Raw genomic sequence first — 72,089 nt, forward strand, 5'->3', positions numbered from 1 at the left:
GTGCGGGTGTACCTGGATTGCGATCCTGTTGCAGTGCATCCGTGTGCGCGCTGTTGGATCACTGTTGCGGCTATGGCTATCCCAGGCAGCATGTACCATTGAAGGAACAGCGTCTTCGCCTCATGCACCTATCAAGTCTTCGGTGTCTGTGGAGTCACTCTCGTCGTGTTGAGATGGTGCGCTGGTGTTTATGCTGAAGAGGCTCCTTACATAGACCTCAGTGCGTTGGACTGTGTTCTCTGAGGCTATCAGTCTGCAAGGTTGCTCCCCGTCGTCCTGTCTCGCAGCTGCTTCTAAGACTTCGGCTTGAGCTATGGCGGCGGCGTCCTCCTCTTTGCTTAGAGCTTCTAGGTCCGCGTCCAATTCAGCCTTTCTACGCGCAACGGCGGCGGCATTGGCAGCGGCGGTGGTGGCAGCGGCATTGGCGGCATTTTGCTCCTCCTTCTATGTGTGCTCTTTCTGCCTTTACGGCAGCCTCTCTCCGACCATATTCGGCCCTGGCACGTGCGGCCTCTGCGGTGGCTCCCGCCTTGGTAGCGCTTGCCCTGGACACGTTGGATTGCACTGATTTTGCAGACCTTGATGAGTGCCTGGATATGCTGAAGCGCTGCGATGCGGTCTCCAGCAAAAGGTCTTTTCTCTTACTCTCGGCTTCCGTGATAGAGGTTCGCACGCGGCTGTCACGTGTCAAGTCAATGTTATGCTGTAAGTCCCTTTCTTGCAGGCTTTCGCCGGTGTTAGCCCTGGCCAAGTAAGTGACGTATGCCTCTGACAGCTCTTTGTAGCATGCGTGATCTATCTTTAATTAAGTTATTGCCTGCTCGAGCTGTTGTACATAATTGCCGGCGACATTGCGTATCCCAACTGTGGTTCTTTCCCAGGCTAACTCTAATTTAGCACGGTGCGCTTCAATGTCAGTCTCATATTTTTCGCAGGCCTTTTGTCTCAGTGTGACTGTCCGTTTAGGCCTTGCGTCTGCCTGCACCTGTTGCAGTTGCGCAGTGGTCTCTGTGTCCGAGTGGTCACTCTCCTGCGTGATGTCTGGTGAGGCTCTGAGTTCTGCCATGCTGTAGGTGTGTGTAGGCCTTTAGCCAGTGCGTGTGGCGTGCGGTCTTTTACCTGCATCAGTGATGGGCGACTGTCTCAGATGATGCCGAGCGGTGTCCTGTAGCGTTCAGCGTAGGGGTAGCTGTACTCACAGGTGTCCGGTGGCTCTGACCCGTGTCCTGGCGGGTGTCCGGTGGCGTGGCCCTTGGTGGCGCTAGCCGTGGGGACGTGCGCAGGGGTAGGTGAGATGGTAGCACCTCACTATGGAGCTGTGCAAAGGGTGAACTCAGACAGAAAAGAGCAATCAAAATTCTGTGTATATTGCAGTCTGACTGCAGTGCTGCTGTCCTTTGTGTGAGCTGCAGGCTGTGTGCAGTGTAAGCTGCTTGCTTGTACTGCTGCAGGCTTCTGTCTAAAGGCTGTAAGCAGTGGCTTCTATGCTGAATTCCAGGTATATAGAATCCGTTTTACTGTGCTGTGCTGTTTAAACTGCTGCTTGTTTTTGCAGAAAGCTGTAGCTGTTTGCTGTATAGCTGTGTAATTCTGCACTTTTCTAGCATGAAGGCTGTGAGTGACAGCTTCTGCATAGACCTCCAGCACACGGTCTCTGTCTTACTATCCTGAAACTAGGGTCACGTTTGAAGTATGAATAGCTCCAGTTAGCTTTAACTCATGTCTTCCCTCTTTCAAAGCATCACAAGTCCTCAATGTCTTTCTTAACTTTATTGCAGAAATAGAAAACAATGGGTATGGAATGCTTCTATGAGGTGGACTACGGTACTGTAAGACAGAAAGGTCTTACCAGGGGTGGATGCAGACAGGTCTGTACTCACTGTGATCTTAGGTGGAAAAGGAAGTGAGGGGCAAGGGTCACACTAAAAGTGAAGTGAGACCGTACTAACTGTCAGCAAGGACAGGGGGGTAGGAATAGCCCACTCTCAGCTAGGAGAATAGGAGTATGCAGGCAACCAACACAGGCTGTGTAAACAACATGTAACAATAATGTTGCCTTTTCACATGCAGCTAGCTGCTGGGACAGGGAAAATAGCAGGCAGCTGAACTAGGAAGAAATGAATCCCATGAGCTGCAAAGGGAGACAGAGAATATGGAATCTAGTTCCAGGACACCCCCCCCCCTCCTCCCATGTATTTCTCTCCCCTCGTCTCACTCCCTTTCCCCCTCCCGCCTCACATGTATTTCACTCCCCTGCGTCTCACTCTTACTCCCTCTTTTCCTCAATCATGCCCCCCTCCTTCCGTCAATTACCCCAATCTCACTCAATACTCCCCACAAAAAAACAAACCAAAATCCCCCACCTCCCAATAATAATTAACCCCCCCAATACATATTAAAAGACCCCCACTCCCCCTAATGTAAAAAAAAAGACCCCCATCCCAATACATATAAAAAAAAAAACAGACTTACCTTGGGGATGGTCAGGTCTGCAAGTTGGCCCTGACCTCTCAATTAGCTGCAGGCCTCTTGCTCACTGTCCCACAACGAACTTCTAAAGTCAACAAGCACTGGAAGCTGAGGACCAACTTACTTCTGGCGTGCTGATGTCAGAGGCCCATCGCGTGCTGCTAGCGTTGGAAGCTCGGCGTAGGACACAGAGTAAGGAAGAGGCCTGCAGCTGATGTACAGCCGAGGCCCGGTGGCGACCGGCAGCCGGGCCTGGCTAGAAGTCGGGGCTAACTTGTGCCGCCGGACCCCCCGCAGCCACCAAGCCGGGATACCCCCCGCAGCCACCAGGCCGGGATACATGTCCCCCCTGTCGGCTGCCCTACTTGCTGCTCTCTAAAAGGAACATGACATACAGTATAAAAAAAGGGGGAGAACCGGCGTCTCTAAAATATAAAATCTGACCAAATATAAAGTCCAACAAGAATGAAGAGGAGTCCTGGGAGGAATCTTCAACGAAGTCTCAATCGGGACAGACAAACATATAAGACAAAGATAAAAAAAAGACAAAAGAAAAAAGATCATAGTGTAACTTACAAAACAAACAAAAAGCACTGAAAAGATTGATAAAAGGATTATTACAAATGTAATACAATGTAAAATAAATGAAACAACATACACATGTATGTGGGCTAGAGACACTAGTAAAGTTGTACCATCCGGTAGGGGTAAAATTGGAAACCTACTTACAGCAATGCTGAAAAGTAAAAGCCCGTAGAGCAACTTGTCTTTAAATTCAGACCAAATCCTCTGCAAAGGTGGAAACTGCAGCCTTCAGGGATCCACACCGCTGGAACAGCCGCTGCTAAACCACACACAGACTTTGGAGTGAGTGGGATGTATCGCAGAGGGGAACCGGAGCTGCACACTGTGGAGGGATCACCTGGCACCAAGCACACAGACCATCAGGTTGCGCGATGTGTGGGTGTCGTCACACCTCAGCGCGAGAGCAGGGGGAGCACCCATGAAGGCAGAAAAGCTCAGAGGAGCTGAGGCAAAGTCTCAGAGGACAGTGCGCACACGGGGGGGGGGGGGGGGAGGGGGGATGATACAAATCTCAGCCAGATAAAAAAACACCCAAATCTGGCTGAGATTTGTATCATCCCACCCCCCCTCCCCCCGTGTGTGCACTGTCCTCTCAGACTTTGCCTCAGCTCCTCTGAGCTTTTCTGCCTTCCTGGGTGCTCCCCCTGCTCTCGCGCTGAGGTGTGATGTCACCCACACATCGCGCAACCTGATGGTCTGTGTGCTTGGTGCCAGGTGATCCCTCCACAGCGTGCAGCTCCGGTTCCCCTCTGCAATACATCCCACTCACTCCAAAGTCTGTGTGTGGATTAGCAGCGGCTGTTCCAGCGGTGTGGATCCCTGAAGGCTGCAGTTTCCACCTTTGCCAAGGATTTGGTCTGAATTTACAGACAAGTTGCTCTACGGGCTTTTACTTTTCAGCATTGCTGTAAGTAGGTTTCCAATTTTACCCCTACCGGATGTTACAGCTTTACTAGTGTCTCTAGCCCACATACATGTGTATGTTGTTTCATTTATTTTACATTTTATTAAATTTGTAATAATCCTTTTATCAATCTTTTCAGTGCTTTTTGTTTGTTTTGTAAGTTACACTATGATCTTTTTTCTTTTGTCTTTTTTTTATCTTTGTCTTATATGTTTGTCTGTCCCGATTGAGACTTCGTTGAAGATTCCTCCCAGGACTCCTCTTCATTCTTGTTGGACTTTATATTTGGTCAGATTTTATATTTTAGAGGCGCCGGTTCTCCCCCTTTTTTTGTATCATTTGCACTGGTTTGTGTTAACCTTTTACCTAGGCAGCCCTCACTTTAAATGTAAAGCATATTGTATATAATACTGTCACTTATTTTGTGTCATTTTTCAGTCACCGCATCAGCGCTTATTACACTGCTCTTTCCCATTATGACATACAGTATGTAAAGGCGGCTGCATTAATGTCCCTCACTAGGGATGTTAGTTTGTGTCTCTGTTCTCCACCACACTATTGTCAAAACATTCTAGGACATTTAGTCACGGCTGTTTCGCCGCGACTCACCCCACCGCTAGCCACTTCGCCGCTAAAGTAAGTGCCTAAACACCCTACCCTAAAACCCCTATATCCTAAGCCCCCCCTTAACCTAAACTCTCAACTTAAGCCCTTACCCTAAAACACTCAACCTCAAACCCCCTACCTTAAGCCCCTTAAATTAACCCCATACCCAAAACAGTAATAAAACTTATATCAGAAGCGGCTGGTGGTGTGGGGTCCGTCTGCGGCCTATAGGTTGCGGCGAAACTATTCTGATTCACAGCTAATTGAGACTACAGACAGCTTCAGCATATTGGGGAACGCACATTTTATTAGACCCAACAAAATGGAAATATAAAACATCAAGAACATTTTTCTTTACATAACACTACAATAAGAATGATACAAAAAACCTGCATTTAAAAAGTTATAATTTTTTTTTATCATTAATCATGCCTGGCTTTAGAGAAAGGTCTCTCCTCTTTGTGTTTCCTCTTGTGCCTGTTCAGGCTGGATAACTAATCAAATCCCTTCCCACATTCCCCACATACATGCAGTCTCTCCTGTGTGTGTTCAGATGTGATAACCAACTAAATACCTTCCCAACATACATGCGGTCTCTCCCCTGTGTGTGTCCTCTTGTGTGTGTTCAGGCTGGATAACTGACTAAATCCCTCCCCACACACATGCGGTCTCATCTGTGTCTCTTCTTGTGTATGTTCAGGCTGGATAACCAACTAAATCCCTTCCCACATTCCCCACATACATGCGGTCTCTCCCCTGTGTGTGTCCTCTTGTGTGAGTTCAGATGTGATAAACAACTAAATCCATCCCCACATTCCCCACATATATGCGGTCTCTCCCTTGTGTGAATCTTCGTGTGTGTCTCCAGTCTAGATAAGTCACTAAATCCCTTCCCACATTCCCCACATAAATGCGGTCTCTCCCCTGTGTGTGCCCTCTTGTGTGTGTCCAGATGTGACAACCGACTAAATCCCTTCCCACATTCCCCACATACATGCGGTTTCTCCCCTGTGTGTTTCCTCTTGTGTCTGATCATGTGGGATAAGTTACTAAATCCATTTCCACATACCCCACATACATGCGGTCTCTCCCCTGTGTGTGTCCTCTTGTGTCTGATCAGGTTGGATCCTTCACTAAATCCCTTCCCACATTCCCCGCATACATGCAGTCTCTCCCCTGTGTGTTTCCTCTTGTGTCTGATCAGGTGTGATGAGATACTAAATCCCATCCCACATTCCCCACATACATACGGTCTCTCCCCTGTGTGTGTCCTCTTGTGTGCATTCAGGATGGATAACTGACTAAATCCCTTCTCACATTCCCCACATACATACGGTCTCTCTCCTGTGTGTGTCCTCTTGTGTCTGTTCAGGCTGGATAACACACTAAATCCCTTCCCACATTCCCCACATACATGCGGTCTCTCCCTGGTCTGTGTTCTGTTCTGTGCGTTCTGGTCTGATAACCAAGTCAGACTCTTCCCACTTTCTCCAAGATCTTTTCCTGTGGCAGCAGCTAATATATATCCTTTGGAATGAGCAGTTACATTGTTTATTAATTGCCTTGACTGGTTGAAAGATGTATTTTCTGTCATATTTATTGGAATGTTGCAAGATTGTTCTGTCTTCATCTTTTCCATATTCTCATTTGGGTGTTGGACCTTCAGATGTTTGAGGAGGTAATCCTGACTGATAAAAGCAACCTTGCAGTGTTGGCCTGGGTGGATTATTGGTGCTTGGCTTTCTACTAGATGAGACAAAAAAAGTCACTGTTACACAAACTATCTTACAAAAGGTTATGCAGGAGAGGTAAGTTGGCATATCACAAAATGTTCAGGATGAAAGTAAACTGTAGATGTACATTGTAAAAATGAAGGGTTTAGCACAACATGTGCAGCATTAGGGCCGGGAGAGTAGATGTAGTGGATTATACATTTAAAGTGGATCATAATATTTAACGATTTAAAAGGAAATCTCACTAGCTGCAAAACACCAATTAAAGTGGCAGAAATCTTTTCAAACCCTTTGATAGATAGTAAGTTGATAGTTTCAGTTGTGAAGGTATAATTATAAAATGTTTTTACAATGAATATAATACGTGTCTCATTAGAAGCTCACATATCAGTCACCGGGTGTTCCCGTTACCGCACCATGTACCAGGTCTCTAATAGTTATAGAATAACCCAAATTTCTGCTAAATCTCCATTGTTAAATCAGGAACCAAATGCACAATTATTGTATTTTTTTTGTTCAACTTCAAATTTTTTTTCTTTTTTTATTACTTAAGTTTTTATTCATAATTTTTCCAAAAGTAAGAGGGGTACAAAAAGAAAAAAAAAAGGGGGGGGAACAATACAACGGTACAGAATTGCAAATAGTCTGATTACACATTAGGCGGGGAGGAGAGTATGGGAAGGGGACAGCATTTGAAACCACGTAACATATTAACTACCAGGCGAGTTACAACATAAAGCATAAATCATAAGTCATAAATCACTCTGTTCAGAATAACCTAGTCTAAATAAGGGGATAGACCTGCATGTCTAAACCAAGGGGCCCATGTTTCGGAGAATTGTGAAGTGGAACCAGTTAGGTAGGCAGTGAGTTTTTCCATGTAGACAATATGCCAGATTTTGTTATTGATTTGGTTTAAGGATGGGGGAGTCGGTTGTTTCCAGTTTTTGGCGATGGTGCATCTAGTAGCATTTAGAATTTGGGAGATAACTTTAATTTCTTTTTTGTTACAATTGGCCATTGGTTTTCCCAAGACTGTATAGATCGGGTCCTGTGGGACAGTGATTCCCAGAACCCTGTGTATTAAAGCAAACACTTCCCTCCATGTTTGCTGAATTTTTGGGCACGACCAAAATATGTGCAGTATAGTCCCCCTTTCGCCACAACCACGCCAACATAAAGGAGAGACACCCGGGAGAAAGGAGTTCAACCTGGTGGGAGTCATATACCATCTATATATTAGCTTGTAAATATTCTCCTTAATCACCACACAGGAGGAATTTTTGGAGGCCGCCTCCCAGACATCTTTCCAGACATCAAGGTCCAAATTGGTATTTAACTCCTCCTCCCAGGATGTCATATATTTATCAGGGATTTGGCTATTTTTGACAGGCGTCAAACTATGGTATAGCCTGGAAGTAATGCCCTTCATAACAGGCTGACGTACACACCAGTCTTCATATAGCGTTAACACATGTGGTTGGTTTGGCTTGTAGATGGATTGGATGTAGTGCCTAACTTGGAGAAATCTGAAGAATTCAGAGGAGGGAATATCGTGGCTCGTTTGTAATGAGATGAATGGAGGGACTTTACCTTTGGTGAGAATATCATTAACTCTTAGGAGTCCTTTTTGGACCCAAAGGTTGGATTGTTGGTTATTAGTGTAAAAAGGGAGGGAGGGATCTGAAAACAGGGGTTGCATGAGGGATGGGGTACCAGTCAGTTGGAACCTAACTTTAAGGGAGTCCCAAAGATTACATGCAAAAGATAACACCGGGTTTGTGTAAACCTCAGCTGGTCTGGATTTTCTATTAAGCCAGAGGAGAGTCTTAATTTCGCATGGGGAGCAGATCGATTCTTCTAGTTCAACCCATCTTTTTTCGGTTGGGTTTGAATGCCAACTAACTAGTTGCCCTAGTTGTGCCGCTGTATAGTACTTTTGTAGATTTGGGAGGGCTAAGCCTCCTTCTAGCTTAGATTTATAAAGGATATGTTTGCGGACTCTAGGACGTCTATGTTGCCATACAAATTTCAGAATTTTATTTTGAATATTGTTTAGGTCCTTCTGACATATCTTAACTGGGAGAGTTTGGAAGAGGTACAGGATTCTAGGTAAGATGTTCATTTTAATAGTGGCGATCCTTCCAAACCAAGAGATGATGTAAGGATTCCAGGTGGACAAGTCTTTTGCAACTTGGTCAAATAAAGGTTTAAAGTTTGTTTTGTATAGGGATGAGTAGTCTTTTGTTATTTGAACCCCAAAATATTTAATGTGGGTCTGGTTCCATTTGAAGTCAAAATTAAGTTGAAGTAACTTTACCATATCCTTGGCAAGGTTTAAGCTCAGAGCCATAGATTTAGAGGGGTTAATTTTGTATCCTGAGAGGGAGCCAAACTCCGATAGAGCTTGGAAAAGGTTGGGGAGGGAGATGAGGGTTTGAGAGCGTCAATAGTATGTCATCCGCATAGAGAGCTATCTTGAATTCCTTCTGTCCAACATTGATACCCGTGATATTGGGGTTCCTTCTTATTTGGCAGGCTAGTGGTTCAATTGCCAAAGCAAACAACAAGGGGGACTGTGGGCACCCCTGTCTGGTTCCGTTCGATATTGGGAAAGGGTCAGACAAGGAGTTATTCGTTTTTACTATGGCCGTTGGAACAGAGTATAGCGTGTTTATGCTGTTTAAAATTTTGGGAGTAAAACCCATTTGTGAGAGTGTGGCGTTCATAAACTGCCAATCCAGACGATCAAAAGCTTTTTCAGCGTCTAGTGAAAGTAATAATGATGAGCGTGAGGTTTGCTTTGCTACATGTATTAAATTCACTGTCCTCCTTGTGTTGTCAAGTGCTTGTCTGCCCAAGACAAAACCAACCTGGTCCGGATGGATCAATCTTGGAAGAATATTGTTTAATCTAGTGGCCAAAATGTTCGCGTATAATTTTAGATCTGTATTTAATAATGATATAGGTCGATAGCTAGAGCACATCATGGGGTCTTTTCCATCTTTTGGGATTACTACTATGGTTGCTCGTAGCATATCTCTGGGTGGGGGGAGGCCTAGAAGCATCTCATTAAATACTTTGGTTAAGTGTGGGAGGAGTATTATGGAGAATTTTTTGTAGTAAAGATTTGAAAATCCATCCGGACCAGGGGCCTTCCCATTTTTCAAAGATTTGATAGCCTCCAAGATTTCAGGGGGTTCTATAGTTTTTTCAAGATTTATTATATCTTCTGGTTCCAGCGTGGGGAGCCGGCATTGAGTTAGAAAGTTTTGAATTTTTTTCGCTTTTTTGTTTTTAGCCGATTCTCCCACTGGGCCAGGCAGATTGTAAAGAGATGTATAATATTCCTTAAAAGCGTCACTAATAACTTTGGGGCTATTTGATATCTTTCCATTCTTGGTATAAATATTATGGATCCTAGCTTTGACCTGCTTTTGTTTTAGCTTACGTGCTAGCATTTTATCTGCCTTATTGCTTTTTTCATAGTATTTCTGTTGGGTCCATCGTATAGCTCTCTCTGCGTTTGTCACTAACAAAAGATTTAATTGCCCTCTAACTGAGATTATTTGTCTATAGTTTTTTCGGGAGGGGTTTGCTTTATGGATACTTTCTAGTTCTGATAACTTTTGTGTTAATGTCACAATGTGTTCCGCTTTTTCCTTCCTTTTCCGAGAAGCCAGAGCGATCAGCTTGCCTCTAAGCACGGATTTATGGGCCTCCCATAGGGTTAAAGGGGAAACGTCTGGGGTGTTATTTATATCAAAATATTGGACCAGTTCCTCTTCCAATTGTTGGAGATTTTGTGGGTTCGACAATAATGATTCATTTAGGGACCACAACCTTGTTTTGTTTTTGGTGGTGAGGCCATCCAGTTTAGTTATAATTGTAGAATGGTCCGACCAAGCAGAGGGGGCAATTATTGCTGAGGAAATGTTATCGCTAATTTGTTGGTCAATTAAAATATAGTCTATACGTGAATAGCTATGATGGGGGTGAGAGAAGAAGGAGAAGTCTTTTTCCTTGTTGTTCATTAATCTCCAGGAGTCTACCACCATCAGATCCTTGGTCATGGATACGAGACCACGAGTTGAGGGAACTATCTTTTGTGGTGGTGGGAGACTGGGAAATTTATCTAAATTTGGGTCCATGATTGCGTTTAAATCCCCTGCAAGAATTAGAAAACCTTTCTGGACAGAGTTTATTAAATTTGTGAGCTCGTGGAAAAAGGATTCTTGGTTTTCATTAGGGGCATATATGTTAGCTATTGTCACATGGGTAGAGTCTAGTAATCCTGTAACAATTAAAATTCTCCCAGCAGGGTCATTTTTAATTTTGTCTACTTTGAAATTTAGATTTTTGTGGAAAAGTGTAGCCACCCCATTTTTTTTTGTATGGGATGATGAGTGATAGATTAGAGGGTAATCGCTACTGTACAGCAGTGATTGATCCTCCTTTTTCAGATGCGTTTCTTGTAGCAAAATGATATCTCCTGCTAGTCTTTTGGCCTCTGAAAGGGCTATTCGTCTCTTACGGGGGGTATTGAGGCCCTTGGTGTTTTGGGAAATTATATTAATCGGCATAGTGATGCTTGAAAGGTCTATGATACAGGTGAACAGAGTGATGACCTATATATAGCAGAAGAAACAGAATCTTAACTATTGTAAACAGTCTGTATCGTGAACATACACCTTGAGAGATACACATATTAACTTTCTGCAGTAACAAATGCTTGTAGAACTGGGTGTGGGGGGAGGGTGGACAGGGTAGGGTAGGGTAAAAAGAGGACCCCGGTTTCCAAACTATGTTTGGGGGGACCAACCATCTCAGGTCCCGTGAAGCGAGTGTATCGCAGTCACGGGATGCGCAAACCTGTGGGGGGCGGGTTGCAGCCCAACGGCTTAATGCCACAGTGCTCCTTTGTTTGGGAGCCAAATTTTCAGAAAACAAAAGCAAAAGCAACACCCCGGTAAGTACGGGGTGGATTGTGTGTGTAATCTTACACATCAGGATACAGAAAAACGAGGGGGAAATGGAACATCGTAACTATTTACATCACCTTATCTTTCCTTAGTTTTCTCACATTGAGTAGATCAGACTGGCATCCAGTGCTCGGCCATCTCAAAATCTATATTTAGTCTATAGGGGAGGGGAAACACAAACGGAACAGTGCAAAGAATAAATAACATAGATATCCTGCATCCAGGACATACCTCTACCCAGGAAACGGTTTCGAATTAGGCCCAGGGTGTCCAAACCCGCGCACCGAGAGCCACCAGCGGGCCGCCCCCCAGCACAGGTGGCCCATCCAGCGACCCAGTCAAAGACAGATCCACCGTCCGAGCCACCCGCACCGAAACAGGGACACCCACAGAGGCCGGCCCGCCGACGGCCCCCGAGGACCGAGCCCGAAAACCCCCAACCCGGGCCAACATGTGTCAACTGCACAAAACATTCAACTTAGATCAGACTGTCTATCAGTTTCTAGGTGCTTTGGGACTTTCGGTCCATTTAGAAACAGTCAATTTTGAATAAAACATTTCCAAAGCAACCCTCGTGGTAGCCTGTATTTTAAAACTAAAACCTTTCACAGTATGGGAAGTTATCTTCGGGAGATTCTTGATAACCAGAGCGCCTTGGTCATTGGGAGTGGTTCAAGTTAGTGAATTGACGCCAGGTGTCTCCACTCCTGTTCAAGAAAAAGAGCTTATCTGGAGTAAACGACAAGTTCAGCTGTGCCTTATGTTCCGAACAACATTCCGCCAGTCTGTAAAATTAACTAGAAACTCAATAAATGATCAGCTCCAAATTTCAAGCGGGCTGGTTCTTTTCTCTTCGTGAAATCGGAGTCTTTACCCATGCTGGGCGTTGTTGTTTAGGTGGGGGCTGGGCCCGCTGGGAGGCCTCCATGTCCTCTGGCTCAAGGAGACCCATTGCTCGCAATTTCTCTTCACCTTCTTCTGGAGCGAGAAATATATGTGTTTGTTCTTGGTAGGTAAATATTATCTTGCACGGAAAACCCCAACGGTAGCATATTTAATATTTCTCAGTGTGTTTGTGACCTGAGCGAACATTTTACGCTTGTTCAACGTTGTTTGAGCCAAATCTGGGAAAATGAGAAGCTGGACGTTGTCTTGTTCTATCCTTGGAACAGAGCTAGCGGCTCTCAGTATCTCCTCCTTGCTACGAAAGTAGTGTAGACGTGTAATCACATCTCGTGGTTTTTTTGGGTCCAGGCCTCTAGGTCTAGGCAGTCTATGTGCTCTGTCCATCTGGAGTTTGTCCTCCGTCATTTCTGGTACCAAAGACCCAAAGAGCTGGATGAGATATGCGTCCAATTGAGCATTGTCCACTTCCTCCGGGACTCCCCTGATCCGCATATTATTGCGTCTTGATCGGTTTTCCGTGTCTTCCAATTTTTCGAAGATTGTTTTAACTTGCGTTTTTAACTCGTGGATTTCTTGGGCTTGGATCTCCTGGGCAGAGGCGGTGGTGTCCACTTTCTCCTCCAAGTCCACGATACGGTCTCCTATAGACGCTATTTCCTCTCTGACACTCTGACGGAAACTCTGCATGTCGGAGCGGAAGGAACTTTTGATGTCTTGGACAAACCGCAACATTTCTTTACGTGTAAGCGGAGTATCTATCTCTTCTTCAGAGTCGGGTTCTGGTTCTGCGTCTTCGCCAGCGAGAGACGCGTCTTGATCTTTGGTTCCTGTCTTTGGTTTTTTAAAGAAGAGTGCGGCCTCCCGCGGGTTTTTTTTTGGTGTTTTGGTAGGTGGCATATTTATTGTTATTGGTCGTAGGTATATAGTTGAAGCTGATATTGTTTGGGTGATGTAAGTTTCGTTTTGACTTTTTACATTGACATAAACCCCGTCATTCCTGAAGCACCATGATCATTCACATTTTTTTTTTATTATTAGGATTACGGATGGGGAGAGAGAGTGTTGGAAAGCAACTCAGAGCACTGTTTTTCAATTTTTCAGTTGCTGCATTTGTTTGTGTTCTGTGCCTTTAACTCTGGCCAGCGACGACCATTTTGGATCCGGCTGGAAACAACTGAGTTGCAGGCTGGAACGCACGGGCACCTCTCCTTCTCCTTACTGTTTTCTCCTCTTTCTCCGGGGGTGGGGGCCAGGCAAGAGAAGCCTTTATTGTGCTGCCTCAGGGCAAAATGAGGACTGCTATCCACCAAAGTGGGTCCCAGGGGCAACAGCTCCCCCTCCCTCCCAGGGCAGAGCAGGGTTAATCAGCCGTGTGGGCAGGCAGGACCGCGCACCCCAGCGGGAGCACAGGCAGGTCGGACACCCCCCTCCCTGTCCCCCCTCTCTCTACAGGGCGACGGCAGCCATCTTGTTGGAGGTCCCACGTCCCGCAGTCGCCGCCCGCCGGAGCAGATCACGATCACTGGGGGGGGGGGGGAGAGAGAGAAGGAAGGGGCGCCCTCTCGGGTGGTTTAGGCACAGAGCTGGTCCCCGCTGGGGTTGTCCAACAGAGCGGTACGGACCGCACTGCAGGAGGCTCTCCCCGCGTGTCCCCAGGAGCCCAATCAAGATGGCCGCTCCAGTTCCTCTCCTTCGCAGCCCGGCAGCCGCGCTAGGGCAAGGCTCCGACCAAGCAGGACAGGGAGCTCCCCACGAAGCCTCCCCAGTTCGACAGCGCTCCCAACCCGGTACAATTGTTTATTTATTTATTTTGTATTGTGTGCCGGGAGAGAGCGGAGCCCACCGCATTGGTGACAGGGCTGCCTCCCTCTTACCTTGAGGTTGTTAAGCTTTAGCTGGAGCTTTTAAGCTCCACTGTTTCCAGCAGCTGTCCTTACGCTCAGTCCAATCCCCATCAGACTCCCGAAGCTCCGCTGTTCTTTTCTTTTTTTGTTAAGTGTACCGCACGGTCCCGGCGGCAATTTACAGGTCTGGAGCAGGGGGGCAAATCAACTCCGGTGTCTATGAGCCCCAAACGACCCCTTGGGGTGATAGCGAAGTCTTTTTTGCGACCAGGGGGTCTTGCTCAGTTGGTTGAGTTGATTTTTAATTTCTTTTTAATCTTTGATCTGTTCTTACTATTTGTTAATGAATCCCCCTTGAAGGAGCAGAGGTGCCCTGCGACTTTCCCGCTCTGCGTCCAGGCCACGCCCCCTAAACTTCAAATTTTTATTGAATTTTTTCATAAGGCATAACAGAGAGCCGTATATTTTGTTACCTGAACTCTCTTAAATAAATGCTAGATCCGTGCCTTATGACACACAAACCCATAAAACGTCACCATGGGTAGGGTAGAGTGGGGGATAGGGGGAGAGCTGCTAAATTCTTCATTCCTAGTCCTCTAAAGCAGCGGTGCGCAAACTGTGGGGCGCGACCCCCAGGGGGGGCGCGACACTGCCGACGGGGGGCGCGGGGTTTACAGAGGCCCCGCGCGCTTCCCGAAGGCACTTAAATTAAGTGCCGGGGGAGCTGCAGGGCCTCTGTAAACCTAACTTACCGTGGCTCCGGCGGCTTCCTCCCTGCGGCGCCATGGCAACGCGGCGTCGAGGTCATGTGACGTCACGTTGCTATGGCAACGTGACGTCATTACGCCGGAGCGCGGGAAAGTTGGGGTTGGGGGGGGGGCGCGGGAGCGAGGGGACAGCCATCAGGGGGGCGCAGGGAAAAAAGTTTGCGCCCCCCTGCTCTAAAGGACTCTGCGTTTTGTCATTTTCATCCAGATGTTCCTCTGGCATATCCCCCACTTTAATAACCATGTCTATCCCTGCGCAATAACCCCTTATCAGTCCCTGCGTAATGCTTGGACTAGACCTTCCATCCTAATCCCTTACCTATTGCTTTTGATCGAAGGAGAACGCACTTAATCCTGTCAGAGCCAAAGGGTGGCTTTGCACACCCCTTGGATGTCCGTCTGGGTCAACCATGGCAGCCAGACTTTTTGGAAATTTGGTCCAGAGTCGTTAACTAACCTTGTCAACTTTTCCATCTGGCAGACAAACTAAATTCTGTTCCGAATCTTTTCAATATAGATGGAATAGTGCTGTGGTTCAACAATGCTGCTATCTCGCACCTCATAGCTGTTGCAAAATGAGCAATTCGTTTATTTTCCGCTCTAGCTAGCTCTTGCACTGGTTTAACAATAACAGCCAGGGGTCCAACTGAATTTCAAGGCCCGAAATCCACTGTGGCCAAATCCTAATTTGTTCCCAAAAAGGGGCTATTCGAGGACAGGACCACAGCATGTGTAACAAGTCCGCCGGCTCTCCACATTGCCTCACATTGACACAAGGGGGAGTAACCTGGGACAAATTTAGACAATTTTACTAGAGTGAGATACCACCTCATTAATACCTTATATGAGTTCTCCTTCAATGTCGTGCATATAGAAGTTTGGTCACTACATTGAAAATCTCAATCCATTCCTCGTCCTCTAAAGTCTCGTCCAAGTCTGACTCCCATTGAGCCATGAAACTTGGTTTCCGTGTTTAGTCTTTACCCGAACTGATTACTCCTGAACAGTCTAGATGTTAGTCCCCGTGTGCCGTTACCCAACACACAGAGCGTTTCAACATTCATCAACGGAGGACGTATCGTGTGTTTGATATAAAATGCCCGGATTTGGAGGTATCTAAAAAATTGTGTTAGGGATGTCTTTTTCTGTTCTATTCTAATGTCTTAATGGTGATTCTAATGCATATAAGGTAAATGCTGCACACGTAAAAAGAATAGTATAACCAATGATACAATTACCGGTGCTCCCGTGCTTGAACCATAGCTTGTGATCAATCCAATGCAGGTAGTAACTGAAGGAACACAGGGCACAAACAGATTTGAAGTAACCAAACTAATTTATTGAGCCAAACACAACGTTTCGACCTTAGCGGTTTTAATCAAGTGATATAGTGGCATGCCACTATGTCACTTGATAAAGACCGCTAAGGTCGAAACGTGTTTGGCTCAATAAATTAGTTTAGTTACTGTACTTCAAATCTGTTTGTGCCGTGTTCCTTCAGTTACTTAATGGTGATTCTACCCACCAAATCCTTCAAATCTCCATATTCCCTGTTGTCTCCAAATGCTGACATTTTTACCACCTAGCCCTGGAGCAAAGTCAGGGTTTCCATATAGAGGGGTCATCAGGGAATGCCTAGAAGTCAACGAGCATCTAAATTTGGTGGCCTCCCAGACTGCGAGTGAATTAGCATTGAGGACAACGGTTTGTTTAATGTTTAAGCCTAGATTTAGGGTACCAAATTAGGTTGCGAAGTTCCAATGGGGCGCATAGTTCGCTCTCTAAGGTCACCCATCTTTGCATGTCAGGGTGTGCATGCCACTGTATAATTTGGCATAATTGAGCCACTTTGTAATATGAGAGCAAGCAAAGTACCGCCAACCCACCAGCCTCCTTATCTCTTTGCAGGATTCTCGCTTTAATACGTGGTTTTTTTATTCCTCCAGATAAATTTTGAAATCTGAGATTGCAAGGACCGAAACAACTACGGTATCGAAAGAGCCTGAAACAAGGATAGTATACGAGGTGGAAGGTTCATCTTAACGCTGTAAATTCTCCCAATCCATGAGATTCTGTACGAGTACCACTCCCTCAGATCTCCCCTCAAGGACTAAGAGTTTAGGATAATTTGCCTTATATAGTAACTTAACAGTTTTTGTGATATTTACCCCTAAATATTTGATAGCTTTGGGTTGCCAATTGAAATTTATCTCTATTAATTTTTCTATATCTTTTGGGATATTTAAACCAAGGGCTTCAAATTTGGCCTGGTTAATTTAAAATTCCGACACTCTTTTAAATTTCCCCTGAAGTTTGAAGAGGTTTGGTAGAGGTAAGAGGCCGCAATGTCAGAATAACAATATGCGTATAACGCCGCTTTGTGAGATTGTGACTGAATCTGAATTCCCGATATGTCCTAATTGCTTCTGATTTGGGTGGCTAGTGGCTCCATGCATAGTGAGAACAACAGGGGCGAAAGCGGGCAGCCCTGTCTCGCGCCACTTTTAAAGTCTAAAAAGCTCTGAGGGAAAGCCCTGATGGATGACCCTCGCTGCTGGCTTAGTATGTAATGCTTTGATTGCCCTTAAGATCCTGCCCCCAAACCCGAACGACCCCAGCGTGGCATCTAGATATAGCCAGTCTATTCTGTCAAAGGCTTTTTCCGCATCTAAGTTTAATACAATCCCCGGGATCTTGTTGGCATTAATAAAATCAATTACATTGATAATTCTTTTAATATTGTCAGCCGCATGTCTCTCTATAATAAATCCATCTTCATCCGGGTGAATCAGCCTTGGCAGGATAGAGGTTAATCTATTGGTCAATAATTTTGAATATATTTTCATTTCAAATTTTTTATTGTTTTACATGAATAAATTAACAGCTTACATATCTGCGTCAGACTTAAGAACAGAACACATATCTATGGATTCAATATAAATTGTCATAATGTACAAATCTACATTCGCAGTACTGAGTCAAACGAAATAATGCTTGTTTATATGGTTTTATCCATTGCCGAGTTAGTCTTGTTTTGAATGACAGAACAGCTAGAGATTAGGGATAGATAAAGGGGGGGGGGGGGGTTGGGAAAGAGGAAGAGTGGGAGAGGGGGGAAGGAAGGGGGGAGGGTAGTACCCCAGTTAGGGCCCTTGCAGTTTTGGATAAAACTCTTTTTCCTTCTAAGGTTTCTGCTATTAAGAGTTTCCCCGGTTTCAACTTACCGCTTATTGACTCTCTAACTCCCCCAGTACCCGTCACTGACTCCCAGGCATCAGCTTCAGACGCTAGTTCTCCTCCTACCAGTGTCCTTGCAGTGCCAGATGTCCCTGTTACAGATTCTGAGCCTCCAGCTCCAGACACTAGCTCCCCTCCCTCCGCTGTTCCTGCACTGCCCGATTCTCAACTTCCAGATAGTACAGCTCCAGAGCCCCTTCCTACTCTCACTCCTATGACAAGTACGATGCCCTTGGAGTTCATTCCAGCACTTAGTTCGCCCCATGCGGTTGTTCAAATCTCTGCAAGGACCAGTATACCTTTCCCGGACTCTGGTGCCATATCTGAAGTAAAAATCCCTGGTGCGGGAGGGAAGTTTCCGTTCACAGACAGTTCTGTGGCCCCTGAATTACCCCAGAATGACTTTAAGTATGGGGTTTCTCTCCCTATTGTCTCTAGAACTCAACACGCTGCCTTGGACTCTGATCTCCACTTCCCAGACAATACTGTCTCTCACTGAGGGTTCTACAGTATTTGGGAGCTCCACTATTGATGGCTTCTCTGCCTTTGCGAACCCATGGTTATCCCTCTCGGAACCTTCTGATGCGCCTGTTGTTTCCTCTTTGTTCGAAATACTCAGTTCGTACCCCAAGATCTCGGTCCCTAAGCCTGGTTTACTGCTTGCATTGTCAGCTACTATACCAATACCTGGCAATGCACCCACCCTATACCCACTCTGACCACTATCTGGAAAGCCCCTGGAAGACAAGACTCTCAAATTCCTACGTGCAGATGTCAGCAAAGACTTTGTCTGTCCGGAAGGTCGCCCTGATATACTCTTTCAACTATTGGTGCCTCTTGTCCTGAACTTTGGTACCATTACTAGGGACTGGGCTCCCAGCGGGGGCCCTTCTGCCGTTTCTGCTCCGGAACCCCCTGGTTCTTCACAGCCTTGGATTTCCAAGCCATTTCGCGTGGCGAGCCACGTACCAATAATTTCTCAACCACCACTCTCATATCCTAAGTTTGTACTCGCCAATGAACTGCTGGTTTACAGTTGCCCTGCTCGCCTAAAACAATTTAGGAATAACTCCATGTCTCCGAGACCAATAAGTGCCCACGACTCTCTGGACCACAAGTCTACTCTACATCCTAGACAATTCCGGAACAATTCCAGGTCCCCCAACTCTAGGAGTGGTTATGTTCGCCCTCACGTCTCACCTGAAGGGGGGGAGAGGGTACTGTAAGGAATCCGCTCCAGGCTTTGATTAGAACCTTGCAGACTTCTGCAGTTGCTAAAGCTCCCTCTGGCAATCAATGGCACATGTGCTGCCTCTCATTGCAGTTCCTGCCCTGTGCTCCATCATTGGAGGAATGCTCACACACCCTTCCCCTGTGATTGGATCTCCGCCCTTTATATGTTGGGCTTTGGCTCTGAATCAGAGCCGAGCATAATTCCTTCCTTGGACGTTACAGTGTTCAGCCACAGGCATTAAGGCTTGTCTTTTGTGTACTACCTCTCTCGTTTTTGTTAGAAGTTCCTGAGGCCTGCTGCTATGCTTCTAAGCAGAGGCCTGACTTGCTTAATATCCAGAGGCCTGACTCCCTGAGTATCCTGAGGTCTTCTGCTGTTGTCCTCACAGGGGCCTGCTTTGGTTATCTGTGCTGAAGCGTTGGTTTTCCCTGACGCTGCCATGCGGTGTACTTCGGCCAGCCTGCTGTCTTCACCTGCTGAGACCGGCGTTATGGGCCGAGGCCACTCCTCGCGCAGAGGCCGCTCACGCTCCTAAGCTGAAGCGGGAAACTCCTGACTACCTGTTGCCGAACTCCTGCTTGAATAACGACGATGCTGCCTTCTCCAATCCTGACCCTGCTACGTATGACTACGAACTGCGCACTCCGGATCAGTCTGTGCGGATTAAGGTCGGTGTTATATAACCCCACCTCAGCCCTGCGGTCCGGTCCTGTGTTCCTGATTTTCTCATCAATATTCCAAATTTGTTTGGTCCCGGTCCCGGTTTGTGGCGAGCACAATCGTAACACTGCTAAACCAGTGCTGTCCAAATCATTAGGTTGAGTGAAGTCATTCCTACCGAAGTAAAAAAGTAACGCTTTCAGCATCAGACAGTTCTTCCTGAGAAACTCTCTTATTTAATACTTGTGATTCTTCCTCCGTTAGAGCCGGTAATCTACAATTACTTAGATATTCTGATCTTGCCTCGGACAATGTACGACCGCCTTGCGTAGAGTGCAGAATTATAAAGTTTAGAGTAAAAATTAGAAACTTCCTTTGCTGTCTCTTTTTCATTGTATGTTGATGTTCCTGCTTTTATGCGTATTACTGGAATTTGAGATTTAACTCTCAGACCTCTAAGTTTGCTGGCCAACAACCTATCTGCCTTATTTCTGTTTGTTTTAGATCCAATCTGGCTTTTTCAAGAGCCTTCATTACCTTGGCTTACTGTCTCTAACACTCTCTCAAAAATTCGGCTTGAGCCTCAATTGGAGCATAAATATTTAGGAAAGAAACCTGAACTCCTGAAAGAGTCCCTTGCACCAAAAGATATCTACCCTCCGGGTATATGACCCTGTTAACTACAAATGGCGTGTTATTTTAAAACAAGATAGCCACTCCTCTTTTTTATGTTTTGAAAGATGCATAATACGCCTGAGAGAACATTTGTTTAAACGTATTTGGGGAGAATTAGTATTAAAGTAAACACTCCACCGTAACTACCCTGCTAAAAGTTTGCAATGAAATCCAGTGTGGAATGGAACGGGGACAACTCACTGGTGCAGTATTCCTAGATTTTGCAAAGGCTTTTGACACAGTTGATCATGTTATCCTGCTTAACAAACTCCAGAGCTCTGGAATAGGGAAACATGCTTTAAATTGGTTTCAGTCCTACCTATCAGGAAGATCCCAACATGTGTCCATCTCAGGCTCTAACTCCAACCCCCTGGATATCACCTGTGGTGTCCCGCAAGGCTCTGTTCTGGGGCCCCTACTCTTCTCAGTGTTCATTAATGATCTTCCCACAGATTGTAAGGAAGCCTCAATACACATGTATGCAGATGACACAATCCTATATGCACACAGCCATAGCCTCTCTGACCTTCAACACATACTTCAGTCTGACTTTTTGAGACTCGAAAACTGGATTTCCCAAAACAAACTGTTTTTAAACACTGACAAGACTGTAACAATGGTATTTGGGACCAAGACTACATTTGTAAAGCTTCCAGTGACTGAGCTCCTGATTAGAACCAACGCTAACACCACCCTAACACCTGTCACTAGTTTTAAATACCTGGGCTTATGGTTTGACTCCCACTTAACATTCGGGATGCACATTGATACCCTGACAACCAAGACCTATGCCAAACTAGGGGTACTTTACAGGAACAAATCCTCCCTAAGTCTCCTGGTAAGAAAGCGTATTGCACAGCAGATGCTAATGCCAATTATTGACTATGGAGACATAGTATATGGCTCGGCTCCTCAAACCCACCTTAGCAAACTTGACACCCTCTACAATTCAATTTGTCGTTTTGTTCTCCAATGCAACTACAACACACATCACTGCGAAATGCTTAAAGAACTAGATTGGTCATCACTAGAGTCTAGGCGCAAAGTTCACCTTTCCTGTCTCACCCTCAAATACTTTCTGGGCAAGCTACCCAGCTACCTGAACAAGCTCCTCACCCCTACCACTTGCAGCACCTATCACCTGAGATCAGATTCCAAAAGACTATTCATGGTCCCAAGACTCAACAAAGTATCCGGACGTTCCTCCTTCTCCTTCCGTGCACCCCAAAACTGGAACAACCTACCAGAGACTCTCATATTCACCACCAGCTTAAGTTCTTTCAAATCTAAGGCTGTCTCACACTTTAATCTGGTCTGTAACTGTTTCATACGCTCATAATATATATTTTCTTTAACTGTGCACGCAATGTCTTGTATATAATGTATACCATGTTCATTTATGTAACTGTACTTGTAACCATGTATTATTTGTTTTACTCTGTGCCCAGGACATACTTGAAAACGAGAGGTAACTCTCAATGTATTACTTCCTGGTAAAATATTTTATAAATAAATAAAATAAACAAAGTGGGTTTCCTGCAAGAGCAGAATGTCCCCTCTAGTCTTTTTCAGTTCTTGCAGTGCTAGTCACCTTTTTTTGTGCGAGTTGAGACCCTTAATATTTAATGAGACTATTTTTATTGTGGATATATTGGACATCTCACTATTTTATTGTTATGGGAGACTTGGATAACCACTTTCCCAAGGTAGTCAGCTCCCTTTTTTTCATTAGATAAACCTGGATCCCTACCCTGATCGCCCGCACCTCTGGGAAAGAAAGGGAAGGATGGGTAGAAAAGAGGGATAGAAAGAGAGAGAAAGAGAGTGCTTTTTTCCGAGAAAACCCTATGATGGGATCCGTGATCACCTGCGTGATCAGGAGAAAGGGCTTATTGCCCCTTGGAGACGACCCTGAGTACCAAACATGCCAGGGCTGCCGTCCTGAGCCCTCCATTATTTATTGGCAAAAAACAAGGCCTGGGGGGGAGGGGGGAGAGTCCTAGCTCTACCAACCCCCCCCCCCCCCCCGTGCCCACAACCACACAATCTATACAATAAATCTTTCCTATTAACCTCTCAGATTGGGACATTTTCTAACCTGAATTGCAGAACCGAAATTCCAGTATAAACTTATACAAACAGGGCGATTCCTAACTTTAGAGTGTTTCTCCACATTTCAATCGATACGAAATTTGCAACTTTTCACACCCATTTTATATTGCATTTTACGCTTGGAAAAAACTCCCTCTAGAACCCATGGATTCTGTACAGTGTACGTCTAGGGACTCTTGGTTGGATGGGACATGTAAGGAAGGACCGGGAGAGAAAAAAGAGGGGTAGGGCAGGCCGACGAAAAAAGGGTGGGAGGCAGGAGAATCAGGAGGGCAGGGGGGGGGGGGGATAAGGGGTGCAGGAGGAGGGATCAACAGGAGGCTTGGTAGATAACTTATAAACACAGAAATTCTCACTTAATAACATATCCACAGATCCTAATTAAATAGCTCCATATTACCTCTCTTGAGGAGTATATGCCCCCTGTATCTACAATCTTTAACCATTATACATGAAATACACATACGCTCAGAACTTCTGGCTTATACTCAAAAATAAAAAACCTATGAGGACTACAGAACCAAACTACCTCTCCCCCCTACCCCCCAACAACATATTTAAACCTATACAAAATGCTCATAAAAAGAGCCTCAGGCTCCTTACAGTTAAGACATAACATCCAGTCAAATAATTATAGACCAGTCAACATTTTTACCCTCTTGATATCGGCCTGTAACTTTGACAATTCGTGGGGTCTTTACTCCCTTATTATGAACGAGATGGACGCCTGGTGCATCTGATCCGGGAATGGAGCCCCTGCTAGGACTGCATTAAACATCCTTAGCATGTGAGAAGCCAGAATTCCAATACATTTTTTGTAATATAGATTAGAGAACCTGTCTGGGCCTGGAGTTTTAGAGGGTTTAAGATTTTTTTTTTACTACTTCTACTAACTCTACCAATCATAGTGCACAATATATCTGTACAGATGAATCATGTCACTGACACTAATATATACAATATATCAACAGATCAATTGTGACCAATTGGACCAGTGACAGCTACTTAAACATCAGGATACAGTATATTGACTGTTGAACACATCAGTACACAATTTATACTGATCTATACATAAAGACTACATCAGCAGTAGCATGATTGAGTTTCAATAGTAACTTAGGATAAACAAACAACAGTGTTATAGGAACGGAATCATGTTAGATGAACAGTCAGGATAGCTTTAACATCCTTTTACACTGTCCATCATACATCTTTGCCGTGATTTAGATATTTGAACTTCACTTTGGGCAAGGTCTTTAGCCCAATCAACATTGCAATAGAAGCAAACAAAGAAATAGAATCCTTCATACTTACCTTAAGCACTAATGACGTTGTCCTCAACCAATGCATTACTCTAACCTGCCCTCAAAGGCACCCTATTGGTGGACTAACATCATACGCCCCTCACCGTACCGGGTGAGGGCAATTATGGTCATCAAAACATTCATATTGTGAATGGCGTGGAGATCAATTATACACTATAGGCACATAGGGTCAATTGGAATGTTACTATTCACAACTTTAATATTGTATATGTACTTACACAGGACCAGTGCCACGGACTTCACTACACAATAGATCTGAAAGAGTCAATTCCGATCAGATCGGTTAACAGTAAATGAGTCAACACATGCATACACTGCAACAATTTGAACATGGATTTTGAGTGAATCACTGAATAGAGTACTGACTACTATACTATGCTGATCTAGCTGGTATACTCTGCAAATGGATTTAAGCACACATAGCAGGGTATAAGGATTACCTTGGCAACGCGGGAAGCGGCAATAGTATTATGGGACTCCATCCACGTATCAGGAATGCTTGCGGTTTAAGTATTAAGTCTTTGATGTATTGAGCCCTGGGATAGTAACGGTGAAGGGGTTAACCAGGCTCACTAATAAAGGTTCAGCCCACTTGGTTAACCCTAATCCATGTGTTGAGGTCCTAGAGTGTCAGCTCTTGGACCCAGATGTCCTAAATGCATTACTGTGACTGTGTGCAAATTATGCAACATTAAAGATTTGTGTGTTTTGCCTTTTCTGGGGTGCTGGGACAGGGAGATTTCTAGGCTGTAAATTTCAGAGTGGGTTTGTCGGAGAAAGTCTTTACAGAATGTGGCAATGTATCGGGGTTCCAGAGTTATGGGATACCCCAGGAATTGGATCCGAGAATCGAGTGAGATTCTTGGATCCAGCCAAGCACATTGCCCCGGGCAAACTCTGACTCTGAAAACGCTATTACCACTCACCGCCAGGATTCCTGCTGCAGCATCTTCCAGATTATGTAAGCAGGCATGAAGGGGTTAATGTATACCTGCGATCACCCACAGGGTCCCTAGTAGACAGAGGGGTCCCTAGTATAAAGAGTGGTACCCAGATACATGCCCAGCAACCCAGCACCTGGGAAAGGGGTTCAGGGGGGCACTCCAGCTAATTAATAAAGCCGAGAGTGGTTCCTGTGTGTAAAAGTTTTAAAAGTTAGTTTTCTAAAGTGTGCCAAGTATGAGGCTAGTGAATGTAAGTAACATATACACTCATTCCATCCCTGACACCAGAACAGGTACTTATAGATTTTACCACACATAAGACAGGACACAGTATATTTTATTAAAGGAATATATTTAATAGGTATATGTACTGGTAACCTGTAAATGAACTGTGGGATTTCCAAGTCATGAATTTAAAGCGGACCAGATGGCTACAAAGCTTGCTGCCTATGGGTCTGTGAGAAGTCAGGACTTGAAAGCCTTAGGCTGCGTCCCCGCTAGCGCTGAGTGGGCTGAGCGGCCGGCGCTTGCGGCGGTTACTTACATATATAGATATATGTAAATTCTCGCTCACGCTGTGCGCGTGCACACGCACACACGCACTGTGCTTAGATAAACAAAACATATATACTTTCCCGTGCGCTCAATTACCCGCAATGCCGCCCCCCGCGTGCTTACATGCAGGACAACCGGCGCTCATGCTTGGAGCACTCTCCAAGCATGAGTGCGCTCAGCGCCAGCCTTAGGGATGCCAAGGTGTTAGAACAGGAGGGGTACTGCAGTTCTGCTTGAGTACCCACATCCTGGGCTAACCAGCCACCATTTGCCAGAACCTAGACTCTGGAGCCTGGACAGCGGGTGGGCTCAGTATGCAAAGAGGCAGAAGTGCCAGGTTGGCGCATGCCCCTTTACAGACTGAGAAAAGGCGCCCGCCCGGTATTAAAAACCCGGCAAATCGGCGATTGGCTGGAAGGAAAACTCCCACGCTCTGATAGGCTGTAGAGGTTGGTGAATGAGAGCCTGAAACCCTTAAGAGGGCTTGCAGCCAATCAGGAGCGCAGATTCCAAGCGCCAAACCATCAGCAAATCAGTAATCATAGGAACCACTATGTATATAATGTAAAGAGATATCACCTGAAACTCACCCCCGATGAAGCCAGTCAGGTGAAACGTACGTCAGGCGTCACTACCTGGTGACGTCGGCTTATCGGAGAGGCGTGGGCGTCCGTTTGGTTGGAGCGCTTCGTAAACTGCAGCCGTGGGCAGCCACAGCGTTCTAACCCGAGTATTTACTTCACTAGCTGGCTACACATTAAGTGTTTTCAACAAGTATATATGTTTCATAGTTCTATTAGCTCCTAGTATCATACATTCTGGGAGCCATATACTATCGTGGCTACTTAGTGATTTCACACAAGTACCATATTTAGAATAACCCAACTAAACAGCTTCATAGTAACTGTTTAGTAGTGAGAGGAAACAACATCAAGTTCCTGCTCACAGATTTGGGTTGTAACCTATGTTATCCAAGCCACCCAATAGAACAACGTATATATTTATCCAATAGAAGTATACATTATACTATCATTATTGTTTGACAGGACGCAGAATAGTCAGATTTTGTCGAGCTATAATTAGAGGCATTTTCTTGTGCTGATCATTCAGCTGTGCTATATTATAAGACTAATGCACACTACAACTAGGCTGGGTCAGTAGCACTTCTACACCCCCATGCCCTCCTTCACTTTTAATTGATTTTATTAGTTTGTTTTGTCACCTCCAAACTATATTTTAATTATTAATAAATATTATTTTAAAATAAATTAAAGGGTGATATCTAGTGCCACATAATAGGGATACTCTCTTGTCCTTGTTATTACGTCACGTCTCTTCCCTGTGAGCACCACCCAACATTGAGTTTGAATTTCACTGTAAATTATATTAGTCCCTCTATACATGGTGCAGGGCTGTAATACACCTTTAACAAGTGTATTGTGTTTGTATCATGGCATCTGGCTTGTTTGCTTTTTCAAAAAAAAAAAATCCTCTTTGACCAACTCAATGTTTCTCAGCCTAGGAGGTGAGGAGCAAGTTAAGGTCTATTCTTACATCTTTTAACTCCTGTAAGATCTCCTCTCTACCATTTCAGCTATGTAGATTAGAGAGCTCCTGTAGCTTCGTTTTTAACTGGTTTAATTTTGCATCTCTTTTTTTCCTACCGACCGCTATGTTTATTAAAGTCCCCCTGAGAGTTGCCTTGTGAGCCTCCCACAGGGTTGTATGAGAGTTCACGCTCTCCCTAATAATTCTGAAAAATTGCACTAACTCTTCTTTGAGAGATTGTGCCATTTTGCTCTCGGGCTATCCAGTCTAATTTATGAGCACCGTAACTCTATGGGTGCGTGATCTGACCATGAAATATCATGGATCATAGAATAGGCGATCTGCGGGACCAGTCTATTGAATACAAAGAAGTACAGGCAGTCCTTGGTTATCCAACACAATGCGTTACTCAAAATGGCGTTGTAAAGCGAAACGTTGTAAAGCGAAACACGTTTTCCCATAGGAACACTGTTTTAATGTATGTTAACAACTAGTTATCACCTATTCCATATTGGTTTAGCTCATCTTGCCTATGTATATAATGGGCAGTATATTGGCCATTATATACATAGGAAAGACGGGGCTAACGCCAGCCTGGAGTAGGTGATAAAATATTTGCAGTATTTCTGCCGTTCATCCCGTTCTGATAAATATTGGAACTTGATGTATGGCAGTTTTTACTTGAAAATGCGGTATTATGCCTGTTTGTATCGGATCTGATGCTTTTAACGGGTCCGATGCTTTATTTTTGGTGTTGCAACGCTGATTCATTGCACGATAAGGCACTTTTTTTATGAGGGGTGTCACGTACGTCACCCAGCTAGCACACGACCTGCATACAGGACAGGGGTTAATACTGATGCTCGCACTTTTCACCCCGCAAAGATTTGTCAAATGAACAATATCTCCTCTACAGGAGCAAAGATTAATATACAGCTCACAAACTGCCCCACTCTTCACCTTTGCAAAGGTCCCTTAAATTAGTTATATCTCCCCTCAATCCGTCCCAATATACCACCGCCATGAACAGCACACAAGTGAGCACGTGACTTAGATCTGCAACCAGGGTTAATACACACGGCTATTCTAGCCACCCCACCTTTCTCCTCCGCAAGGAACCAGTGAGATAATATTAGCCACTACTCAATTGCAAGTCATAACTACCCACTGCCACCACCTGGGGTAGGCAAATAAGAGGTCAAAGTAATATTTGCCAGGGCCTCAGGTTCCCTGTTTATTATAGAATAAACTATGCACTTTCACACACCAAAATCAGTTGTAGCTAAATGTGCCTGAATTGTAATTCCTCTCCCCAGAGCATTCCAAGCATGCCTCTGGTGAGATCTGATTTTTAAAATCTTTTCCCCTGACTTAAAAACATTCTTTCCTCATGACAACGGCATAAGCCCACCCCTTGTAGAGGATGCTTTGAAGCTCCTCTCCCCAGACCATGTCTATAGAACTTCATTAGAACAGTTGACACCTTGAGTGGGCTATCCAGGATGGAGACCCACCCCAAGTAAGTCCCTTTGAAGTTCAGAGTAGACCAAAGAAACACTCCTGACCTGTTTCAAGCCCAGCATTTTGTATTTTGCCAAAACAAGTACAGCTCATTAACCCCTCAAGCACCAAATGGATTACCTACATAACTCATTATCACGACATGCAGTAATATGGCATTTTTGGTTACCGCAGCTTGATGTATCTGGCCCTTTGACTCCAGTTAGGTTTAGTGATATTAAGTTCTAGTTGACCCGTAATGGTGTATGCAGATCTATCACTATTTGCAATTTAACATCAGTAATAAGGCAAGAGAGATGTAAAAACCACGTAACCCACATATTCCCGATTACCTTGTGCTTGTGCGTTACTTTTCCACAGTGTAACCCCCTTGAGACCAAGCTCTTTCCCCACATATCCAGACCAGGAGCTCTGTGTGTGTGGGGGGAGGTCTGTGCAGGTTCTATAGTAGATTTTCCTGTGGTACTGGAACGCCACAAGGTTCTGTTCTTCCTCGTTTTTCGCACAATTTACAAACCTAAAATTGGGACAGTTAGTGAGGTGTCAAAGTAATGTCTATTTTATAAAGGAAGAGCTGAAAAAAAGATACAAGTTGTTAATAATGTTTCTTTCTTCTCTGCAGTTTTTGAGTAGAACAGAAATTAATGGAGAGCAATGTATATACGATGGCTCACTTGTATGTACCCACATTTTGATTGGAATGGGAGCCACAGGCCATACCAGCGACTACTTTCTTATTACTTAAAAAATAAATAAAAACACTGTTGCAATTAAAAAGTCCCCGACAAGATGACACAAGTTACACAAAAGTTAGTTTTCTTCCGGTGGAACTAAACAGAAAGTGGGGTTGATGTAACAAGGTGTTGTAGCAGGATTGTGTTCCATTAGCAACCTGAGCTTATAACATGCCCTGGACTGATTTGGAAACTGGACTATAGGAAAAGCCTTGAGCCACAGTCTAATGAGGTAACAATGTCAGTTTCACGCTTCCCGAAGAAACGTAAATTAAGTGCCGGGGGATATGCAAAAAAAGTTTGCGCTCCCCTGCTTTAGGGAATCTAGTTGTACAAAATAATCAGCGCACCTCGTTTCATAGGAAGAAAAAGAAAGAAGATAAAGAGCACAATAGTGAAGCAAGTTCACAACACAATACTTGTGTCTGTAGATGGTGAGATATGCACTTACCTTTATATGCCTGAGACAGGCACTGTAATGTATCTTTGCGTGTCCTCACCACAATATTCAAAGGACTTCTTTTTTTCAAGGTTCTGCTTTATATAAAATATCAGGAATGTGGTTTCATAAAACAATATTAAAATAAGGGCACCGACCAGTTCATGATATTCCGCAACCTCCGGTGTCCGCGACAGTCACTTGCCGAGCTGCTCAGCGTTCTATGTCACTTCCGGTTCCTGGTGCTTCAGTGAAACTGGTCCTCCCGGCAACCCTACGCGTTTCAACGGTGATCCGTCTTCGTCAGGGGTAAGATACTTACTTTGAATATTGTGATGGCTTCATGGTGGTGAGTTCACGCAAAGATACCTTTATATGCCTGAGACAGGCACTGTAATGTAAGTGCATATCTCACCATCTACAGACACAAGTATTGTGTTGTGAACTTGCTTCACTATTGTGCTCTTTTTCTTCCTATGAAACGAGGTGCGCTGATTATTTTGGACATCTATTGCTGCTGGGAATTGGGAACAATTCGACGCTTCATTTAGTTATAGCGCTTCCTTTCTTTGTTGTATTAGTGAATCTAGTGTTTGGTAAACAGAGGAGGCAAAGTGGATAAACAAAAATAACCCCCTGCAGATCAGTACCTGGGAGGCAAATAAAGGGTGTGGGAGGAAGGGGGATACAGAACACAAACAGCAATAGAAACACAGTAAGAGAAACCATGTGAGACGAGTAACTCTTCTCCTGAGGGGTATAGGGGAAATAATTTGACAAGCTGTTTGGGAGAAAAATAAAATGAATATTTCTGTTTCTTCAGTAGTTTCGGGAGGTTTTGCAAGGATTTGGAAAGACAATAAGTGATGGTAATTGTCAAAGAGTAATAGTCTGGAGAATATAGATTTAACATTAGTTGCCCACTAAACAAGGTACATTAGTGTAGGCGACAGCAACCAAAGTTACCCATAATGTCAACAGCTGCCTCTGGTTAAATAAGGCTTTGAAAAGTGTGGCCCTGCGTTCCTAAGACGGGGAAAGACTTGTGTGGGGTGAGAGGAAAAGGAGTGCTTAGGTTGGCTAGCAAGGAGAAAAGGCTGATTGTACAATCTCTTATGGGTTTGTAATCTCAGGATTTATTTAAACTGAAGCAGAGTAGGAAAATGGTGTTCAAAAGGGGCAGTCCCTCGTAGGAAGAACGTGAACCAACAACAATGGCATATTTAATAGGAGTTCCTTGAGAAAGCGCCAGTGATGGCATGAAACGCGTGGGAGGAGTTCTTTTGTTTGTGGATGTCATACTTTTTTATATAGTTTAAATAAAAGGTTGTTTTTTTTTCTAATTCAATTTTTGGCTGGTGAGTTCCGCTCCTTCAAGGAACTGCTGTCCTTCTGATCCTTTTTTTGGATTGGAGTGACGCTAAACACCTTCAGTGCATGTTTGTGGCCATGAGGAAAGGGGAATGGTGAATTATTGTGAGTACTATTGAATACTCTAAACTGGACACACTAACTGGATATGGGTTACCAGTGGGAGCTGCAGCTGACTTGCTGTGGCAGTTACACCTCTCATTCTAGGCTTTTATGGTCAGGTATTTGCGGACACATACCCTGTTGTTTACCCCAACATCACCTCTCATACATAGTGCCTATAACTATCTATACTCTGTCATTACATCAGATTGGAATAAATTATACAGACTACATATTCAGTTAACCCCTAGATCTTACAGTCGGGTTTTCCGTTTTTGAGGATTACTATGACGTAGTTATTATATCATGGGCCCAAACTCTGTGACAAAGCAGCTACATCAAAATTGCACCCAAAGGGTTAAATGGTGATTTCATCCTTTTCAAGGAAGTTATGTACTCCAAGTGATTTCATGTTTTCCCATCGCCAGGTTGGATTTAAAGCAGCCGTTCAAGATGCATTTTAAAAAAAGAAGAAAAAAAATGTTTCCCTTCAATCAAAACACTTACAAGTGATTATCTAAGTTGCCGATCGATCCATTCTCCAGTGATTAATCGGCAAAGATTTGGCTCGTGGTGTCACTAAATCACTGTGTGATGCAGTCAGTGGAACACATTTATATTCATATGCGTTCCACTGACGTGTGCTTGCTCCCGAGCCCTGGTCCTGTCACATGGGGCTTCTCCAGCAGCAGAATCTCCCTGTCGAAGTAAGTATTGATGAAGTAATATTGCTGAAATCAGTATACTGTTGAAATGGACTGGGGGTGGGGGGTGGTGTCTCTGGAGAAGGATTGAAGGCGATGGTCCATTCCATTTTGTCTGTTCTGTTTTCAGTATCCTTTTTGTATGTAAGAATGTGTGTGATTTTGAATGTGTTTCGCTCACAGTAGATTTACGACTGTGTCTGAAGTAACGCCTACATTCCTGGTTTCTATAGAGAGCTATTTTAATCTAGTTTCAACCAGGTTTTAATGATCTGTAAAATGATTGGTTTAAGAATTAAGGAGTGGTTAGTATATTCTGCCTGGTAACCTGTTTTAAATTAGCAAAGGAATCAAAAATGTATAAAAAGGCTGTTTGGACACTCCCTGGCAGAGAGTCTTATAGACTTTTGAATGTGTATGATCATACTGTGCAATACACTTCTCATTATCAACGAGCCCATGTTTGTGAGTTTGCAAACAACGGCAGTATTGTGACTTGAACTAAAGTGGTTCCTGGGGTAAAGTCAGTCTCTACTATTAACCCAGATATATGCGGGTGGCTATACCAGAGACACAGGTTTAAACCTCTGTCACTCTGGCGCACGACTGCTATGGATTCTACTATTCTGTTTATCCCACTTAAGTCTACTCAATTATTATCAATAAGCTACTAGTCAGAATAATTAGGTATAACTGCTCGCCTATATAATCTTAGTCCTAATTGTAAAAAGGTAGGTGCAAGGGAGGTAAACAATATATATAGTACAGAGGGAACTCAAAAGAGATGAGTTCAAAGCACGCCACTATTTGCACTCATTACCAAAGTACACAAATAGATTCTCCTTTATGCCAAAGAATCAGATCCCTTACAGGGAACTGTGAGCGACGAAAAACAAAAAAGTTTTATTACATAGATAATTATACACTCAATAGTTAAAACTAGCTGAGAGACTCAGCGTTGCCCAGAATGTAAATAGATAAAATAAATTGATGTTTAATAATATTGAATTCTTATACTTTTTATTTTAAACAACATCAGATTGGAGGGAGGCATTTATCTTATGCCCAGATAAATGTGTCATAATGCTGCTTTTGACTGTAAGCTCATAAAATGTAACCATCTTTTAACTTGCTCCTTTTCAGCTGTAACCCCTTCGTTGTGGCAGAAAAATCATCTAAGAAAGAAAATATCAGCATGGCAGCTCCCAGCTCTTCAGACTAATGTATAGTCATTAAATATCCTTTATGGCACCAATATAGTGCATACTGTACATGTTGCAGTAAGGTGTATGGTCTGAGGAGAGGACGTGTATGCCCTGAAACGCCACGTGTTTGCATATACCTGCTCTGATGCTTTGAATACAAAGTAAGTTACTTACAGAAAAGGCTCCTGTGTGCTTCCTCCACCAATTTATTTCTTCATCTTCTCTTTCCCGGAAGTGGAGACACTGAGTACATCCAGGTCACAGCTCTGTGTCCTACTGCGCATGCTCACACTAAGGGGATCATGGGAGTTGTAGTTTTTAGACTTCAAACCGGATCACGTGTCACGTACTGTGTAGATTAGAAACAAGACAGTAACATTTCCCAGGCACTGTGCTAGGGAAAGATAGTTTCTGCTGCATGTAGATGTGTATACTCTTCCTAGTCCTTAATATGTTTCAGTAAAGCTGCTTCAGTTCTGCATACACAACACATCACAGCTCACTTATAACCGCCCCCTTCTTATCTGTTCTCTCTGTGTTCTCACAGAGGGCTGAGGCAGCACAGGCAGGGCTGCTGGTTTTGTCTTTGAAATGCAGATTGTATTGATTTTATCATTTACTTTATTTTGCAAGGTAATAACAAGTGCCCACCCTGCTCCCTCACAGAGTCCCCCCTGCTCCCTCATACAGAGCCCCCCCCCCCATGCACCCGTGTGTGCTGTGTGTGTCTTCTTCCTCAGAGAGTGTGTGTATTGTGTGTCTTCTTTCTCAGAGGGAGTGTGTGTGTGTGTATATGTGCTGTGTTTTCTTCCTTTGTGTGCTGGGTGTGTGTATATGTGTGTGGGTGTTTGCTGTATTTTCCTATTCGTGTGTGTGTGTCATCCTCAGAGAGAGAGTGTATGTGTGTTGTGTGCGCTGTGCTTTCTTCCTCCTGTGTGTGTTTTCTTCTTCCTGTGTGTATTTGTTGTGTGTGTATTCTTCCTCAGAGAGTGTGTGTGTGTTGTGTTTTCTTCTTCCTGTGTGTATCTTCTTCCTCAGTCTGTGGGTGCTGTTTTCTTCTTCATGTGTGTGTGTAGTGTGTGCTGTGTGTGTGTGTCTTCCTCAGAGAAGGCTGTTTTCTTCTTCGTGTGCGTGCGTTGTTTTCTTCTTCATGTGTGTGTGCTGTGTGCGTGTCTTCTTCCTCAGAGAGTGAGTCTGTGTGTGTGTGTGTGACGGTGAGATGGTAACCAGGCTAAGTTACTTGGTTGCCCCTGAGTTATGTTTTGGGGTCCTAGAGTGTCAGCTCTTGGACCTGACTGTTGTATGTGTATGGTGATGCATTGTATGAAAATATGCAACAATAAAGAGTTTGTATCCTTTTGCCTTTCCTGGGGTTCCAGCAAGCCGGGATTGCTAGGCTAGGAGTTTCAGGATAGTTTTTGCGGCGAAAATGCTTTCAGATTGTGCCTAGGTAGCGGGGTTGCAAATTTGCTGATAACCCCAATAATGTAGCCGGGAATCAGGTCGGAATCCCGGATACATGTGAGCACAATGCTCCGGTCAAAATCCTACCCTGAAAATGTTCTTGCAGCTCACTGCCGGGAGTCCCTGCTTCAGCACAGATCGGAAAGATATAAGGGGTGTATGGTACGGTACAGGGGTCCCTAGTATAAATGGGGATTCCCAGTTAATGCCCAGGTCATCCTGAACATGGTACTGTATAAGGGTTCATGGGGTACTCCAGCTAAGTGATAAAACTTGAGGTTTATTAAAATGGTAGTCAGGTTTTGCAGAGTGCTGGGTATATGGCTAGTGGGAATATAAAGTAAAGATTCCCATTTCTATATCTAACACCAATAAGGATATTTTATTAAATGGTATATTTAATATGTATTATACTTTAATACACTGTGTTTGTTATAAGCTGGAACTTTCAAAGATGGGATCCTGATGGGGGCTAGCGGGCTACCAACGTCTGGTGCCGCTACGTCTACCAGGGTCTGTACTTGAAAGCCACAGATCTTGCGAAGGTGTGAACAAGCCATCTGGGCAGGGTGGCTGACTTGATTGCCCACGTCCTGGGATGAATACGGCCATCCTGGCCAGTAGTCCCCTCCCGAGACGTGGAGGCACCGAGCGGCTTCTGAGTGATAGTGGGCTAGAGGTGACAAACTCACGTTGCCCCTGTCACATTTTGAAGAACCCGCTGCCCGGCTTGGAAAGACTAGCAATTGGCTGGTTGGAAAGTTCCCAGACTCGGATTGGCTGGAGTATTTCATGAATAATGTGAAATACTATAAGAAACCCAGCAGCTAATCCGGTCCTCAGACACTAAGCGCCAAGACAGCAGCGGCAAATTTGAAACCACCAAAAGATGCTCTGAAAGAAATAGCAGCGACCGGCTTCAGGGATTTTTCAAGTCGAAATATTTTTGAAGTCCAGCTTTTCGGGGACACGTTCTCAGAAAGGAACGTAGCAGTCGCGGCTGAAATTAGAAGCCGAAAAGAATATCAGGACGGTTGGTACTCGCTCCCGGTCAAGCGATTTCAGCACCTCCAGTGTGGAGAGAATGGTGGCGGCTGGAATTGAAAGCCGACTTCAGTTTTTTTTTTAAGGTTTAGAAGTTTCCCCTGTGTCTTGAAAGCAGTTCTGCTGTTTCTTCTGGCAGGGCTCAAGACAAGTGTCCCCATGTCAGTCTCACAAGTTGTGAGAGTAAAGGACAATCTCCCTTCCTGTCTCAAGGGCAGGCTTTTCTAAGTAACCTAATCAGGCAGGTGGTGTTTGTTAATTGACTACCAGCAGTTAACCACCACACTGCTGGATTAAAGGCATATTTCCTGAACAGGGATAACTCCCCTGTTACATACCTCCCCTGTTTGTGGGAAGCTCGGGCTTGCCACGGCCAAAGCCCATCCTTCCACTCTCATTCTAGATATCTCTGTGACTTGAATGAGAGTGGATGGAGGAAGAGAACCCTCAGTCCCGCTGGGATCGGAGCCCTTTCTCCAGTTCATTTGTGTCTCCTCCCGAAGGTGCTTGAGATCAGCACTCCTCAGTCGCTCGAGGAGGACTTTTTGCTACGTGCGCGGTCATGAGAGTTCCATCGCGTCGGATGCTTGTCTTATTGTAGGCAGACTGTATATCAGCAGTTGCAGAGTGTTTAAAAACAGCCCTTTGAGTTTTCTGCTGTTGAAGCTGTCTCTCTGCCCTTTTCCCACTCAATGGGGTTGCTAGTTCAGCCTCTTTGGGATTAAGTTGCAATTCCACACCCACTTCCAGAGAGTTTCCCATCTTTTCAGCTTCATCAGCTAAGGATTCTTCTGGTTTTGATTCAGCACGTGTACCTTCTTTTATTGTCTGTTGGGTGGCTGAAGGTTTTGCTAGTGCTTGTTTAGGTAGTTCAAATTTTGCAACCTTGTCTTTCAGACGAGCGGTATTCCCAGCTCTCACTGTACCCTTGTCTTCATGGGTTTTTGTGGCTGTGGGATACTGACGCTTAGTCAGGGTCAATACTTGTCCTTGTAGAACTGTCATCTCATCCGCGAGAGATCCCTGTTTTTTGACTGCGTCTTGCAAGTCTCTTCTCAGGGAATTTATCAGCATGCTTTGCTTTCTCTGAGCTTGCTTCCACATTTTTATTGCATTGTGAAGCACTATGAATTTCTTTGCTCGGACCACAGTTACTTGTTTCAGTTTCTGGACCTTCTTGTGCTCCCTTTTGTGCCCGGTCACCTGGGTTCTAAGCTTGGCCTCTAGCGATGCTTTGGTGACGCTCAGGGTAGCCTTCAGTTTCTCATGCTGCTTTGCAGGGACATACTGGGTCATCAGACGTTCCTGCAGCACTTGAATTTCTTTAACAGCCTACAGATTGTCTTCCTGCATAGTTCCCTGCTTCTCCTCGGCCTTCTCGAGGTGCGTACGCAGACCTTGCAGTTGGTTCTGCAGTCGGTGCTCTGCTTCAAACTTCTCACCTTCCAAAAGTCTATTTATTTCTTTAAGCTCGTGCAGCTTTTCATTCTTTTCCTTGACGTCATCTGTCAAATGAAAATTTTCTTCTTTGAGTTTTAAGTTTTCTCTTTTTAATCTTGAATTTTCTCCTTTTTCAGTCTTTGTACTATTCAGGGCCTCCTTGCAGTCCTCCTTCCATTTACACACATCTTCTTTGAGAATGACAGTCTCCTGGTGTGAGACTTCCTTCTCTAGGTTGAGGGTCTGAAGCTCCTTCTGAGAGACTTTGAGACCTGTATCACGATTGACAATAGTTTCTTTAGATACACTGGCGACACACTTTATTCGAGCTCGGCTAGTCCCACGAATTCGGGTATACCCGGGTGTATTGAGGTTTGTGACTGTTTTCTGCCCGAGTGCATTGGGTTATTTTCCAGGCAGGGATTGAAGCATTTTATTCCCGCTGGCTGCAATACTGCACAGTATATATATATATACTGCATTACAATTCATGAATTTATGCCATCTGGTAGACACGCGAAGCATTGCAGCCTATTAAATCCTAATCATTATCATTTAACAGATCAGCCGCCCGTCAGCCAGGCATGAACCCAGGCTGGGAAGGCAAACGCAACGGGGCTTGTCTGAGGTGAGGAGCGGCGCATTCCAGGTATCTGCCAGGTACATACTGGGTATTTGCTCGAATAAAGTGTGTCGGTGCAGTATGTCCAGCTCCTCAGTGAGACTGTGTAGTTCCTTTCTGGAAACTTCCAGGTCTGTGCGGCAGCTGTTGGTCTCATGATGTGAGGCATCCAGTGCTCTGCGGAGTGTCTGAACCTCTTTCTGAGATACGTTCACCTCTGTCCGGACACTGTTGACCTCCTGTTGTGAGGCATTCAGCTCTATGCGAAAAGTGTGAACCTCTTGCTGGAAGACTGTCATCTGCCTCAGTGCCTCCTCATACTTCCGCTTTAGCGTAGCCATCATTTTATCAGATTGGCTCTGCTTTTCATCCATGGCGGAAATAGTAGCATTTGCAGTATCTAGCTCAGTCTTGAGATCGTCCAATTCTGTCCTGGCTAAAGAGTAAATTGTGAGCACATCTTTTGTAGCCTCACGTTATTTTTCTGTAGCTCTGTGTAACCATCTTTCTTTTGTTTCAATTGTTCACGGAGCATATCACAGTCATGCCTTGCATTTATCAGGGCATCTTCAGGGCTGGTCAAGGGATCGTCACTCACTGGTTCCGGCTCCACTTCCCTGGGATGGTTGGTTGAGGGTTCCTCACTGTTGGCACTGGACAGACACTTCTTTGGGGTACACGACTTCTGCCTTGGGCCTCTGGATATTCGGTTAACCGCGGGACGAATTCTCCATTTTCTCTAGGCTGCAGGGCAACTCGGTCCCCCTTTTCCTTCCACAGTAAGTGAAGAACCGCTTTTCTTTTTCCGCCTTTATGTTTTGGATGACTCCGTCCCATCAGTAATACTGGGGTCTCCTTCTTTATTTAATACTTTAGCAGCTTCATTATATACGCCAGGCTTTTCTTGCAGTTGCTTTAGCTGACAGAAATATTGGGTGATCTGCTGCTCCCGCTCTTTCTCTTGTCGACCATATTCGTCATCATAGAGAGCTGTCTTTTCTGTTCGTGCCGAGTTCAGGCACCCCCACCATTCTTGGGGTGTTTTGTGGATGTGACTCGGTTCGGGTTCCCCGTAAGAGATGTCTTCCTCCTTATTGGACTGGAAGGGCCACTCTTCCGTGGGGTAGGGTTCATTACAGGAACGCTGCATCTTGTCCTCCATTTTTAGGCTATCAGGTGTAATTATCTTCCTGACCTCAGGAGGCGCTACTGCAGCTGTTGCCACTGTATTTGCTAGAACCCCCAATTGCGGTAGTCCTACAGGTGGGCATATTTTGCTTGTAGAGGTCGTAGCTCTCACAGGCATCTCTGTAGACTTTTTCTTCCTTGGATAAGTTTTACAATATCAGCAGTCTGTGCATGCATTTTCTCTCATCAGGTATACAGGATGTGCAGTTGCTAGGTAAAAACGTCTATTTGCTTTACACCATTTACTTGCTAGGTGCAATCTCTCATTAGGTAAGCTGGATGTGTAGTTGCTAGGTAAAAACTTCTGTTTGCTTTACACCATTTACTTGCTAGGTGCAATGTCTCTGCTTCAGCCAAATAATGTGATTTTCTGCTCGAGTTCAGTCTCAACTTTGGGTATTATGACATTCACTCTTCACACTTTGGGATACCTTTTACACAGTTCAGCAATTCCTTTTTTCTAGTAGGCAATTTTACCCTCAGCACTTGTTTACTGAAAATTCCCCTGCTTCAGCACAGTCTTGCATCATTTTTCACATTTTTCTGCATATACTCCATTCACAAGTGGTTGTCCTATGCGGTGTGGCAGCCTTTACTTGCAGAATCAGTACCGCTCATGGGTCACCATCTGTATTCACTGCTTCAGCCAAACAATTGAAAACAACAAACGCCTATCCCTTTTAAGGGCTAACTCACTTCTTGAACCCTGACTATGGCTGGAAGGCAAACCCCCTATTTCAATGACCAAATTACACTTTATTGTGATAGGCAAATAAGGTTTACCTGCTTCAGCAGTCTCTCTCTCTCTCTCCTCTTGGGATTGGGGGAAATAGTCCATCTGTGGTTTTGTAAGTTTAAGTGCAGTGTAAGTTTCCTGCATGGGTGTGTATCACTTTAAACTCTGTCTCTGCTGCATGAGATCTTTGTTTATGTTGCTCAGACTGTTTATAGGCAAAAAGCATAAAAAAAATTCACAGCCAAACTCCGATTCCTTCTAACTTCAAGAACCACCTCTCTCGTCCCACTTCTGACGACCATATGTAGGTGGACGCTCACAGAGGTATGCAAGGGAGACTGGTTATGGTGAAATTAAATAAGGCTTTTATTGCGCCTGTTTCCTTAACATCAGGAAACCATCCAAACAAGGGGTAAACAAAGCTTCTATTCACTTGGGAGTATTTCTAGTGAAATACTACTGTATGCAGTCCACACTCACTTTAGATAAGCATGTCTCCCAGCCCCAAACATATAGCATGAAATAAGCAGATATAAAAAGTCTCATAAACGAAAGTCTTATCTGTTCCTTGTGGTTTGGACAGAAAATCCGTCTTGATTTGGGATATTCCCTACCAAGGTAGCCATGGGAAAGGGAATTTTACAGCACTCTTCCTCTTTCCCCATTTTATATGGGCCCTCGTCAACCTCCATTTCTGAAAAGGGAAAGGATTTGTTTCTTCTGTTACTTCTTTATGGTCCACTATTGAACTCTGGGCGCTATTCTGAGAGGAGGACTACATTTTTAGAAAATGGGGAAAGTCGGTCCCTATTAACACATCATGTGCCAGTTTGGGTACTATACCCACTTTTAAATCTAAAGAACCAAACTCTGTTTCAATAAAAGAGTAGAGATAACCTCTTAAAAAAGAGAAAAAGCGCCGCACAGCATCAAAAAAAGAAAGTGAAGGCTGATAAGGGGAAAATAAAAGAGCTTTATTTGCACAAGGTGCAAGCGAAAACCTCTTGACGCGTTTCGGCCTGGGAGGCCTTTGTCAAAAGAGTAATTCGCTTGCATCATCAGACATCCATTTATACATCAGCAAACTAAGGACAGGTGTACATGTTGTTCAATGTGGTGAGTATCAGGTGTCCAACATTATAATCATTAACAACCTCAGTGTCAAACCTAATGCCTGCATAATGAACATGGATGTCAGAGAAACATGTTAAAACAAAATATATATATAAGTATAAAAAAAAAAAAGACCAATCATTATGACCAAGAATATAAACATAAGTCTAAATATCTCAGTTCCATATATTAATGACAGGTCAATAAAATATGAATTCTATGCCCCTTGAGTTTAAATAAAGCACAGGTAATATAAATCTTAATGTATATTTTAATCACAAACCCAGAGATACTGGACAGGAGAAACAAAGGTTGTAATCGACATTTTGAGCATTAATATATATTTGCAACATTGTCATAATATCATAATTGTAAAGTTACTGGAAAGTACATTATGAACCAAAAATAAATTGGAATATATAGATAACTGAACAGTAATTGTTTATATAATAGGGAGAAGAGGTGAGGGGGGGGGGGAGAGAAGGAAGGGGGGGGGGGAGGGGGGAAGGAAAGGGGGGGGGAGGGGTAGGAGGGGGGGGGGGAAGGGGGAAGGAGGGGGGGGAGGGGAAAGGGGAGGAAGGGGGGGGGGAAGGTAGGGGTGTAGGAATGAAAATGATATAATGTGATGATTATATGCTAATCAAAAAAATCAATCATAATGAAAAGATTAATCATGAAGAAGATGTTTTAGTTCCCACTCTACATTAAGGCCACAAGGTTGCAGACTGTTGAGGGAGAAAACCCATGACATCTCTTTTTTATTTAAACGGTTAAGTCTATCTCCACCTCTTGGGTGGATGGGAATGTGTTCAACACCACAGTAGGAAAAATTCTTTAATCCCCCAAGTGGACATAATGAAAAATGTTTAGAGACTGGATGTGAAAGATCACGTTTCTGAATAAGTCTGACATGTTCTGAAATTCTAACATATAGAGATCTTATTGTTCTTCCCACATATCTTTGTTTACAGCCACAAGTAATGACGTAAACTATATGTGTGGTTTGGCAATTAATGAATGTGTTTATCCGATATTTACTATTAGGATATAGTGTGCGGATTCTTTTAGTTGGAGAAGCATACTTACAATAATTGCAAAAACCACATTTAAAAAACCCTTTTGGTATATTTCCAAGTTTAGAATCCCTTGATTGAAACATACTTTTAGATACAGATGTAGCAAGTGTGTTGGCTTTTTTGAAGGCAAATCTAGGACCCGAATTCGTGTATTGTTCAAGGTCTGTGTCCATTTTCAGTACATTCCAATGCTTCTGAATGATCTGTTTTATCTGAAATGCTTGTTTGCTGTATTTTGTGATGAATAGAGGACTATCCATAATAGTTGTTCGTTTATCTTTAATACTCTTTTTATGGACTAACAATTCTTCTCGTTTCATCATGTCAGCATTTAGAAATGCCCTTTCAACAACCTCTTGTTTATAACCTCTAGAGAGAAATTTTAAACCCAAAGTCTTGGAATGTTCCAAAAATGTTTCCTGGTTGGAGCATAGGCGCTTATATCTCATAAATTGTCCTTTAGGTATACCTTGGATCAATGCATTGGGGTGACTACTACTGGCATGCAAGTATGAATTTCTAGCATGGGGTTTGGTAAAAATATCTGTCTGTATACCCATTGTAAGATCACCATGGATGGTCACATCAAGATAATTTATTTTTTCAGTATGTGTTTCAAAAGTGAAATGAAGATGAAGATCATTACAGTTTATGTCGTGAATAAAAGAGTGAATGCTATCAAGATCACCATCCCATATGAAAATTAAATCATCTATATAGCGTTTATAATAAATGATATTGGAACGAAATTTATTGGTGCTATCATAAATGTGCTGAGATTCCCATAAACCCATAAAAAGATTCGCATATGAGGGTGCAAAAGAGGTCCCCATTGCTGTGCCTTGTGTTTGTAAGAAAAACTGTGAGTCAAACAAAAAATAATTGTGAGTCAATAAAAAAAGAATAGCGTCATTAATGAAAGTGATTTGTGCAGTGGAAAGTGGTGAGAGTTGAAGATAGTGATATATGGCACGAAGTCCGTGTTGGTGTTCGATAATGGTATACAATGATGTGACGTCCATGGTGACCCAACGATAGCCTGTTTTCCAAACAATATCCCCCAATGAAAGTAACAATGATGAAGTATCTTCAATAAATGAAGGTAAATTTTTAACAATTGGTTGAAGGAATTTGTCCACGTAGCGTGACACACCATCTCCCAAAGATCCAATACTGGCCACAATGGGACGCCCCGGAGGGTCCTCCAGTGATTTGTGGATCTTTGGGAGATGGTGAAACACAGGTACAATGGGAGACTCACATGCCAGGAATTGTCTTTCCTTATTTGTTATAACATATAGTACGTCACCCAGTTCCAGCAATTTCTCAAGCTCACCAAGAAACCTCTTAGTGGGGTCTGTTTTGAGCTTAACATAAAAGTCTGTATTACTTAGTAATCTAAGTGCTTCATCTCTGTATTTCCTTGAGGATTGGACAATTATTGCACCCCCTTTATCGGCATTTTTTATCACAATATCTTTATTTTTCTTAAGATCTTCTAAATCCAGTCTTTCTTGTACAGTCAAGTTGTCAGGTGTAAAACATGATTTTGAAAATGAATATCCTTTAGCTAGAGTCTTTAAATCTCTATCAACAAGTCGTTCAAATGTTGTCAGACATGGCCCCTTAGTGTTGTAAGGCATAAAGGAAGACCGTTTTTTTAGATTAGAGTCAATATGGCCGAAAAAAGGGGGCGCAACAATTGCATCAGTACAACCCTCTTCATACAGAGATTGTAGATCAAAGGTAAAAGCAGTATCTGCAAATGAAGAATTACCTCTATTTAAAACAGAAACGGTACCATTTCCACCATCATCACAGGGATTGCTATTTATGACTGTTGGATTCACAGTTTTCTTTGCAAATAACTTTTTTAAAGCCCATTTCCTAGTGTATTTTTGGAGATCTATAATGGTTGTAAATAGATCAAAGTTCTCCTGTGGGGCATAGTTCAGGCCTTTATTTAGCAATGACACCTGTGAGGATGTTAGGACGGTATCAGAAATGTTTATAACATTATTTGATGTAAGGTTTAGGAGTACTTCTTTCTCTTGCTGTCTGCTCCATGCGTTCTTTCTACTCTTTTTACCCCTCCTGCACTTCTTTGGTTTTTTGACTGACTATTCTCTACATTAGTTTGATTTGTTCTAGTATGTTCCTCTCTAGAGTTAGGTAAGTATGTTCTATCAAAATAACCTGCTTCTTGATCTTTGTTAGTATGTCTATCCTGTGTAAAAAATGATACTGAGGGTCTGTCTGTGTTGTCGGAAGAATCTGTTTCAAAACTCTGTCTGCGTTCTACATTAGGTGATTTCAGAATAGATCTAGTATTGGACTTCTGATTGTTTATCTCTTCTTCTGAAGACCACTTACGGGGGGTTGAATGTGAAGGATATCTACCCCTGGAAAAATCTCTAGTAGAAACAGGTCTTTCCCAGAAATAGACCTGACCCTTCTCATAGTCAGATCTATCTCTTGAAAATTTCTCCTGCTTTTTAATGACAACATCTTGCTCCATCTTTTCAATATTCTGTAACAATATTTTGTCATTATTCGGGAATTTATCCATATCTTTGAATCTATACAATTCTTTTTTTAGTACAGCTATGTCACATGATAACATTTTCTTTTCAGACACCTTAGTTGCTATAATAAGTTCCATCAGCTTTCTGGAACATTCATCTAGGATAATTCTCCATTGTGATTGGAAGTCCTTGCTGGGAAATCCAAAAGATGGCATCTTCTTGATACGCAAACCTCTCGGTATGCGTTTTACTTTAATGTAATTTTCAAGAGTTATTATTTCCCAAAATATACGAATATCCTGTGTCAATAGTCTTTCCAATTTTACAAAGTGATCAATAAGATCTGTTGAATTCTCACATGTGATGTTTTCTTTAATCTCATCAAAAATAGTTGTGGCCCTTTTTGCCCTTTCAGTGTTATTGCCACATTTTTGGACATATGTCGTATGTATATCCATTTCTGCCTCTTGTTTTCCATCCATTTATAAAATAAAAAATACTTTAATTGTTAGAAAAAATATGGTAAAAAACCTGGGTTAGTATATAATGAATACTAAGACCCACTATCAGCCTTCACAATTGGAACAGGGATAAATATCTTGATCTATTCAGATTGATATATAATGTACAGTCACTTTGTCCTCTGTCTTCCAATATCTTCGAGCTGCCTGTAAATAATGTATAATATACAAATGGGTAAATCAATGGACTAACCCTCCAGGCGCTCAGAATAGAACATAGTCCTGCTGGTGAGCAATGTTGAAATAAATCTGATAAACCCTGGCTATGTTCAACCATCTAGCAGTATGCAAAGTGTAATCTTCCCCCCAACCGGCTCACCATGAGCACTATTAGGCTGGAACACGGGAAACTCACGTGTAATTCTTGAAAATGTTGATGGCAAGCCAGTCCGGTCTTGGCAGTGTGATGTGTAGGATGCTCCCGCTCCTCCTGGATGGGGCTGGGGTCTCTCCGTCGCAGGATCTCGTTGCTTCACCGCCAACCCGCTGCCCGCCGATGCGGAGGGTGGTCACCTGACCGGCGGCATGGATGGTGCTTCCGAATGACGTCATGGCAGACCCGGCAGCCAGGAGCGCCCAGCAGTGACTCGGCGTGCAGGCGCGCAATAAACCAGTAGAGATAACCTCTTAAAAAAGAGAAAAAGCGCCGCACAGCATCAAAAAAAGAAAGTGAAGGCTGATAAGGGGAAAATAAAAGAGCTTTATTTGCACAAGGTGCAAGCGAAAACCTCTTGACGCGTTTCGGCCTGGGAGGCCTTTGTCAAAAGAGTAATTCGCTTGCATCATCAGACATCCATTTATACATCAGCAAACTAAGGACAGGTGTACATGTTGTTCAATGTGGTGAGTATCAGGTGTCCAACATTATAATCATTAACAACCTCAGTGTCAAACCTAATGCCTGCATAATGAACATGGATGTCAGAGAAACATGTTAAAACAAAAGATATATATATAAGTATAAAAAAAAAGACCAATCATTATGACCAAGAATATAAACATAAGTCTAAATATCTCAGTTCCATATATTAATGACAGGTCAATAAAATATGAATTCTATGCCCCTTGAGTTTAAATAAAGCACAGGTAATATAAATCTTAATGTATATTTTAATCACAAACCCAGAGATACTGGACAGGAGAAACAAAGGTTGTAATCGACATTTTGAGCATTAATATATATTTGCAACATTGTCATAATATCATAATTGTAAAGTTACTGGAAAGTACATTATGAACCAAAAATAAATTGGAATATATAGATAACTGAACAGTAATTGTTTATATAATAGGGAGAAGAGGTGGGGGGGGGGGAAGAGAAGGAAGGGGGGGGGGGGAGGAAAGGGGGGGGGAGAGGAAGGGGGGAGGGGGGGGAGGAAAGGGGGGGGGAGAGGAAGGGGGGAGGGGGGGGAAGGGGGAAGGAGGGGGGGGAGGGGAAAGGGGAGGAAGGGGGGGGGGGGGAAGGTAGGGGTGTAGGAATGAAAATGATATAATGTGATGATTTGTCAATGAATATATGCTAATCAAAAAAATCAATCATAATGAAAAGATTAATCATGAAGAAAATGTTTTAGTTCCCACTCTACATTAAGGCCACAAGGTTGCAGACTGTTGAGGGAGAAAACCCATGACATCTCTTTTTTATTTCAATAAGAACATCAACAGTGGAATATTCGTGATTATCCCCATGTATACAACAAATTGCCACTCTTTGTGAACGGTTTACCGTTTTTTTCCCAATGGGCAACAGGTATTCCGTCACTAGTGTAACCATACTCCCAGAGTCACGAAGTGCCCAAACCCTCTTACCATTTACCTTTACAAATGCCCAGAGATGGTTATTCATGGGGCCCTCTGGGCTAGGGCCCATACATTGGGACCACAACAAATAAGGTTCAACGCTGTTGCGTTGCATTGGTTCAGCAGTTAGTGGGCAGACTTTCGTGGTGTGGCTCCTCTCATAAAATTTTCACATTTAGGTACATAGTCTGTGTCCCACTTAGAGACCTTTTTCGGCTCCCCATGTTGGCTGTTGCCCTTAGTATGCAAGCCACTGTTGCTGGTGCTGTGTGAAGGCGGTCGCTCTTCAGCCCCCCTTAACTCTGGTATCCTTTTACAGTCTCTGGAAGAGTCCTGGAACCTTGGGTAGTGGGGATGCTCCATGACTACAGATTGCGGGTGCTCTTCTGCTGCATTGTACCTTTCTACGAGGGCCACCAGCTCATCTGCATTGTGGGGGTCACTCTGACTGACCCAACGGCGTATGGCAGAGGGAAGTTTCCTCAAGAACTGGTCCATGACGTGGTTCTACGATGTGGCTTGCTGAGTTGATCTCGGGTTGTAGCCACTTCCGAGTGAGATGGATGAGGTCATACATCTGGCTTCGGGTGGCATTATCCAACGTGAAGGACCATGCGTGCAACCTTTGGGCGCGAACAGCCGTTGTTACGCCGAGGCGGGCGAGGATCTCGAACTTCAATTTTGCATAGACGTTAGCTTCGGCTGGCTCTAGATCAAAGTAAGCCTTCTGGGGTTCGCCGCTTAAGAAGGATGCGATTAGACTGGCCCACTCAGCTTCTGGCCAACCCTCTCTCTGTGCCGTGCGTTCAAAAGTGAGAAGATAGGTTTCAACATCATCCGAGGGCCCCATCTTCTGAAGGTAGTGGCTTGCCCTGGTCATTTTCGGGCCTAGGGCTGCGTCTGCCAGTGGAGTCTTAATGATAGTCTCTCTCAGGATCTTGAGTTCCTGCTGTAAGCCCTGGGCGAACTGTTGTTGCTCCTCTCTCAGCAAGCGGTTTGTCTCTTGCTGGGTTGCATTCGCCTCTTGCAGGGCTGTTAGCAGCTGTTGCTGGGTTGCATTCGCCTCTTGCAGGGCTGCATTCGTCTGTTGCTGGTTTGCATTCGCGCTAAGCAGGGCTGCACTCGCCTGCTGCTGGGTTTCATTCGTCTCTTTCTGGGCAGCGACATTGCGTACCAACGCACTCACCACGTCATCCATCTTGTTCGGGGGAAAGAAAAAGAGAAAAAAAAAATCTCTTTTTTTTTTAAAAAGTTCTTTTACCCGCAGACCTTTTAGTGTTCTGCCCGCATTCTCCACCATATGTGACAAACGGCTTACTCCGGGGCTCCGCCGTCTGTCCAGGACTGTTAGAACACGGTCTTTTAGGGTAGGTTAAATGACGAGGCGTAACGTGCTGTTCCTTTAAACAGGCTACTGCCTGGTTTATTCTGTCCCAGGCACTGGGACTGCCACACTGCATACAAAAGAAACTCAAGCAAAACAAAAGCCTGCTCACCTGAGCAATAACTAAACTGAGGTTTTCCCTGACTGGGATTGGGGCGGCTTATACGCTTCCAACAACAAAATAAGGATTTTTGCAATTTGATAAAGGTACAAAATGATTTAACCTGTTTGGGGAGAGGCTTTTCCCCTCTCTGCTTCCAGAAGCCTTCCTGCCTCCAGTCTCTTGGGGAGAGGGGAGAGGAACCAGGAAATCAGCCTTAAATACATGATCTCTAGCTAGCAGGACAGGTGACAGAAATCTGGCAGCAGACAAACTCTGGTCTGGATCCCTCACCCCTCAGTTCCAGCACTTGCCAAACTGTGGGATGGAGTACGTGCATTCTGAGGCTGCACTTTCCAGCCTAAACAGGATAGAAACTGTTCAGTATCCTGGGAGCCCTATATATGGAATTTATTACCATCCCCTGGTTTCTGTCACAATATATACACACACATATATATATTGATATATATATATCAGGGCTGCACAACACGCGGCCAGCGGGCCGCATGCGGCCCGCCGGCACTCACTGTGCGGCTGCTGCGGTGGATGCTTTCCCCCCTCCTCCCTAGCCCCCTTTCCCTGCCCCCGTGAGCCGAGCCCGCTCTGCCCTTCCTCCAGCGAGCCGAGCCCGCTCTCCCCTTCCTCCAGCGAGCCAAGCCCGCTCTCCCCTTCCTCCCCCGGGGTGCCGAGCCCGCTCTCCCCTTCATCCAGCGAGCCGAGCCCGCTCCCCCCTTCCTCCAGCGAGCCGAGCCCACTCTCCCCTTCCTCCCCCGGGGAGCCGAGCCCGCTCTCAAGTGCGGCACTTCCGGTGCCTGCTGCTTGCGAGCGAGCAAGCGCGCGCAGTCCCGCCGTGATCGGAGGTGATATGTGCAAGGGGAGATGATGTGCAAGGCGAGAGGGGGGGGAGATGATGTGCAAGGGGAGAGGGCGGGGGAGATGATGTGCAAGGGGAGAGGGTGGGGGGGATTATGTGCAAGGGGAGAGGAGGGGGGGGAGATGATGTGCAAGGGAAGAGGAGGGGTGATGTGCAAGGGAAGAGGAGGGGTGATGTGCAAGGGGAGAGGGGGGGTGATGTGCAAGGGGAGAGGGGGGGGTGATGTGCAAGGGGGGAGGGGGGGTTATGTGCAAGGGGAGGGGGGGATGATGTGCAGGGGGGTGAGGTGAAGGGGGGTGATGTGCTGGGGGGGTGATGTGAAGGGGGAGTTGATGTGAAGGGGGGGTGATGTGCAGGGGGGGTCATTGGATGTGCAGAGGAGGGGGTGATTGGAGGTGCAGGGGGGTTCATTGGAGGTGCAGGGGGGGTCATTGGAGGTGCAGGGGCGGTCATTGGAAGTGCGGGGGGTGATTGGAGGTGCAGGGGGGGTGATTGGAGGTGCAGGGGGGGTCATTGGATGTGCAGGGGGGGTCATTGGAGGTGCAGGGGGGGTCATTGGAGGTGCAGGAGGAGTCATTGGAGGTGCAGGGGGAGTCATTGGAGGTGCAGGGGAGGGTGATTGGAGGTGCAGGGGAGGGTGATTGGAGGTGCAGGGGAGGGTGATTGGAGGTGCAGGGGGGAGAAGGATGTGAGGTGATGGGGGGGGTGGGATGTGTGTGGTGTGCAGAGGGGTATGGTGGGTGTGGGTGAGGGGGAGAGATGGGGGTATGGGGGAGAGATGGGGGTAAGAGAGATAGATGGGGAGTTTCGCAAAGGTTGATAGTGAGGGTTTCTGGGGGAGATATGATGATGATGATGAAGGGTGCTGGGGGAGATATATGAGGATGATGATGATGAGAGGTGCTGGAGAAAAGATGATGATGATGATGATGATGATTTTACCCGTGCTGCCCAAATTTTTTTTCCTTGGAGCAGTTCGGCCCTTCTCCCTTAACGAGTTGTGCAGGCCTGATATAAATATATATATATATACTAGCTGATATACCCGGCGTTGCCCGGTCATGGGAGGGCAGGGAGGGGGGGCAAAGGGCAGGAAGGGAGGAGGGGCCAAGGACAGGGAGGGAGGGCAAAGGGCAGGGAGGTAGGGCAAAGGGCAGGGAGGAAGGGGGGGGCAAAGGGCAGGGAGGGAGGGGGGTAAAGGGCAGGGAGGGAGGGGGGCAAAGGGCAGAGAGGGAGGGGGGGCAAAGGGCAGGGTGGAAGGGGTGGCAAAGGGCAGGGTGGAAGGGGGGGCAAAGGGCAGGGTGGAAGGGGGGGGGCAAAGTGCAGGGTGGAAGGGGGGGCAAAGGGCAGGGAGGGGGGGCAAAGGGCAGGGAGGGAGGGGGGGCAAAGGGCAGGGAGGGAGGGGGGGCAAAGGGCATGGAGGGAGGGGGGGAAAAGGGCAGGGAGGGAGGGGGGGCAAGGGGCAGGGAGGGAGGGGGGGCAAAGGACAGGGAGGGAAGGGGGCAAAGGGCAGGGAGGGAGAGGGGGGCAAAGGGCATGGAGGGAGGGGAGGCAAAGGGCAGGGAGGGAGGGGGGCAAAGGGCAGGGATTGAGAGGGAGGGAGATGGGGCAAAGGGCGGGGAGGGAGAGGGGGCAAAGGGCAGGGAGGGAGAGGGGGGCAAAGGGCAGGGAAGGAGGGGGGGCAAAGGGCAGAGAGGGAGGGGGGCAAAGGGCAGGGAGGGAGGGGGGGCAAAGTGCAGGGTGGTAGGGGGGGCAAAGGGCAGGGAGGGGGGGCAAAGGGCAGGGACGGGGGGCAAAGGGCAGGGAGGGGGGGCAAAGGGCAGGGAGGGAGGGGGGCAAAGGGCATGGAGGGAGGGGGGGCAAAGGGCAGGGAGGGAGGGGGGGCAAAGGGCAGGGAAGGAGGGGGGCAAAGGGCAGGGAGGGAGGGGGGGCAAAGGGCAGGGAGGGAGAGGGGGCAAAGGGCAGGGAGGGAGGGGGGGCAAAGGGCAGGGAGGGAGAGGGGGGCAAAGGGCATGGAGGGAGGGGGGCAAAGGGCAGGGAGGGAGGGGGCAAAGGGCAGGGAGGGAGAGGGAGGGAGATGGGGCAAAGGGCAGGGAGGGAGAGGGGGCAAAGGGCAGGGAGGGAGAGGGGGGCAAAGGGCAGGGAAGGAGGGGGTGGCAAAGGGCAGGGAGGGAGGGGGGGCAAAGGGCATGGAGGGAGAGGGGGGCAAAGGGCAGGGAGGGAGAGGGGGCAAAGGGCAGGGAGGGAGGGGGGACAAAGGGCAGGGAGGGAGGGGGGGCAAAGGGCATGGAGGGAGGGGGGGGCAAAGGGCAGGGAGGGAGGGGGGGCAAAGGGCAGGGAGGGAGAAAGGGATGAGAGCTGAGGGGGGGCGGGACACAGGGGGGGCAGATACACCGGCCAATGAGAGCCGTGGGGGGGGGTGGGACACAGGGGGGGGCAGACACCGGCCAATGAGAGCCGTGGGAGGGCAGGCGGGCTGACGGACCAATCAAATTGTCTACAGAGACTCACAAACAAGATTAAAAAAAAAATATATATATATATATATATATATATTTATATATATATATATATAATTGATAAATAATATATATATATATATATAAACACACATATATATTGATATACATATATATATATATATATATATATATATATATATATATAATCAAAAAATTAATAGATGATAACGTTCTGTGGCTAACTAAATGCTTTTATTTGTGCGAGTGTCACGATGACATCAACTTTTATCAACACATTTATATTTCTGGGTACTTGATTGAACAGAACAAGTTGCAAAATAAATTGTGATTTATTTCCTTAATAGACAAACACACGACATCTGCAGAATACACTTAAAACCACACTCACTGGGATCAGGAAACAAAATAAATTGTCCTTGGAACGAAATAAATGGTCCTTTGCTTGCCAGTGCAAGAAATGCAGCCTTGGTTTTAAAAGTCCTGTGGTTATGTGGTTGTTAACCCCTTCACTCCTGGACTGGTTACTGTTGTACTGGAACAAAGTCTTGCATCTTTACATCATGGATTAAAATTCAGGAATCACACTGGGAAATACCTGGGAAGCCACAGTTATAGACTGGCCAAAGCTATCTTTAACATGTGGATCCAATCCCCTCGTGGGAACAAAAATACCCACGAATAGTCAAGTGACCCACAGTTCATAAGACCGGTCAAAAGGGCTGTCCGGTGGGCAGGGCGCATGGGTCAGGTTGATGCCCATGCCACTTAGCATACCTGGGCTCCACCAATTTCTTGGGGCCACTGTGTCTGATCTCTTACTTAGAGGTGTCACTAGCCTGACATCTGCTGTGCATCAGTATGCCAGTATTGTATACATTATTGGCCTATGGGTCTTGTCATAATTGACACTCTTTTGGACAGGGGGACTCTAAATCTGTGGGACCCTTTTGAGGCTCCATCATAAAAATAATTACAACCATTTCAGGCTTGGTCATAAAAATACCGAAGCTCATTCACCCATATCACAGTTGGATGTCCAAGTAATTCCTGCTTAGACTTACAAAAAAATACCTCCTGCCTTACATTTAAGATCTTCTATCATGTGTTGGTTAGAGGGTATGGCAAGCAATGCATCTTGTCTTTTACCCTCGCAGACAGGGAATGGGCTGCACATGGGGAATAAAAATGGCGGGGACAGGGCAACAACAGTAATGCATGGCAAATAAGGTACTAACCCTTTCCTCCCCGTCACACCTCCCCCACTCAAGACGCAGGGACTGCCCTGACCACCCTGTCCGGTGGCTGGGCTGACCTGCCAGCTCTTGAAGTTAGTAAGTCCTAAGGGCTGTCCTGGCGGGAAAGGCCATCAGCATTACCATGTTCACTTCCCTTCTTGTGCTGGATGGTTAAGATCCACTCCTGTAAGGCAAGACTCCAGCGCAAAAGTTTAGCATTTCCCCTCGACACCCTCTGTAACCAACTCAAAGGATTGTGGTCAGTTATTACTGTGAAATGTCTGCCATACAAAAAAGGCTGTAACTTCTTTAGGGCCCACACTATGGCCAGACACTCCTCAATGGTGGCATATGCCACCTCTCTGGGCACCAGTTTGCGGCTTAGATATACTACCGGGTGCTCATCGCCCTCCTCCCCCACTTGGCTGAGTACAGCACCAATGCCAAAGTCTGAGGCATCAGTCTGCACCAGGAACTTTTTTGCATAGTCTGGAGCAGCAAATATAGGAGCGCTGGCTAGTGCAGTCTTTAATGCGTGAAACGAGACCTCACAGGCAGGAGACCAGACTACCAGCACAGACTGTCGCTTCTGGGTCAAGTCAGTCAGGGGTTTGGCAATGGCGCTATACTGAGGGACAAACTTCCTGTAGTAGCCTGCGGTGCCTAGGAAAGCCATGACTTGCTTCTTGGTTTTGGGAACGGGCCACTGCACTATAGCTTCAACCTTAGCTGGTTCTGGCTTAAGATGCCCGCCACCCACTCTGTGCCCTAGGTACAATACCTCTGCCATCCCTACTAAGCACTTAGTGGGTTTCAACGTGAGTCCCGCTTCCCTAATCCTGGCTAGCACCACAGCTACATGCACTAAGTGTGAGTCCCACGAATTACTAAAGACAGCAATGTCATCCAGGTATGCCTTTGCAAACCCTTGCATACCCTCCAGCAAGCGATTGACCAGGCATTGAAAGGTAGCCGGTGCATTTTTCATCCCGAATGGCATCACTAGAAATTCATAGAAGTCACTTGGGGTAATAAATGCAGTCTTCTCTCTAGCCTCCTGGGTCAAAGGGATCTGCCAGTACCCTTTACTGAGATCCATAGTCGTCAGATACCTTGCCCCGCGAGTTCATCTAACAACTTATCCATGCGGGGCATGGGGTAGGCATCTGACACCGTGCCCGCATTGAGCTGCCGGTAGTCCACACAGAACCGGGTGGTTCCGTCCTTCTTAGGCACCAGGACTACCGGACAAGCCCAAGGGCTCTGGGAGGGTACAATTACCCCTAGGGCCAGCATCTCTTCTACCTCCCTCTCTATACTGCCCTTCACCTCTGCTGACACTCTATAAGCGTGCTTATGCAGAGGTCTCAGATCACCTGTCAGCACTGGGTGTTCTGCAATGTGTGTCTTCCCTGGCTTGTCTGAAAACAGAGCCCTATTCTTCTCTAGCATAACCCTGGCTTCTGCTCTCTGCCTGGCACTAAGCTGAGCCCCTATCTCCACCTGCTCTATGGTACCTCCCTGCCTAGCCTCCCCCAGGAGATCAGGCAGAGCATTGCTCGCCGGGTCCCCCATCGGTGGGCTGCAAATGGCCAGCACCGACGCCACACTTGGTGCTATGTACACCTTCAGCCTGTTGATGTGATAAGTCTTATTTCTCCCTGTCTCAGCATCTACCTGTACAACATAGTTGCACTCGTTCATCTTTCGCAGTACCGGATACGGTCCTGACCAGGCAGCCATTCATTTGTTCTCCCGAATGGGCTTGAGAACAAGTACCTGCTGTCCTGGGATGAACTCTCTGCTACGGGCATTCTGATCATACCAAGTCTTCTGCTTGGTCTGAGCAGCCCTAAGGTTGTCCTGTGCCAACCCTATGAGCATCTCTAACCGGTCTCTGAGATCACTCACATACTGAAGCACAGACGCATAAGTAGTGGTAGTCTCCCCTTCCAATCCCTCATGGAATAGGTCCAGAGGTCCCCGTACCCTGCGACCATATAGCAGCTCAAAGGGAGAGAAGCCTGTGGATTCTTGCGGCACCTCTCGGTACGCAAACAGCAAATGCTGCAGGTGAATCTCCCAGTCTTTTCCCTCTGCCTCTATAAATGTTCGCAGCATCTGCTTCAGGGTACCACTGAACCTCTCACATAGTCCGTTGGTTTGGGGGTGGTAAGGGGTTGTGCGCTGGTGCTTCACCCCACACGCCTCCCAGAGACACTGGAGCAATTCACTCATGAACTGCGACCCCTGATCGGTTAGGATCTCACTAGGGAAACCTACCCTAGAAAAAATGGCTAACAGAGCTTTAGCTACTGCCCTAGCATCAATTCTGGCAAGCGCTACCGCCTCAGGGTACCGGGTGGCAAAATCCACCACCGTGAGAATGTAGCGCTTTCCTGACCAGCTGGGAACCATGAGGGGTCCCACGAGGTCCATAGCTACCCGCTGAAAGGGTTCCCCTATTACCAGTAACGGGTTCAGGGGTGCCTTCACACGGTCACCCGCCTTACCTACTTGCTGGCAGGCATCATAGGATCGGCAGAACTCTGCCACCTCACTGGATGCCCCCGGCCAGTAGTAACGCTGCAACAGTCGGGCTCGCGTCCTAGCGACCCCCTGATACCCCGCTAGTGGAATGGAGTGGGGTACCCGCAACAACTGCTACCTATATTCCCGGGGTACCTCTAGCTGTCTCTTCCCCATCCATACCTCATCTAACCCGGTGGTCCCTTGCTCTCTGTATAGGAGCCCACGGTGCCACAAGAGGTAATCAGACCCCTTGCTTGGCTTAGACTCGGACGCCCACAGTCTCATGCCCTCCAAGCTGGGATCAGATCGCACCGCATCCCTAAACTGGGCACCTAACTCTGGCCACCACCCGGTCACATCTGAGTCAGGGGGACAGGGAACAGGTACAGGGAACAGTAAGTCAGTGTCAGAAAGCGACTGAGTCTGGCTTACCTGTCTGGTCTCTGCAGAGACTACTGGAACTGTAGGTCCTAAATGCAGGGGGACAGGGGCTGGTTCTGCTGTGATCCTTGCTGACTGGCTCCTGGTGATCGCTGCAACAGGTGCCAGCTCAGTGGTAAAAACACAGGCAACGTGTCCTAGGTCGTTACCCAGCAAGACCTCAGCATCTAACCCAGGCAAAACCCCCACCTCCCTCATTCCACGTCCGGCACCCCAGTCCAAAAAGACCCGGGCAACCTGGAGTAACCGCGGTCCTTCGTCTGGCATGGTCACTTGCATCCCGGTGCCCGGGAGCAAATCCTCTGGCCGCACCATATCAGGGTGAACCAGAGTCACGGTGGCACTGGAGTCTAGCAAGCCGTCCGCCTGCCGGCCTCCAATGGTCACCTTCTGCAGATGCTTCTGCCGGACATCGTTGGGCTGCATCGTGCAGTCTCTCCGCTGGGCATCCCCCTGTGGGCTGGTTCCAACGCTGTACTTGGCTCCTCTGTGTATGCCAGTCGCACACGGGCGACCGGCCTCGCGGCTGGTGGGCGTTGCCCCTGATGGGGTCCCGGTCCCGGTCCGGATAGACTGGCCTGAGATGCCCGACCTTGTTGCAAGTGTAACACCGCCTCTCATGCTTGAATTCTGCAGCCTTGGGTGCGTTGTTTGCTGCCGCAGGCTGGTGTGTCCACGAAGGGGTAGTCTTAGCACCCTGGGCCGCACGGCCCGCTCCTTTGGGTGCTACAGGGTCCTTCATTGCAACTCGGCTGGCCAGATACTCATCTGCCTTTCTCGCTGCATCCTCATAGGTCTGAGGTTTATGGTCATAGACCCATCCCCTCACATCTGTTCGAAGCTGCTGCAGCAGCTGCTCTTGAAAAAATAAGTCCAGCAGGGTATGGAATGTTGTAACCCCATTTCCCTCCACCCACTGAGTCCTGTGCAAAGCCATCCTACTGGCATAGGTGCTGTATGACTCTCCGGGGAGTACTACCCCCATCCGGAACTTGCCCCTGTAAGATTGTGGGGTCAGGGCATACTGGGTTAGCAGCTTGCTTTTCACATGACCGTAGTCATCGGCATCCACGCGTGGAATACCCATCACAGTCCGTTTGGCTTTGCCAGATAACAGTAGTCGCAGTCTGACCACCCAGTCCCTTCTTGGAATTCGGAACTGGGAACACTGCATCTTGAAGTCATTCAGGAACGTATCGAGGTCATCTGTGCCATCCACGAACTTTTTGAAGCTGTGATGATCCGCCCGGGAAAGACCTTGTTCCCCGTTTGCAAGGTAGGAGTTGTGGGTTCTTCCGAGCACTGCTGTCAGGAGCTGTACCCGCTCCGCAGTGCTAACACCCGTTCCCCATGTAGCCAGAAGTGCAGTAAGCCGCAGCTGCTACCTCGTCCGCAACCCCTGGCGCCAAGCCACCCACGACCGGGGGGTCACTAGCACTCTCCTCATGTCCTTGCAGCCCCGGAATTGGAGGGACCTCCTGCACTCCGGGCTGAATAGCGTCAGCCTACACAGCAGCTACGAGGACTTGCCCCTCTGGTAGGACCCTGCGGTCCTCATGATGCTCCAAATCCTCCTCCAGTTGTGCCTTCGACCGCCCATCTGTCGGTAAGCCATACCCCGCACATCTCTCCACAACTTTCTCTCTGGTCCATGACCTGAACCTTCCTGAGCGATCGCTCATGGTGCCTTCGGAGTATGGGTGAAGGGAACAGTGAAGTCTCTCGTGCTCTTTAGAAGTGTGTGTCAGTTGCTACTTGTCTGAGGAGCTTGCAAGCTACAAGGTCCGCTGAACAAAAATTGTAAAACATACTGGACACCTAACAAGCTCCTATTGAACCCCCAAAATAACCACAACATATATATAAGCAGTGCTTGACAAATCACCCAAAAATCTACTCGCCGAACCAAAAAATCTACTCGCCACCTAGTCCCGCCTCTAGTCCCGCCCCCAACCCCGCCTCTAATCCCGCCCCCAGCCCCGCATTTAAAAAAAACCATAAATGAAATAAATTTAATACATTTCTAGTAAGAACATTCGTTTTTGACATAAGTTTATTTATTGTATTACATTATACTACAATTAGTCCTTGTTTTGTGTGTGTGTATGTGTGTGTATAAATGTCGAATCTAGAAAAAAAAGCCAGATGTCAATGACTAGTTTCCTGCACCCCTTAACTAGTGCCTGGATGCCCCCGCTTCAGAATGTTTAAAGCAGCAATCCCACCTGGGATCTTACCTGATCCGCAGACCCTCAATGTCCAGGTACCTCATTCCCACAATGTTATACATTGGAGGGGATGTGTTCCCTACCTGTCTTCTGGGTTACGGGGGATTCCAATGTCTTCTGTGTGAAGCTTGAGTCAGATCTGGAAGAAAGCAGTATAGGTTATTTCGGTGTAGTATAGGCAGTTAAGATATACAGGGTAAATAAAATATCCAGATCCAGATTTTGAGACAGAGAGAGGGTGAGACAGAGAGAGGGTGAGACAGAGACGGTGAGACAGAGAGAGGGTGAGACAGAGAGAGGGTGAGACAGAGAGAGGGTGAGACAGAGAGAGGGTGAGACAGAGAGAGGGTGAGACAGAGAGAGGGTGAGACAGAGAGAGAGAGAGAGGGTGAGAGAGAGACGGAGAGAGGGTGAGAGAGAGACGGAGAGAGGGTGAGAGAGAGACGGAGAGAGGGTGAGAGAGAGACGGAGAGAGGGTGAGAGAGAGACGGAGAGAGGGTGAGAGAGAGACGGAGAGAGGGTGAGAGAGAGACGGAGAGAGGGTGAGAGAGGACGGAGAGAGGGTGAGAGAGAGACCGAGAGAGGGTGAGAGAGAGACGGAGAGAGGGTGAGAGAGAGGGAGAGAGAGAGGGAGAGACAGAGGGAGAGAGAGAGGGTGAGAGACGGAGAGAGGGTGACTGTGGGGGGATGGGGTGACTGGGTGGGGTGATGGGAGACTGGGTGGGGTGATGGGGTGACTGGGTGGGGTGATGGGGTGACTGGGTGGGGTGATGGGGTGACTGGGTGGGTGATTGGGTGGGGTGACTGGGTGGGTGATTGGGTGGGGTGACTGGGTGGGTGATTGGGTGGGGATTACTGACTGACTGGGTGGGGATTACTGACTGTCTGACTGGGTGGGGTGACTGGGCAGGGGGGTGGGATGACTGACTGGGTGGGGGGTGACTGACTGGGTGGGGGGGTATGACTGACTGACTGGGTGGGGGGGTTATGACTGACTGGGTGGGGGGGGTTATGACTGACTGGGTGGGGGGGTATGTTTGACTTGGTGGGGGGGGGTATGATTGACTGGGTGGGGGGGCATGACTGGGTGGGGGTATGACTGACTGGGTGGGGGGGGTTATGACTGACTGGGTGGGGGGGGTTATGACTGACTGGGTGGGGGGGTATGTTTGACTTGGTGGGGGGGGGTATGATTGACTGGGTGGGGGGGTATGACTGGATGGGGGGTATGACTGACTGGGTGGGGGGGTTATGACTGACTAGGTGGGGGGGTATGACTGACTGGGTGGGGGGGTATGACTGACTGGGTGGGGGGTATGACTGACTGGGTGGGGGGTATGACTGACTGAGGGGGTATGACTGACTGGGTGGGGGGGGTATGACTTACTGGGTGGGGGGGTATGACTGACTGGGGGGGTATGACTGACTGGGTGGGGGGGTATGTTTGACTTGGTGGGGGGGGTATGATTGACTGGGTGGGCGGGGTATGACTGACTGGGTGGGGGGTATGACTGACTGGGTGGGGGGGGTTATGACTGACTGGTTGGGGGGGTATGACTGACTGGGTGGGGGGGTATGACTGACTGGGTGGGGGGTATGACTGACTGAGGGGGTATGACTGACTGGGTGGGGGGGGGTATGACTTACTGGGTGGGGGGGTATGACTGACTGGGGGGGTATGACTGACTGGGTGGGGGGGAGTATGACTGACTGGGTGGGGGGGAGTATGACTGACTGGGTGGGGTGGGGGGATGACTGACTGGGTGGGATGGGGGGATGACTGGGTGGGATGGGGGGATGACTGACTGGGTGGGATGGGGGGATGACTGACTGAGTGGGGTGGGGGGATGACTGACTGGGTGGGGGGATGACTGACTGGGTGGGGTGATGACTGGGTGGGGGGGTTATGACTGACTGGGTGGGGGGTATGACTGACTGGGTGGGGGGTATGACTGACTGAGGGGGTATGACTGACTGGGTGGGGGGGGTATGACTTACTGGGTGGGGGGGTATGACTGACTGGGGGGGTATGACTGACTGGGTGGGGGGGTATGTTTGACTGGGTGGGGGGGGTATGATTGACTGGGTGGGCGGGGTATGACTGACTGGGTGGGGGGTATGACTGACTGGGTGGGGGGTATGACTGACTGAGGGGGTATGACTGACTGGGTGGGGGGGGGTATGACTTACTGGGTGGGGGGGTATGACTGACTGGGGGGGTATGACTGACTGGGTGGGGGGGAGTATGACTGACTGGGTGGGGGGGAGTATGACTGGGTGGGGGGGAGTATGACTGACTGGGTGGGGTGGGGGGATGACTGACTGGGTGGGATGGGGGGATGACTGGGTGGGGTGGGGGGATGACTGACTGGGTGGGGGGATGACTGACTGGGTGGGGTGATGACTGGGTGGGGTGATGACTGACTGGGTGGGGTGGGGGGATGACTGACTGGGTGGGGTGGGGGGTACCTTTGGTGTCCTACACGTTCTCACACACACACACACACACACACACACACACACACACACACACACACACACACACACACACACACACACACACACACACACACACACACACACACACACACACACACACACACACACACACACACACCACTCTCTCTCATACATACACACACACACCACTCTCTCTCATACATACACACACACACTCTCATACACACACACTCTGTGGAACCGGAGGGCAAGCGGGACAGGGGGGGGAAATCCCCTGCCCCGCGCGAGCAGCCACGGGGACAGGAGCGGAGACCAAAGGGGAAGCAGGTTTGGGGGGGGGAACATTCCCCGCTGTCATCTCCTGCCCCACGCGAGCAGCCACGGGGACAGGAGTGGAACCGGAGGGCAAGCGGGACCGGGGAGTGGGTGGGGGGGAAATCCCCTGCCGTCATCTCCTGCCCCGCGCGAGCAGCCACGGGGACAGGAGCGGAGACTGAGGGGATGAGAAGGGAAGCGCGAGCAGGAGACAGGGACCGCGCACGCGAGGAGCAGCCATTACTTACCCCTGCAGAGAAGGGCTCCATTCCGCGTCACGACCGCGTCACGGCCAATCAGCCAGGAAAATATTTTGTTTTGTTATTTATTTTTTTAAATTTGTGGGGGGGTGGGGAAGCGGAGACAGCCACGGGGACCGAGGGGAACACCCCTGCTGGCATCGGGAGCAGCCACTGGCACTGGGGGAAAGCGGGGACCGTAGGGCAACCGGGACGGGGGAACATCGCCCACTGTCATCTCCTGCCCCGCGCGAGCAGCCACAGGGACAGGAGCAGAACCGGAGGGCAAGCGGGGCAGGGGGGGGGGGGGGGAGATGGGGGGAGAAATCCCCTGCTGTCATCTCTTGCCCGACAGGAGCGGAGACTGGAGGGGATGAGGAGGGAAGCGCGGGCAGGAGACGGAGACGGACCGCGCGCGCGAGGAGAAGCCATTACCCCTGCAGAGAAGGGCTCCATTCCGCATCACGACCAATTGGCCAATCAGCCAGGAGGATATTTTTTTTGTTATTTTTTTTTTTTAATTTTTTTAAAATTTGCGCAGAGCAGGGGGGAAAAGTAGCTGGCCACGGGCCAATTTCCGTTCGCACCTGGCGAGTGGGCGACCGGGTTTGTCGAGCACTGTATATAAGCATATGAGTGTCACAGAGGAGTGCTACTGAGCATGGCAATATATATTTAAAACCAGAGACAGAACATAAAACACAGACAAAGCTCAGTTTTAGCACATCCAGTGAAACTCATACACGGTACAGTGCCTAAATATATATGTATAAATATCTATTAAGTCAAATGGTCTTTTAGTTTGACATTTTTGGCCAAAATTGTTGTAAGCCCCTGAGCCAACTGCATGGCAGACCACATTTCAGGGGTCCCTAACGCTAATATAAATTCTTAATAACCTCTGTGATAACAGGAAGAATGATTTATAATAAATCTGTCAATATTAGTTGCAAAGTTCTAAGTCTGATTGAAGCTTTTATTAACCTGTACATTACCAGGAAAAGCACTCTGTATTAGAGTTGTCACAACCATACTGCAAGCAAGCAAGTTCCCCCGAGTGGAAGATGCTATGGAGTGAGCCCTTAACCCTTTAAATGTGGGAGGGGGTGAGCTTCAATTAGGTAGGAGGTTGCCACCCTCCAAACAGCCAAGACTAGCTGAACATAAATTGTAAAACATACTGGACACCTAACAAGCTCCTATTGAACCCCCAAAATAACCACAACATATATATAAGCATATGAGTGTCACAGAGGAGTGCTACGCGGGGGGCAGGTAGGGGGGGTAGGTTGGCGGTACGGCCCGGTGCACAGGGGGGGGTGTGGGACGTCATTGTGCTGTGGGTCGTGGTGGGGCCCTGCGCTGCGGCGGAGTGGCAGGACAACCCTGCGCTGCGGCGGTACGGCGGGGCAAGGGGGCCCTGTACTGCGGCGAGAGGGCCCTGTGCTGCGGCAGGGGGAGAGCGGTCTTGTGGAGGGATCCTATGCTGCGTGGGGGCCCGGTCCTGCGAAGGGGAGGGTGACGGTGCTGGGGGAGGGGAGGTGACGGTGCTGGGTTTGGGGATGTGGTGCTGCGGGGGGGCCAGGCGGCTGATCACAGCAGTTGCCACTGGCCCCGCTGCAGGCGGGCCTCCCTCTCGCACCAGAAGCTTAAGCCACTTGACTTCCGGCGCTGTCGATAGAGAGACCAGTGCCGGTGCAGTTTTTAAAAAATATATATATATTTAATTAACGGGCACGGCCCTTTGTCCCCCGCTGTTGGCGGCCTTGCCCCCACCACTCACTCGGGAGGCCTAACCACCCTCTCCCACTACCCACCCGTGAAGCCTAACCACCCTCACCCATTACCCACCCGGGAGGCCTACCCACCCTCCCCTTGGGGACAAGTGGCAGTCTCCAGAGGTCCCCACAGACCTAAGGTACGAACCCTGTATGTAAAAAAAATAAACATGTCATATACAGGTTGTATAGTTTCTAAGCCAGCCAGTACTTGCACAGGGGACACAGAAAGTTCCTTTGAAAACGAATCTCATTGTATAGGGTCTTTATCGGTCCAGTCTATCAGAGGATTGTGTTGTTGGAGCCAAGGTAGGCCAGGATTACGTACCCAGGAGGGGAGTGAATTACGTCCAGGGAGATCTTCTCCTTATGACTGTCCTTTGTGGAGAACGAAAGAACTGTTGTATCCAAGGAAATGAAGGCTGGCTGGAGAGGACATCCATCAATGGCCTAAAGACCGACAGGTACAGACTTCTTTAACAGAGGAATCTTATGTTCGGTAGCAAAGTCCTGATCCACAAAATTTCCCCCATACCCGGAGTCAATAAATGCAGAAGCAGGTATCCGGCAGTCTGGACCCTCAAGGAAGATAGGGAGCATAATCCTTTTTGGCAGGTTTTCCTTTATAGAGGGGTGTAGACGGACGTTGACAGAGGTACACAATGGGAGGCTTTAGAAGGTGAAATTATAATAGGCTTTATTGTGCCTTTTCCTTCTCATCAGGAAATTATCCAAACACAGGGGGGGGGGGGACAAAGCTTCTATCCACTTGGGAGTATTTCTAGTGAAATCCTATGCACTTAATTCACATCTCCGTCAGTTAAGCATTTCTCCCAGCCCCCAAACACACTTAGCATGCAATAAGCAGATATAAGCAGTCTTTTAAGAATGAAAGTCTTATCTGTTAGCTTCTCTGTTCTCCTGGAACCGCACCCATGCGTGCACAGAAAATATCAGCATCCAGGTTTAGAAGTCTTATTTGGTGTCTTGCAATCAGCTATGCTGGGCAGAGCTCAAGACTGGTCAGCTCCAGAGATGGGTGTTCTTTTGGTCAGTCTCTCAAGAACACTGCCCTGTCTCTCCAAAGTTCAGCTCTCAGTCAGAGCTAAGGAGTCCTCCCTTCCTGTCTCACAAGACAGGCTTTTCTAAGCAATCCGGCAGGTGGTGTTAGTTGATTGCCTACCAGCAGTTAACCACCACACTGCTGGATTAGAGGCACATTTGTGAACAGGGATAAGTCCCCTGTTTCATACCTCCCCTGTTTGTGGGAAGCTCGGGCTTACCACGGCCAAAGCCCATCCTTCCACTCTCATTCGAGATCTTTCTGTGACTTGAATGAGAGTGGATGGAGGAAGAGAACCCTCTGTCCCGCTGGGATTGGTGCCCTTTCTCCAGTTTATTTTGTCTCCTCCCGAAGGTGCTTGAGATCAGCACTCCTCAGTCGCTCGAGGAGGACTTTTTCCAAGTAAAGTCTTTTTACAGAGTGCGTGGTCATGAGATTTCCGTTGCGTCGGGCACTCCGCTTTTTGTAGACAAACTGTATGGCAACAGTTGTAGAGCAGTTAGGACTAGCCCGTAGAGTTTTCCGCTTTTGAAGCGGTCTTTCTGCACCTCCTCCACACAACGGAGTCGCTAGTTCAGCTTCTTTGGGACTGAGTTGCCCCTCCACCGCCCTTTCCAGAGAACGTCCTATCTTTTCAGCTTCCTCAGCTAAGGATTCTTCTGGCTTTGATTCTGCACTCCTATCTCTGTTTGTTGCCTGTTGGGCAGCTGTAGGTTTGGCTAGTGCTTTCTTAGGTGGCTCAAACGTCGTAATCTTGTTTTGAAGGTGCGTGGAGTCCCCAACTCTCACTGTACCCTTGTCCTCACGGGCATTAGTTACTGTGGGATACTGGTGCTTGGGCAGAGCCAATACCTTTTTTCGTATTGGAGGAATCTGTAAGTTACTTGTCTGCAGAGTCTCAACCTGTTTGAGTGCGTCTTGCAAGTCTCTTCTCAGGGAATTTGTCTGCGTACTTTGCTTTCTCTGAACTTGATTCCACATTTGTATTGCATTGTGAAGCACTATGAACTTCTTTGCTTGGGCCACAGTTACTTGTTTTAGTTTCTGGACCTTCTTATGCTCCCTTTTGTGCCGGGTCACCTGGGTTCTAAGCTTGGCCTCTAGCGATGCTTTGGTGACGCTCAGGGTAGCCTTCAGTTTCTCATGCTGCTTTGCGGGGACATACTGGGTAATCAGACGTTCCTGCAGCACTTTAATTTCTTTAATAGCCTGCCGCTTTTCTTCCTGCAGCGTTTGCTGCTTCTCCTCAGCATACTGGAGGTGTGTACGCATACCTTGCAGTTGGTTCTGCAGTCGGTGCTCTGCTTCAAACTTTTCCTTGACTTCGTCTGTCAACTGAAAATTTTCTTCTTTCAGTTTTAAATTTTCTCTTTGTAATCTTGAATTTTCTCTTTTTTCAGTCTCTGTATTATTCAGGGCCTCTTTGCAGTCCTCCTTCCATTTATGCACATCTGCTTCGAGAATGACAATCTCCTGGCGTGAGACTTCCTTCTCTAGGTTGAGGGTCTGAAGCTCCTTCTGAGAGACTTTGAGATTTGTATCCAGATTGAAAATAGTTTCTTTAGCAATGTCCAGCTCCTCAGTGAGACTGTGTAGTTCCTTTTCGGACACTTCCAGTTTTGTCCAGCAGCTGCCGATCTCGTGGTGTGAGGCATCCAGTGCTGTGAGGAGATTATGAACCTCTTTCTGGGATACGTCCACCTCTGTCCGGACACTGTTGACCTCCTGGTGTGAGGCATTCAGCTCTATGCGAAGAGTGTGAACCTCATTCTGAGAGACTTCCACCTCTCTATGGCACTTGCAAACTTCTTGCTGAAAGACTGTAATCTCCTTCAGTGCCTCCTCATATTTCTGCTTCAGATTAGCAATCAGGCTATCAGATTTTCTCTGTTTTTCATCCATGGCGGTAATAGTAACGTTTGCTATATCTAGATCTGTCCTTAGATCCTCCAAGTTGGTCCCGGATTCAGAATACAGTGTGAGAACAGTCTTCTGTAGCTCAGCATTATCTTCCCTCTCCAGTTTCAATTGTTCCCGGAGCAGATCACAGTCACGCCTGGAAATTTTCAGGGCATCTTCAGTGCTGGTCAAGGGATGGTCACTCATTGGTTCCGGCTCCGCTTTCCTGGTATGGTTGGTTGAGGGTTTCTCACTACTAGCACCGGACAGACACTTCTTTGGGGTACACGATTTCTGCCTTGGGCCCTCTGGATATTCGGTCATCCGCGGGACGAATTCTCCATTTTTTCTAGGCTGCAGGGAATCTCGGACCCCCTTTTCCTCCGCGGGATCTGCAGATGTGTCTGTTCTTTCCACGGTAAGTGAAGACCCTTTTTTCTTTTTCTTTTTCCGCCTTTTTGTTTTTGACGACTCCGTCCCTTCAGGAATATTGGGGTCTCCGTCTTTATTTGAAATTTCAGCAGCTTCACTGTATCCGCCATGTTTTTCTTGCAGTTGCGTTAGGTGGCGTAAATATTCAGCGATCTGCTGTTCCCGCTCTTCCTCCTGCCAATCACATTCGTCATCATGGAGAGCGGTCTGTTCGGTTCGTACCGAGTTTAGGCACCCCCACCATTCTTGGGGTGTTCTGTGGGTGTGATTCAGTTCAGGTTCCCCATAAGAGATGTCTTCCTCCTTATCGGACTGGAAGGGCCACTCTTCCGTGGGGTAGGGTTCATTACAGGAACGCTGCATCTTGTCCTCCATTTTTAGGCTATCAGGTGTAATTTTCTTCCTGACCTCAGGAGGCGCTATTGCAGCTGTTGCCACTGTATTTGCTAGAACCCCCAATTGTGGTAGTTCTACAGGTGGGCATATTTTGCGTGTAGAGGTCGTAGCTCTCACAGGCATCTCTGTAGAATATCTGTTTCTTGGATAAGTTTTACAATATCAGCAGTACTGTGCATGCATTTTCTCTTATCAGGTATACAAGATGTGCAGTTGCTAGATAAAAAAAGTCTATTTGCTTCACTCCATTTTCTTGCTAGGTGCCATCCCTCTGCTTCAGCAACAGAATTTGGTTTTCTGCCTGAGTTCAGTAATTTTCAGTCTCATCTTTGGGTATTATGGCATTCACACTTCACACTTTGGGTGTCTGTTTTTGCTCCCAAGATATATATAGGCAGACTTTTTTTTCTTGCAGAAAAAAAAACATTCTTTGCAGTGGACTATTTCTTTCATTCCCGGCAGGGTGACTCAACACTCAGCAATTGGCTTTGAAATACCTTTTCCCCTTATAGGGCAATTTTACACTCGGCATTTGTTTGCTAAAAATTCCCCTGCTTCAGTACAGTCTTTGTATCAATTTTCACACAATTTATGCATATACTCCATTCACAGCTGGTAGCCCTATGCGGTGTGGCAACCTTCATTTGCAAAATCAGTACCACTCATGGGTCACCATATGTATTCACTGCTTCAGCGAAACTTTTGAAAACAACAAACACCTATCCCTTTTTAAGGGCTGACTCACTTCTTGAACCCTGACTGTGGCTAGAAGGCAAAATCCCTATTTCAATGACCGTATTACACTTTGTGATAGGTAATTAAAGGTTTTACCTGCTTAAGCAGTCTGTCTCCTCTTGGGATTGGGGCAAAGAGTCCATCTGTGTTTTTGTAAGTTTCAATGCAGTGTAAGTTTCAGTGGTGTGTCCCTTTAACTCTGATCTCTCAGGCATGAGGTTTTTTTTTCCCCTAAGTTTCTCAGACTTGTTTGTAGGCAAAAAGCATAACAAAAATTTCACATAAAACTCTCCGGTCCTTTTTAACTACAAAGACAAAATCACCTCTTTTCCCACCTCGGACACCATATGTAGACGGATGTTCACAGAGGTACACAATGGGAGGCTTTATAAGGTGAAATTATAATAGGCTTTATTGTGCCTTTTCCTTCTCATCAGGAAATTATCCAAACACAGGGGGGGGGGGAACAAAGCTTCTATCCACTTGGGAGTATTTCTAGTGAAATCCTATGCACGTAATTCACATCTCCGTCAGTTAAGCATTTCTCCCAGCCCCCAAACACACTTAGCATGCAATAAGCAGATATAAGCAGTCTTTTAAGAATGAAAGTCTTATCTGTTAGCTTCTCTGTTCTCCTGGAACCGCACCCATGCGTGCACAGAAAATATCAGCATCCAGGTTTAGAAGTCTTATTTGGTGTCTTGCAATCAGCTATGCTGAGCAGAGCTCAAGACCGGTCAGCTCCAGAGATGGGTGTTCTTTTGGTCAGTCTCTCAAGAACACTGCTCTATCTCTCCAAAGTTCAGCTCTCAGTCAGAGCTAAGGAGTCCTCCCTTCCTGTCTCACAAGACAGGCTTTTCTAAGCAATCCGGCAGGTGGTGTTAGTTGATTGCCTACCAGCAGTTAACCACCACACTGCTGGATTAGAGGCACATTTGTGAACAGGGATAAGACCCCTGTTACAAGGGGCAGAAGAAATAGTAACCAATGAGATCCCCTCATACCTTATTGGGCGTTGGCGTTTCCCGGGTTCGTGGGACAGTGATGAACCAGATGTCTGGACAATCCGCAGTAGAAACACAGGCCCTCCTTCCTCTGGCGTTGTTTCTCTGAGAATGAGAGTTGATGACTTCCTAACTGCATGGGTTCCGGAGCTTCTAGAGAGGGAAACATGGTAGGAACAGGACTGTGGATAGGGGACTTAGGAGTAAAAGGCAGAGAATGATGGTGTTCAACCCGCATCTCTTGAAGGCGTTGATCCACCCTAATACATACGGCAATAAGATCCTCGGATACAGAGGGTCTTTCCTGGGCAGCTAGCTCATTTTCCAAAGTCTCTGAGAGCCGTTGCCAAAAGGCCACAGATAATGCTTTGTCATTCCAGCCCGTCTCCGCAGCGATGGTCTGAAACTCCAGAGCATATTTAGCAACAGATCTGTGGCCCTGAGAAATATGAAACGAGGAAGAAGCAGCGGTGACCTTACGGCCTGGAGTTTCTAGTGAAATCCTATGCACGTAATTCACATCTCCGTCAGTTAAGCATTTCTCCCAGCCCCCAAACACACTTAGCATGCAATAAGCAGATATAAGCAGTCTTTTAAGAATGAAAGTCTTATCTGTTAGCTTCTCTGTTCTCCTGGAACCGCACCCATGCGTGCACAGAAAATATCAGCATCCAGGTTTAGAAGTCTTATTTGGTGTCTTGCAATCAGCTATGCTGAGCAGAGCTCAAGACCGGTCAGCTCCAGAGATGGGTGTTCTTTTGGTCAGTCTCTCAAGAACACTGCTCTGTCTCTCCAAAGTTCAGCTCTCAGTCAGAGCTAAGGAGTCCTCCCTTCCTGTCTCACAAGACAGGCTTTTCTAAGCAATCTGGCAGGTGGTGTTAGTTGATTGCCTACCAGCAGTTAACCACCACACTGCTGGATTAGAGGCACATTTGTGAACAGGGATAAGACCCCTGTTACAAGGGGGCAGAAGAAATAGTAATCAATGAGATCCCCTCATACCTTATTGGGCGTTGGCATTTCCCGGGTTCGTGGGACAGTGATGAACCAGATGTCTGGACAATCCGCAGTAGAAACACAGGCCCTCCTTCCTCTGGCGTTGTTTCTCTGAGAATGAGAGTTGATGACTTCCTAACTGCATGGGTTCCGGAGCTTCTAGAGAGGGAAACATGGTAGGAACAGGACTGTGGATAGGGGACTTAGGAGTAAAAGGCAGAGAATGATGGTGTTCAACCCGCATCTCTTGAAGGCGTTGATCCACCCTAATACATACGGCAATAAGATCCTCGGATACAGAGGGTCTTTCCTGGGCAGCTAGCTCATTTTCCAAAGTCTCTGAGAGCCGTTGCCAAAAGGCCACAGATAATGCTTTGTCATTCCAGCCCGTCTCCGCAGCGATGGTCTGAAACTCCAGAGCATATTTAGCAACAGATCTGTGGCCCTGAGAAATATGAAACGAGGAAGAAGCAGCGGTGACCTTACGGCCTGGAGTTTCTAGTGAAATCCTATGCACGTAATTCACATCTCCGTCAGTTAAGCATTTCTCCCAGCCCCCAAACACACTTAGCATGCAATAAGCAGATATAAGCAGTCTTTTAAGAATGAAAGTCTTATCTGTTAGCTTCTCTGTTCTCCTGGAACCGCACCCATGCGTGCACAGAAAATATCAGCATCCAGGTTTAGAAGTCTTATTTGGTGTCTTGCAATCAGCTATGCTGAGCAGAGCTCAAGACCGGTCAGCTCCAGAGATGGGTGTTCTTTTGGTCAGTCTCTCAAGAACACTGCTCTGTCTCTCCAAAGTTCAGCTCTCAGTCAGAGCTAAGGAGTCCTCCCTTCCTGTCTCACAAGACAGGCTTTTCTAAGCAATCTGGCAGGTGGTGTTAGTTGATTGCCTACCAGCAGTTAACCACCACACTGCTGGATTAGAGGCACATTTGTGAACAGGGATAAGACCCCTGTTACAAGGGGGCAGAAGAAATAGTAATCAATGAGATCCCCTCATACCTTATTGGGCGTTGGCGTTTCCCGGGTTCGTGGGACAGTGATGAACCAGATGTCTGGACAATCCGCAGTAGAAACACAGGCCCTCATTCCTCTGGCGTTGTTTCTCTGAGAATGAGAGTTGATGACTTCCTAACTGCATGGGTTCCGGAGCTTCTAGAGTGGGAAACATGGTAGGAACAGGACTGCGGATAGGGGACCTAGGAGTAAAAGGCAGAGAATGATGGTGTTCAACCCGCCTCTCTTGAAGGCGTTGATCCACCCTAATACATACGGCAATAAGATCCTCAGGTGCAGAGGGTCTTTCCTGGGCGGCTAGCTCATTTTCCAAAGTCTCTGAGAGCCGTTGCCAAAAGGCCGGAGATAATGCTTTGTCATTCCAGCCCGTCTCCGCAGCAATGGTCTAAAACTCCAGAGCATATTTAGCAACAGATCTGTGGCCCTGAGAAATGTGAAACAAGGAAGAAGCAGCGGTGACCTTACGGCCTGGAGTATCAAAAACCTGTTTGAACTCTCCTTTTGAGTAAGGTCAGGTTTCTGTTCCCAGATGGGTGAAGCCCATGCCAAAGTGTCACCAGACAATAATGCGATAATGTAAGCCACCTTAGATCTATCGGAAGAAAAGCGAGAAGGGGTTAATTCAAACTGAATGTCACATTTAGAAAACAAGGGGAGGATTGGGGAGTAATCACAGGGCCACACTAATTGAGTAAAGTGAAAAAGTATATAATAATAATGGTAATTGTAAATGTGGGTGCAAACTGTGAACTGATAAGTGAATCAAGCAAAAGGAGGGGGAAGGGGAACACAAAATGAATGAGTCCCCTAAAGAATTCACTAACTGCACACCTACATAATGTAAAATCTAACTTTTAATAAATTTACTTAAAACATATATTACCAAACGTAGTGTACTATGTGTTTTTAAAAAATGAATTAAATATTCAATAGCGTGCAACCATGTCAATAAATGTATGATTGTACAAACCCAAATACAATATTCCTGGATTTGACAGGACAGTGGATGCTGAAAGTCAGGGTATTAACCCCTCTGGAGTATGTATGCAGACTGTAGGAAACTGTATCCTACTCAGTGAGCCTTTGACTGGTCAAAGACACAGCAATCCTGCAGTGATATATATATAGCAGCGAACACCTATGGTTGTATTAAATGCATATGCTTGAGAGGTGACGCTGACACAGGCGCAATCAATCCACAATAACCCTCAGTATAGTTGAGCTGGTACTCACAGTACCATTGACATAGAGTTACCCAGCAGAAGGCTCAGATTGTATATATATCATGTATTGTATATAGCAGGGAGGCAGACTCGCTGTCTGTTGTTGTATTTATCAGGCTAATGCCGTCTGCATAAATAGAGCCAGGAGACTTAAGACACTACATTAAAACAGCTCCAAGTAGGAGACTGACACATGTCTGTTGTTGTAGAATCTTACAAGTCTGTTAAACCATGATCTGGGATTATAGATATCAGAATAGTCAAAGTCTGTGAAGCCGTGGTCCTTGGGTTGGAGAGGTAGCCGTAGTCGAGGGTAAGCCGAGGTCAATATCCAGAGGTGGTTTACTTACAAGCCGGGTCGTTACACACAAGGTAAATCTGCAAAACAGGACTGGAACAAGGCAAGGCACAACTGACATGGAAGCAACAAGGCTACAAGTGGTTATGCTGAGCAAAGACTGAATGACAGAACCAGGTTAATAAAGGGAACAGAAGCCAATAGGAAGGGTGGCGGAGCGGAGGAGCGTCCTCTGCAGAGGTACTCATAGGCTGCAG

At 46.6% G+C, this 72,089-nt stretch overlaps 1 protein-coding gene across 1 annotated transcript; it reads right to left on the bottom strand.

The window, feature by feature from the left end:
- Nucleotides 1–4,838: 4,838 nt before the first annotated feature.
- LOC142466717 (uncharacterized) lies at nt 4,839–31,783 on the bottom strand. The gene is made up of 3 exons (XM_075572046.1): nt 31,761–31,783; nt 28,940–29,124; nt 4,839–6,310 (listed from the first exon to the last, which is right to left on the bottom strand). The coding sequence occupies exon 3, from the start codon at nt 6,201–6,203 to the stop codon at nt 5,235–5,237; it is 969 nt and encodes a 322-aa protein (XP_075428161.1). The 5' UTR covers nt 6,204–6,310; nt 28,940–29,124; nt 31,761–31,783; the 3' UTR covers nt 4,839–5,234.
- Between the last annotated feature and the right edge of the window lie 40,306 nt (nt 31,784–72,089).

The sequence above is a fragment of the Ascaphus truei genome, chromosome 15, assembly GCF_040206685.1.
Source record: "Ascaphus truei isolate aAscTru1 chromosome 15, aAscTru1.hap1, whole genome shotgun sequence".
Lineage (NCBI taxonomy): Eukaryota > Metazoa > Chordata > Amphibia > Anura > Ascaphidae > Ascaphus > Ascaphus truei.

Bases quoted from the DNA above. Each gene is read 5' to 3' on its own strand.
- LOC142466717 (XM_075572046.1), bottom strand. From the start codon at position 6,203: ATGGAAAAGATGAAGACAGAACAATCTTGCAACATTCCAATAAATATG.